Below are 70,127 nucleotides of genomic sequence, written 5' to 3'. Positions count from 1 at the left end.
AGTGGGCGAGAAACAAAGGTACTGAAACAGAGGGCGAGAAACAGAGGGGCTGAAACAGCGGAGTAAAAATAAAGAGGGCAAGAAAGAGAGGGGCTGAAACAGAGGGCGAGAGACAGAGGGGATGAAACAGAGGGGCTGAAACAGAGGGCGAGAAACAGAGGGGCTGAAACAGAGGGCGAGAAACAGAGGGGCTGAAACAGAGTGGCAGAAACAGAGGAGCTGAAACAGAGGGCGAGAAACAGAGGGCGAGAGACAGAGGAGCTGAAACAGAGGAGCTGGAACAGAGTGCGAGAATCAGGGGGGCTGAAACAGAGGGTGAGAAACAGAGGGTCTGAAACAGAGTGGCTGAAACAGAGGGGCTGAAACAGAGGGCGAGAAACAGAGGGGCTGAAAGAGAGGGGCTGAAACAGAGGGCGAGAAAAAGAGGGAGAGAAACAGAGGGACTGATGCTGAGAGGTTGAAAGAGAGTGCGAGAAACAGAAAGGCTGAAACCGAGGGAGAGAAACAGAGGGTCTGAACCATAGGGGCTGAAACAGAGGGGCTGAAACAGAGGGCGAGCAACAGAGGGGTTGAAACAGAGGGCGAGAAACAGAGGGGCCAAAACAGAGGGCGAGAAACAGAGAGGCTGAAACAAAGGGGCTGAAACAGAGGGGCTGATACAGAGGGCGAGAAACAGAAGGACTGAAACAGAGGGCGAGAAAGAGAGGGGCTGAAACAGAGGGGCAAAAAAAAGAGGTCTACAAAGATAGGGGCTGAAACAGAGGGCGAGAAACAGAGGGGCTGAAAAGGACGGGATGAAACAGATGGGCTGAAACAGAGGGGCTGAAGCAGAGGGCAAGAAACAGAGGGGCTGAAACAGAGGGGCTGAAACAGAGGGCAAGAAACAGAGGGCGAGAAACAGAGGGCAAGAAACTGAGGGCGAGAAAAAGAGGGGCTGAAACAGAGGGGCTGAAACAGAGCGCGAGAAACAGAGGGGCTGAAACAGAGGGGCTGAAACAGAGGACGAGAAACAGACGGGCTGAAACAGAAGCACTGATACAGAGGGCGAGGAACAGAGTGGCTGCATCAGAGGGAGAGAAACAGATGGGCTGAAATAGAGGGGCTGTAACAGAGGGGCTGAAGCAGAGGGCGAGACACAGAGGGGCTGAAACAGAGGGGGAGAAACAGAGGGGCTGAATCAGAGCGGCTGAAACAGTTGGCGAGAAACAGAGGGCGAGCAACAGAGGGCGAGAAACAGAGAGGCTGAAACAAAGGGACTGAAACAGAGGGCGAGAAACAGAGGAGCTGAAACAGAGGGCTAGAATCACAGGGGCTGAAAGAGACTGCGAGAAAAAGAGGGCGAGAAACAGAGGGGCTGAATCAGAGGGCGAGCAACAGAGGGGTTGAAACAGAGGGCGAGAAACAGACGGCGAGAAACAGAGTGCGAAGAAACAGAGGGTCTGAAACAGAGGGGCTGAAACAGAGGATGAGAAACAGAGGGCGAGAAACAGAAGGACTGAAACAGAGGGCGAGAAAGAGAGGGGCTGAAACAGAGGGGCAAAAAAAAGAGGACGAGAAAGACAGTGGCTGAAACAGAGGGCGAGAAACAGGGGGGCTGAAACAGAGGGTGAGAAACAGAGGGCATGAAACAGAGTGGCTGAAACAGAGGGGCTGAAACAGAGGGCGAGAAACAGAGGGGCTGAAAGAGAGCGGCAGAAACAGAGGGCGAGAAAAAGAGGGAGAGAAACAGAGGGACTGATGCTGAGAGGTTGAAAGAGAGTGCGAGAAACAGAAAGGCTGAAACCGAGGGAGAAAAACAGAGGGTCTGAACCATAGGGGCTGAAACAGAGGGGCTGAAACAGAGGGCGAGCAACAGAGGGGTTGAAACAGAGGGCGAGAAACAGAGGGGCCGAAACAGAGGGCGAGAAACAGAGAGGCTGAAATAAAGGGGCGGACACAGAGGGGCTGATACAGAGGGCGAGAAACAGAAGGACTGAAACAGAGGGCGAGAAAGAGAGGGGCTGAAACAGAGGGGCAAAAAAAAGAGGGCTACAAAGATAGGGGCTGAAACAGAGGGCGAGAAACAGAGGGGCTGAAAAGGACGGGATGAAACAGAGGGGCTGAAACAGAGGGCGAGAAACAGAGGGGCTGAAGCAGAGGGCGAGAAACAGAGGGGCTGAAACAGAGGGGCTGAAACAGAGTGCGAGAAACAGAGGGCTGAAGCAGAGGGGCTGAAACAGAGTGGCTGGAACAGAGGGCGAGAAACAGACGGCGAGAAACAGAGTGCGAAGAAACAGAGGGGCTGAAACAAAGGGGCTGAAACAGAGGATGAAAAACAGAGGGCGAGAAACAGAGGGCAAGAAACTGAGGGCGAGAAAGAGAGGGGCTGAAACACAGGGGCTGAAACAGAGCGCGAGAAACAGAGGGGCTGAAACAGAGGGGCTGAAACAGAGGACGAGAAACAGAGGGGCTGAAACAGAAGCACTGATACAGAGGGCGAGAAACAGAGTGGCTGAATCAGAGGGAGAGAAACAGATGGGCTGAAATAGAGGGGCTGTAACAGAGGGGCTGAAACAGAGGGCGAGAAACAGAGGGGCTGAAACAGAGGGGCTGAAATAGTTGGCGAGAAACAGAGGGCGAGCAACAGAGGGCAAGAAACAGAGGGGCTGAAACAAAGGGACTAAAACAGAGGGCGAGAAACAGAGGAGCTGAAACAGAGGGCTAGACTCACAGGGGCTGAAAGAGACTGCGAGAAACAGCGGGCGAGAAACAGAGGTGCTGAAACAGAGAGGCTGAAACAGAGTGCGAGAAACAGAGGGCTGAAGCAGAGGGGCTGAAACAGAGTGGCTGGAACAGAGGGCGAGAAACAGACGGTGAGAAACAGAGTGCGAAGAAACAGAGGGGCTGAAACAGAGGACGAGAAACAGAGGGGCTGAAACAGAAGCACTGATACAGAGGGCGAGAAACAGAGTGCGAACAAACAGAGGGGCTGAAACAGAGGGGCTGAAACAGAGGATGAAAAACAGAGGGCGAGAAACAGAGGGCGAGAAACAGAAGGACTGAAACAGAGGGCGAGAAAGAGAGGGGCTGAAACAGAGGGGCAAAAAAAAATGGCGAGAAAGACAGTGGCTGAAACAGAGGGCGAGAAACAGACGGGCTGAAACAGATGGGCTGTAACAGAGGGCGAGAAACAGACGGGCTGAAAAGGACGGGATGAAACAGAGGGGCTGAAACAGAGGGCGAGAAACAGATGGGCTGAAACAGAGGGCGAGAAACAGAGGGGCGGAAACAGAGGGTGAGAAACAGAGGGTCTGAAACAGAGTGGCTGAAACAGAGGGGCTGAAACAGAGGGCGAGAAACAGAGGGGCTGAAAGAGAGGGGCTGAAACAGAGGGCGAGAAAAAGAGGGAGAGAAACAGAGGGACTGATGCTGAGAGGTTGAAAGAGAGTGCGAGAAACAGAAAGGCTGAAACCGAGGGAGAGAAACAGAGGGTCTGAACCATAGGGGCTGAAACAGAGGGGCTGAAACAGAGGGCGAGCAACAGAGGGGTTGAAACAGAGGGCGAGAAACAGAGGGGCCAAAACAGAGGGCGAGAAACAGAGAGGCTGAAACAAAGGGGCTGAAACAGAGGGGCTGATACAGAGGGCGAGAAACAGAAGGACTGAAACAGAGGGCGAGAAAGAGAGGGGCTGAAACAGAGGGGCAAAAAAAAGAGGTCTACAAAGATAGGGGCTGAAACAGAGGGCGAGAAACAGAGGGGCTGAAAAGGACGGGATGAAACAGATGGGCTGAAACAGAGGGGCTGAAGCAGAGGGCAAGAAACAGAGGGGCTGAAACAGAGGGGCTGAAACAGAGGGCAAGAAACAGAGGGCGAGAAACAGAGGGCAAGAAACTGAGGGCGAGAAAAAGAGGGGCTGAAACAGAGGGGCTGAAACAGAGCGCGAGAAACAGAGGGGCTGAAACAGAGGGGCTGAAACAGAGGACGAGAAACAGACGGGCTGAAACAGAAGCACTGATACAGAGGGCGAGGAACAGAGTGGCTGCATCAGAGGGAGAGAAACAGATGGGCTGAAATAGAGGGGCTGTAACAGAGGGGCTGAAGCAGAGGGCGAGACACAGAGGGGCTGAAACAGAGGGGGAGAAACAGAGGGGCTGAATCAGAGCGGCTGAAACAGTTGGCGAGAAACAGAGGGCGAGCAACAGAGGGCGAGAAACAGAGAGGCTGAAACAAAGGGACTGAAACAGAGGGCGAGAAACAGAGGAGCTGAAACAGAGGGCTAGAATCACAGGGGCTGAAAGAGACTGCGAGAAAAAGAGGGCGAGAAACAGAGGGGCTGAATCAGAGGGCGAGCAACAGAGGGGTTGAAACAGAGGGCGAGAAACAGACGGCGAGAAACAGAGTGCGAAGAAACAGAGGGTCTGAAACAGAGGGGCTGAAACAGAGGATGAGAAACAGAGGGCGAGAAACAGAAGGACTGAAACAGAGGGCGAGAAAGAGAGGGGCTGAAACAGAGGGGCAAAAAAAAGAGGACGAGAAAGACAGTGGCTGAAACAGAGGGCGAGAAACAGGGGGGCTGAAACAGAGGGTGAGAAACAGAGGGCATGAAACAGAGTGGCTGAAACAGAGGGGCTGAAACAGAGGGCGAGAAACAGAGGGGCTGAAAGAGAGCGGCAGAAACAGAGGGCGAGAAAAAGAGGGAGAGAAACAGAGGGACTGATGCTGAGAGGTTGAAAGAGAGTGCGAGAAACAGAAAGGCTGAAACCGAGGGAGAAAAACAGAGGGTCTGAACCATAGGGGCTGAAACAGAGGGGCTGAAACAGAGGGCGAGCAACAGAGGGGTTGAAACAGAGGGCGAGAAACAGAGGGGCCGAAACAGAGGGCGAGAAACAGAGAGGCTGAAACAAAGGGGCGGACACAGAGGGGCTGATACAGAGGGCGAGAAACAGAAGGACTGAAACAGAGGGCGAGAAAGAGAGGGGCTGAAACAGAGGGGCAAAAAAAAGAGGGCTACAAAGATAGGGGCTGAAACAGAGGGCGAGAAACAGAGGGGCTGAAAAGGACGGGATGAAACAGAGGGGCTGAAACAGAGGGCGAGAAACAGAGGGGCTGAAGCAGAGGGCGAGAAACAGAGGGGCTGAAACAGAGGGGCTGAAACAGAGTGCGAGAAACAGAGGGCTGAAGCAGAGGGGCTGAAACAGAGTGGCTGGAACAGAGGGCGAGAAACAGACGGCGAGAAACAGAGTGCGAAGAAACAGAGGGGCTGAAACAAAGGGGCTGAAACAGAGGATGAAAAACAGAGGGCGAGAAACAGAGGGCAAGAAACTGAGGGCGAGAAAGAGAGGGGCTGAAACACAGGGGCTGAAACAGAGCGCGAGAAACAGAGGGGCTGAAACAGAGGGGCTGAAACAGAGGACGAGAAACAGAGGGGCTGAAACAGAAGCACTGATACAGAGGGCGAGAAACAGAGTGGCTGAATCAGAGGGAGAGAAACAGATGGGCTGAAATAGAGGGGCTGTAACAGAGGGGCTGAAACAGAGGGCGAGAAACAGAGGGGCTGAAACAGAGGGGCTGAAATAGTTGGCGAGAAACAGAGGGCGAGCAACAGAGGGCAAGAAACAGAGGGGCTGAAACAAAGGGACTAAAACAGAGGGCGAGAAACAGAGGAGCTGAAACAGAGGGCTAGACTCACAGGGGCTGAAAGAGACTGCGAGAAACAGCGGGCGAGAAACAGAGGTGCTGAAACAGAGAGGCTGAAACAGAGTGCGAGAAACAGAGGGCTGAAGCAGAGGGGCTGAAACAGAGTGGCTGGAACAGAGGGCGAGAAACAGACGGTGAGAAACAGAGTGCGAAGAAACAGAGGGGCTGAAACAGAGGACGAGAAACAGAGGGGCTGAAACAGAAGCACTGATACAGAGGGCGAGAAACAGAGTGCGAACAAACAGAGGGGCTGAAACAGAGGGGCTGAAACAGAGGATGAAAAACAGAGGGCGAGAAACAGAGGGCGAGAAACAGAAGGACTGAAACAGAGGGCGAGAAAGAGAGGGGCTGAAACAGAGGGGCAAAAAAAAATGGCGAGAAAGACAGTGGCTGAAACAGAGGGCGAGAAACAGACGGGCTGAAACAGATGGGCTGTAACAGAGGGCGAGAAACAGACGGGCTGAAAAGGACGGGATGAAACAGAGGGGCTGAAACAGAGGGCGAGAAACAGATGGGCTGAAACAGAGGGCGAGAAACAGAGGGGCGGAAACAGAGGGGCTGAAACAGAGGGCCAGAAACAGAGGGCGAGAAACAGAGGGCGAGAAACTGAGGGCGAGAAACAGAGGGGCTGAAACAGAGGCGCTGAAACAGAGGGGCTGATACAGAGGGCGATAAACAGAGGGGCTGAAACTGAGGGCGAGAAAGAGAGGGGCTGAAACAGAGGGGCTGAAACAGAGGGTGAGAAACAGAGGACGAGAAACAGAGGGGCTGAAACAGAGGACGAGAAACAGAGGGGCTGAAACAGAGGCGCTGATACAGAGGGCGAGAAACAGAGTGGCTGAATCAGAGGGAGAGAAACAGATGGGCTGAAACAGAGGGGCTGTAACAGAGGGGCTGAAACAGAGGGCGAGAAACAGAGGGGCTGAAACAGAGATGGAGAAACAGAGGGGCTGAAGCAGAGGGGCTGAAACAATGGGCGAGAAAAAAAGGGCGAGCAACAGAGGGCGAGAAACAGAGGGGCTGAAACAGAGGGGACGAAACAGTGGGCGAGAAACAGAGGGGCTGAAAAAAAAGGGGCTGAAACAGAGGGCGAGAAACAGAGGAGCTGAAACAGAGGGCTAGGCTCACAGGGGCTGAAAGAGAAGGCGAGAAACAGAGGGCGAGAAACAGAGGGGCTGAAACAGAGAGGCTGAAACAGAGTGCGAGAAACAGAGGGCTGAAACAGAGGGACTGAAACAGAGTGGCTGGAACAGAGGGGGAGAAACAGATGGCGAGAAACAGAGTGCGAGAAACAGAGGGTCTGAAACAGAGGGGCTGAAACAGATGATGAGAAACAGAGCGGCTGAAACAGAGGGGCTGAAACAGAGGGCGAGAAACAGAGGGGCTGAAACAGAGGGGCTGAAACAGAGGGCGAGAAACAGAGGGGCTGAAACAGCGGGGCTGAAACAGAGGGTGAGAAACAGAGGGCGAGATTCAGAGGGGCTGAAACAGAGGGGGAGAAACAGAGGGGCTGAAGCAGAGGGGCTGAAACAGAGGGCGAGAAACACAGGGGCTGAAACAGAGGGCGAGAAACAGAGGGGCTGTAACAGAGGACGAGAAACAGACGGCGAGAAACAGACGGGCTGAAAAAAAAGGGGCTGAAACAGAGGGCGAGAAACAGAGGAGCTGAAACAGAGGGCTAGACTCACAGGGGCTGAAAGAGACGGCGAGAAACAGAGGGCGAGAAACAGAGGGGCTGAAACAGAGTGGCTGGAACAGAGGGCGAGAAACAGAGTGCGAGAAACAGAGGGTCTGAAACAGAGGGGCTGAAGCAGAGGATGAGAAACAGAGGGGCTGAAACAGAGGGGCTGAAACTGAGGGCGAGAAACAGAGGGGTTGAAACAGAGGGCGAGAAAAAGAGGGGCTGAAACAGAGGACGAGAAACAGAGGGCGAGAAACAGAGGGGCTGAAACAGAGGGCGAGAAACAGTGGGGCAGAAACCGAGGGGCTGAATCAGAGGGCGAGAAACAGAGGGCGAGAAACAGAGGAGCTGAAACAGAGGGCGATAAACAGTCGGGCAGAAACCGAGGGGCTGAAACAGAGGGCGAGAAACACAGGGCGAGAAACAGAGGGCGAGAAATAGAGTGCGAGAAACAGAGGAGCTGAAAAAGAGGCACTGATACAGAGGGCGAGAAACAGAGTGGCTGAATCAGAGGGAGAGAAACAGATGGGCTGAAATAGAGGGGCTGTAACAGAGGGGCTGAAACAGAGGGCGAGAAACAGAGGGGCTGAAACAGCGGGGCTGAAACAGAGGGTGAGAAACAGAGGGCGAGATTCAGAGGGGCTGAAACAGAGGGGGAGAAACAGAGGGGCTGAAGCAGAGGGGCTGAAACAGAGGGCGAGAAACACAGGGGCTGAAACAGAGGGCGAGAAACAGAGGGGCTGTAACAGAGGACGAGAAACAGACGGCGAGAAACAGACGGGCTGAAAAAAAAGGGGCTGAAACAGAGGGCGAGAAACAGAGGAGCTGAAACAGAGGGCTAGACTCACAGGGGCTGAAAGAGACGGCGAGAAACAGAGGGCGAGAAACAGAGGGGCTGAAACAGAGTGGCTGGAACAGAGGGCGAGAAACAGAGTGCGAGAAACAGAGGGTCTGAAACAGAGGGGCTGAAGCAGAGGATGAGAAACAGAGGGGCTGAAACAGAGGGGCTGAAACTGAGGGCGAGAAACAGAGGGGTTGAAACAGAGGGCGAGAAAAAGAGGGGCTGAAACAGAGGACGAGAAACAGAGGGCGAGAAACAGAGGGGCTGAAACAGAGGGCGAGAAACAGTGGGGCAGAAACCGAGGGGCTGAATCAGAGGGCGAGAAACAGAGGGCGAGAAACAGAGGAGCTGAAACAGAGGGCTAGACTCACAGGGGCTGAAAGAGACGGCGAGAAACAGAGGGCGAGAAACAGAGGGGCTGAAACAGAGGGCGATAAACAGTCGGGCAGAAACCGAGGGGCTGAAACAGAGGGCGAGAAACACAGGGCGAGAAACAGAGGGCGAGAAATAGAGTGCGAGAAACAGAGGAGCTGAAAAAGAGGCACTGATACAGAGGGCGAGAAACAGAGTGGCTGAATCAGAGGGAGAGAAACAGATGGGCTGAAATAGAGGGGCTGTAACAGAGGGGCTGAAACAGATGGCGAGAAACAGAGGGGCTGAAACAGAGCGGGAGAAACAGAGGACCTGAAGCAGAGGGGCTGAAACAGTTGGCGAGAAACAGAGGGCGAGCAACAGAGGGCGAGAAACAGAGGGGCTGAAACAAAGGGGCTGAAACAGAGGGCGAGAAACAGAGGAGCTGAAACAGAGGGCTAGACTCACAGGGGCTGAAAGAGACTGCAAGAAACAGAGGGCGAGAAACAGAGGGGCTGAAACAGAGAGGCTGAAACAGAGTGCGAGAAACAGAGGGCTGAAACAGAGGAGCTGAAACAGAGTGGCTGGAACAGAGGGCGAGAAACAGACGGCGAGAAACAGAGTGCGAAGAAACAGAGGGTCTGAAACAGAGGGGCTGAAACAGAGGATGAGAAAGAGAGGGGCTGAAACAGAGGGGCAAAAAAAGAGGGCGAGAAAGAGAGGGGCTGAAACAGAGGGCGAGAAACAGAGGGGCTGAAACAGATGGGCTGAAACAGAGGGCGAGAAACAGAGGGGCTGAAAAGGACGGGATGAAACAGAGGGGCTGAAACAGAGGTGCTGAAACAGAGGGCCAGAAACAGAGGGCGAGAAACAGAGGGCGAGAAACTCATGGCGAGAAACAGAGGGGCTGAAACAGAGGCGCTGAAACAGAGGGGCTGATACAGAGGTCGATAAACAGAGGGGCTGAAACTGAGGGCGAGAAACAGAGGGGCTGAAACATAGGGGCTGAAACAGAGGGCGAGAAACAGAGGACGAGAAACAGACAGGCTGAAACAGAGGACGAGAAACAGAGGGGCTGAAACAGAGGCGCTGATACAGAGGGCGTGAAACAGAGTGGCTGAATCAGAGAGAGACAAACAGATGGGCTGAAACAGAGGGGCTGTAACAGAGGGGCTGAAACAGAGGGAGAGAAAGAGAGGGGCTGAAACAGAGATGGAGAAACAGAGGGGCTGAAGCAGAGGAGACGAACCTGAGGGCGAGAAACAGAGGGCCTGAAAAAAAAGGGGCTGAAACAGAGGGCGAGAAACAGAGGAGCTGAAACAGAGGGCTGGGCTCACAGGGGCTGAAAGAGAAGGCGAGAAACAGAGGGCGAGAAACAGAGGGGCTGAAACAGAAAGGCTGAAACAGAGTGCGAGAAACAGAGGGCTGAAACAGAGGGGCTGAAACAGTGGCTGGAACAGAGGGGGAGAAACAGACGGCGAGAAACAGAGTGCGAGAAACAGAGGGTCTGAAACAGAGGGGCTGAAACAGAGGTTGAGAAACAGAGTGGCTGAAACAGAGGGGCTGAAAGAGAGGGCGAGAAAGAGAGGGGCTGAAACAGAGGGCGAGAAACAGACGGGCTGAAACAGAGGGGCTGAAACAGAGGGCGAGAAACAGAGGGGCTGAAACAGCGGGGCTGAAACAGAGGGTGAGAAACAGAGGGCGAGAAACAGAGGGTCTGAAACAGAGGGGCTGAAACAGAGGGGCTGAAACAAAGGATGAGAAACAGAGGGGCTGAAACAGAGGGGCTGAAACAGAGGGCGAGAAACAGAGGGGCTGAAACAGAGGACGAGAAACAGAGGGAGAGAAACAGAGGGGCTGAAACAGAGGGCGACAAACTGTGGGGCAGAAACCGAGGGGCTGAAACAGAGGGCGAGAAACAGAGGGCGAGAAACAGAGGGCGAGAAATAGAGTGCGAGAAACAGAGGGGCTGAAACAGAGGGTCTGAAACAGAGGGCGAGAAACAGAGGGCTAGAAACAGAGGGGCTGAAACAAAGGAGCTGAAACACAGAGGCTGATACAGAGGGTGAGAAAGACAGGCGCTGTAACAGAGGGCGAGAAAGAAAGGGGCTGAAACAGAGCGTATGAAACAGAGGGCGAGAAACAGAGGGGCTGACACAGAGGGCGGGAAACAGTGGGGCAGAAACCGAGGGGCTGAAACAGAGGGCGAGAAACAGAGGGCGAGAAACAGAGGGCGAGAAATAGAGTGCGAGAAACAGAGGGGCTGAAACAGAGGGTCTGAAACAGAGGGGGAGAAACAGAGGGCTAGAAACAGAGGGGCTGAAACAAAGGAGCTGAAACACAGAGGCTGATACAGAGGGTGAGAAAGACAGGCGCTGTAACAGAGGGCGAGAAAGAAAGGGGCTGAAACAGAGCGTATGAAACAGAGGGCGAGAAACAGAGGGGCTGAAAGAGACGGCGAGAATCAGAGGGGCAAAATGAGTGGGCATGAAACAGAGGGGCTGAAACAGAGGGCGAGAAACAGAGGGGCTGAAACTGAGGGCGAGAAACAGAGGGGCTGAAACAGAGGGCAAGAAACAGAGGGGCTGAAACAAAAGGGATGAAACAGAGGACGAGAAACAGAGGACGTGAAACAGAGCGGCTGAAACAGACGGCGAGAAACAGAGGGGCTGAAACAGAGCGGGTGAACCAGAGGGGCTGAAACAGAGGGCGAGAAACTGAGGGGCTGAAACAGAGCGGGTGAACCAAAGGGGCTGAAACAGAGGGCGAGAAACACAGGGGATGAAACAGAGGGGTGGAAACACAGGGCGAGAAACAGAGGGGCTGAAACTGAGGGCGAGAAACAGAGGGCGAGAAACAGAGCGTCTGAAACAGCCGGGCTGAAACAGAGGGCGAGAAACAGATGTGAAGAAACAAAGAGCGAGAAACAGAGTGCCAGAAAGAGAGGGGCTGAAACAGAGGGGCTGAAACAGCTGGCGTGAAACGGAGGGGCTGAAACAGAGGGCGAGAAACAGAGGGGCTGAAACGTAGGTGCTGAAACAAAGGGCGAGAAACAGAGGGGCTGAAACAGAGGGGTTGTAACAGAGGGGCTGAAACAGAGGGCGAGAAACAGAGGGGCTGAAACAGAGGGGGAGAAACAGAGGGGCTGAAGCAGAGAGGCTGAAACAGTGGGCGAGAAACAGAGGGAGTGTAACAGAGGGCGAGAAACAGAGGGGCTGAAACAGACCGGCTGAAACAGATGGCAAGAAACAGAGGGGCTGAAACATAGGGGCTGTAACAGAGGATGAGAAACAGAGGGGCTGAAACAAAGGGGCTGAAACAGAGGGCGAGAAACAGAGGGGCTGAAACAGAGAGCGAGAAACACAGGGACAGAAACAGAGGGGTTGAAACACAGGGCGAGAAACAAAGGGGCTGAAACAGAGGGCGAGAGACAGAGGGCGAGAAACAGAGGGGCTGAAACAGAACGGCTGAAACAGAGGGCGAGAAACTGAGGGACTGAAACAGAGGGCGAGAAACAGAGGGGCTGAAACATAGGGCGAGAAACAGAGGGCGAGAAACAGAGAGGCTGAAACAAAGGGCGAGAAACAGAGGGCGAGAAACAGAGAGGCTGAAACAAAGTGGATGAAACAGAGGTACTGATACAGTGGGCGAGAAACAAAGGTACTGAAACAGAGGGTGAGAAGGAGAGGGGAAGAAACAGAGTGCGAGAAACAGAGGGGCTGAAACAGAAGACGAGAAACAGAGCGGCTGAAACAGAGGGGCTGAAACAGAGGGCGAGAAACAAAGGGCGAGAAACAGAGGGCGAGAAACAGAGGGCGAGAAGCAGAGGGGCTGAAACAGAACGGCTGAAACAGCGGGCGAGAAACTGAGGGACTGAAACAGAGGGCGAGAAACAGAGGGGCTGAAACATAGGGCGAGAAACAGAGGGCGAGTAACAGAGAGGCTGAAACAAAGGGCGAGAAACAGAGGGCGAGAAACAGAGGGGCTGAAACGTAGGTGCTGAAACAAAGGGCGAGAAACATAGGGGCTGAAACAGAGGGGCTGTAACAGAGGGGCTGAAACAGAGTGGCTGAAACAGAGGGGCTGAAGCAGAGAGGCTGAAACAGTGGGGCAAAAAAAGAGGGCGAGAAAGAGAGGGGCTGAAACAGAGGGCGAGAAACAGAGGGGCTGAAACAGATGGGCTGAAACAGAGGGCGAGAAACAGAGGGGCTGAAAAGGACGGGATGAAACAGAGGGGCTGAAACAGAGGTGCTGAAACAGAGGGCCAGAAACAGAGGGCGAGAAACAGAGGGCGAGAAACTCAGGGCGAGAAACAGAGGGGCTGAAACAGAGGCGCTGAAACAGAGGGGCTGATACAGAGGTCGATAAACAGAGGGGCTGAAACTGAGGGCCAGAAACAGAGGGGCTGAAACAGAGGGGCTGAAACAGAGGGCGAGAAACAGAGGACGAGAAACAGAGAGGCTGAAACAGAGGATGAGAAACAGAGGGGGTGAAACAGAGGCACTGATACAGAGGGCGTGAAACAGAGTGGCTGAATCAGAGAGAGACAAACAGATGGGCTGAAACAGAGGGGCTGTAACAGAGGGGCTGAAACAGAGGGAGAGAAACAGAGGGGCTGAAACAGAGATGGAGAAACAGAGGGGCTGAAGCAGAGGGGACGAAACAGAGGGCGAGAAACAGAGGGGCTGAAAAAAAAAGGGCTGAAACAGAGGGCGAGAAACAGAGGAGCTGAAACAGAGGGCTAGGCTCACAGGGGCTGAAAGAGAAGGCGAGAAACAGAGGGCGAGAAACAGAGGGGCTGAAACAAAGGGGCTGAAACAGAGGGCGAGAAACAGAGGCGCTGAAACAGAGAGCGAGAAACACAGGGACAGAAACAGAGGGGTTGAAACACAGGGCGAGAAACAAAGGGGCTGAAACAGAGGGCGAGAGACAGAGGGCGAGAAACAGAGGGGCTGAAACAGAACGGCTGAAACAGAGGGCGAGAAACTGAGGGACTGAAACAGAGGGCGAGAAACAGAGGGGCTGAAACATAGGGCGAGAAACAGAGGGCGAGAAACAGAGAGGCTGAAACAAAGGGCGAGAAACAGAGGGCGAGAAACAGAGAGGCTGAAACAAAGTGGATGAAACAGAGGTACTGATACAGTGGGCGAGAAACAAAGGTACTGAAACAGAGGGTGAGAAGTAGAGGGGAAGAAACAGAGTGCGAGAAACAGAGGGGCTGAAACAGAAGACGAGAAACAGAGCGGCTGAAACAGAGGGGCTGAAACAGAGGGCGAGAAAGAGAAGGCCTGACACAGAGGGCGAGAAACAGACGGGCTGAAACAGAGGGGCTGAAACAGAGGGCGAGAAACAGAGGGGGTGAAACAGAGGGGCTGAAACAGAGGGCGAGAAACAAAGGGCGAGAAACAGAGGGCGAGAAACAGAGGGCGAGAAGCAGAGGGGCTGAAACAGAACGGCTGAAACAGCGGGCGAGAAACTGAGGGACTGAAACAGAGGGCGAGAAACAGAGGGGCTGAAACATAGGGCGAGAAACAGAGGGCGAGTAACAGAGAGGCTGAAACAAAGGGCGAGAAACAGAGGGCGAGAAACAGAGGGGCTGAAACATAGGTGCTGAAACAAAGGGCGAGAAACATAGGGGCTGAAACAGAGGGGCTGTAACAGAGGGGCTGAAACAGAGTGGCTGAAACAGAGGGGCTGAAGCAGAGAGGCTGAAACAGTGGGGCAAAAAAAGAGGGCGAGAAAGAGAGGGGCTGAAACAGAGGGCGAGAAACAGAGGGGCTGAAACAGATGGGCTGAAACAGAGGGCGAGAAACAGAGGGGCTGAAAAGGACGGGATGAAACAGAGGGGCTGAAACAGAGGTGCTGAAACAGAGGGCCAGAAACAGAGGGCGAGAAACAGAGGGCGAGAAACTGAGGGCGAGAAACAGAGGGGCTGAAACAGAGGCGCTGAAACAGAGGGGCTGATACAGAGGTCGATAAACAGAGGGGCTGAAACTGAGGGCCAGAAACAGAGGGGCTGAAACAGAGGGGCTGAAACAGAGGGCGAGAAACAGAGGACGAGAAACAGAGAGGCTGAAACAGAGGATGAGAAACAGAGGGGCTGAAACAGAGGCACTGATACAGAGGGCGTGAAACAGAGTGGCTGAATCAGAGAGAGACAAACAGATGGGCTGAAACAGAGGGGCTGTAACAGAGGGGCTGAAACAGAGGGAGAGAAACAGAGGGGCTGAAACAGAGATGGAGAAACAGAGGGGCTGAAGCAGAGGGGACGAAACAGAGGGCGAGAAACAGAGGGGCTGAAAAAAAAAGGGCTGAAACAGAGGGCGAGAAACAGAGGAGCTGAAACAGAGGGCTAGGCTCACAGGGGCTGAAAGAGAAGGCGAGAAACAGAGGGCGAGAAACAGAGGGGCTGAAACAGAAAGGCTGAAACAGAGTGCGAGAAACAGAGGGCTGAAACAGACGGGCTGAAACAGTGGCTGGAACAGAGGGGGAGAAACAGACGGCGAGAAACAGAGGGTCTGCAACAGAGAGGCTGAAACAGAGGATGAGATGCAGAGCGGCTGAAACAGAGGGGCTGAAAGAGAGGGCGAGAAACAGAGGGGCTGAAACAGAGGGCGAGAAACAGACGGGCTGAAACAGAGGGGCTGAAACAGAGGGCGAGAAACAGAGTGGCTGAAACAGAGGGGCTGAAACAGAGGGCGAGAAACAGAGGGGCTGAAACAGAGGGCGAGAAACAGAGGGGCTGAAACAGAGGATGAGACACAGAGTGCGAGAAACAGAGGGGCTGAAACAAAGGGCGAGAAACTGTGGGGCAGAAACCGAGGGGCTGAAACAGAGGGCGAGAAACATAGGGCGAGAAACAGAGGGCGAGAAATAGAGAGCGAGAAACAGAGGGGCTGAAACAGAGGGTCTGAAACAGAGGGCGAGAAACTGAGGGCGAGAAACAGAGGGGCTGAAACAGAGGCGCTGAAACAGAGGGGCTGATACAGAGGTCGATAAACAGAGGGGCTGAAACTGAGGGCCAGAAACAGAGGGGCTGAAACAGAGGGGCTGAAACAGAGGGCGAGAAACAGAGGACGAGAAACAGAGAGGCTGAAACAGAGGATGAGAAACAGAGGGGCTGAAACAGAGGCACTGATACAGAGGGCGTGAAACAGAGTGGCTGAATCAGAGAGAGACAAACAGATGGGCTGAAACAGAGGGGCTGTAACAGAGGGGCTGAAACAGAGGGAGAGAAACAGAGGGGCTGAAACAGAGATGGAGAAACAGAGGGGCTGAAGCAGAGGGGACGAAACAGAGGGCGAGAAACAGAGGGGCTGAAAAAAAAGGGCTGAAACAGAGGGCGAGAAACAGAGGAGCTGAAACAGAGGGCTAGGCTCACAGGGGCTGAAAGAGAAGGCGAGAAACAGAGGGCGAGAAACAGAGGGGCTGAAACAGAAAGGCTGAAACAGAGTGCGAGAAACAGAGGGCTGAAACAGACGGGCTGAAACAGTGGCTGGAACAGAGGGGGAGAAACGGACGGCGAGAAACAGAGGGTCTGAAACAGAGAGGCTGAAACAGAGGATGAGATGCAGAGCGGCTGAAACAGAGGGGCTGAAAGAGAGGGCGAGAAACAGAGGGGCTGAAACAGAGGGCGAGAAACAGACGGGCTGAAACAGAGGGGCTGAAACAGAGGGCGAGAAACAGAGTGGCTGAAACAGAGGGGCTGAAACAGAGGGCGAGAAACAGAGAGGCTGAAACAGAGGGCGAGAAACAGAGGGGCTGAAACAGAGGATGAGAAACAGAGTGCGAGAAACAGAGGGGCTGAAACAAAGGGCGAGAAACTGTGGGGCAGAAACCGAGGGGCTGAAACAGAGGGCGAGAAACATAGGGCGAGAAACAGAGGGCGAGAAATAGAGAGCGAGAAACAGAGGGGCTGAAACAGAGGGTCTGAAACAGAGGGCGAGAAACAGAGGGCTAGAAACAGAGGGGCTGAAACAAAGGAGCTGAAACAGAGAGGCTGATACAGAGGGTGAGAAAGACAGGCGCTGTAACAGAGGGCGAGAAAGAAAGGGGCTGAAACAGAGCGTATGAAACAGAGGGCGAGAAACAGATGGGCTGAAAGAGACGGCGAGAATCACAGGGGCAAAATGAGTGGGCATGAAACAGAGGGGCTGAAACAGAGGGCGAGAAACAGAGGGGCTGAAACAGAGGGCGAGAAACAGAGGGGCTGAAACAGAGGGCAAGAAACAGAGGGGCTGAAACAAAAGGGATGAAACAGAGGACGAGAAACAGAGGACGTGAAACAGAGCGGCTGAAACAGACGGCGAGAAACAGAGGGGCTGAAACAGAGCGGGTGAACCAGAGGGGCTGAAACAGAGGGCGAGAAACTGAGGGGCTGAAGCAGAGGACGAGAAACACAGGGGTTGAAACAGAGGGGTTGAAACACAGGGCGAGAAACAGAGGGGCTGAAACAGAGGGCGAGAAACAGAGGGCGAGAAACAGAGCGTCTGAAACAGCCGGGCTGAAACAGAGGGTGAGAAACAGATGTGAAGAAACAAAGAGCAAGAAACAGAGGGCCAGAAAGAGAGGGGCTGAAACAGAGGGGCTGAAACAGCTGGCAAGAAACAGAGGGGCTGAAACAGAGGGCAAGAAACAGAGGGGCTGAAACGTAGGTGCTGAAACAAAGGGCGTGAAACATAGGGGCTGAAACAGAGGGGCTGTAACAGAGGGGCTGAAACAGAGGGCGAGAAACAGAGGGGCTGAAGCAGAGAGGCTGAAACAGTGGGCGAGAAACAGAGGGAGAGTAACAGAGGGTGAGAAACAGAGGGGCTGAAAGAGAGGCCGAGAATCAGAGGGGCTGAATGAGTGGGCATGAAACAGAGGGGCTGAAACAGAGGGCGAGAAACAGAGGAGCTGAAACAGAGGGCGAGAAACAGAGGGGCTGAAACAGAGGGGTTGAAACAGAGGGCGAGAAACAGAGGGGCTGAAACAAAAGGGATGAAACAGAGGATGAGAAACAGAGGACGTGAAACAGAGCGGCTGAAACAGAGGGCGAGAAACAGAGGGGCTGAAACAGAGCGGGTGAACCAAAGGGGCTGAAACAGAGGGCGAGAAACACAGGGGATGAAACAGAGGGGTTGAAACACAGGGCGAGAAACAGAGGGGGAGAAACAGAGGGGCTGAAACAGAGGGCGAGAAACAGAGCGTCTGAAACAGCCGGGCTGAAACAGAGGGCGAGAAACAGATGTGAAGAAACAAAGAGCGAGAAACAGAGGGCCAGAAAGAGAGGGGCTGAAACAGTGGGGCTGAAACAGCTGGCGAGAAACGGAGGGGGTGAAATAGAGGGCGAGAAACAGAGGGGCTGAAACAGAGGGGTTGTAACAGAGGGGCTGAAACAGAGGGCGAGAAACAGAGGGGCTGAAACAGAGGGGGAGAAACAAAGGGACTGAAGCAGAGAGGCTGAAACAGTGGGCGAGAAACAGAGGGAGTGTAACAGAGGGCGAGAAACAGAGGGGCTGAAACAGACCGGCTGAAACAGATGGCAAGAAACAGAGGGGCTGAAACAGAGGGGCTGTAACAGGGGACGAGAAACAGAGGGGCTGAAACAAAGGGGCTGAAACAGAGGGCGAGAAACAGACGGGCTGAAACAGAGAGCGAGAAACACAGGGACAGAAACAGAGGGGTTGAAACACAGGGCGAGAAACAAAGGGGCTGAAACAGAGGGCGAGAGACAGAGGGCGAGAAACAGAGGGGCTGAAACAGAACGGCTAAACAGAGGGCGAGAAACTGAGGGACTGAAACAGAGGGCGAGAAACAGAGGGGCTGAAACAGAGGGAGAGAAACAGAGGGGCTGAAACAGAGATGGAGAAACAGAGGGGCTGAAGCAGAGGGGACGAAACAGAGGGCGAGAAACAGAGGGGCTGAAAAAAAAGGGCTGAAACAGAGGGCGAGAAACAGAGGAGCTGAAACAGAGGGCTAGGCTCACAGGGGCTGAAAGAGAAGGCGAGAAACAGAGGGCGAGAAACAGAGGGGCTGAAACAGAAAGGCTGAAACAGAGTGCGAGAAACAGAGGGCTGAAACAGACGGGCTGAAACAGTGGCTGGAACAGAGGGGGAGAAACGGACGGCGAGAAACAGAGGGTCTGAAACAGAGAGGCTGAAACAGAGGATGAGATGCAGAGCGGCTGAAACAGAGGGGCTGAAAGAGAGGGCGAGAAACAGAGGGGCTGAAACAGAGGGCGAGAAACAGACGGGCTGAAACAGAGGGGCTGAAACAGAGGGCGAGAAACAGAGTGGCTGAAACAGAGGGGCTGAAACAGAGGGCGAGAAACAGAGAGGCTGAAACAGAGGGCGAGAAACAGAGGGGCTGAAACAGAGGATGAGAAACAGAGTGCGAGAAACAGAGGGGCTGAAACAAAGGGCGAGAAACTGTGGGGCAGAAACCGAGGGGCTGAAACAGAGGGCGAGAAACATAGGGCGAGAAACAGAGGGCGAGAAATAGAGAGCGAGAAACAGAGGGGCTGAAACAGAGGGTCTGAAACAGAGGGCGAGAAACAGAGGGCTAGAAACAGAGGGGCTGAAACAAAGGAGCTGAAACAGAGAGGCTGATACAGAGGGTGAGAAAGACAGGCGCTGTAACAGAGGGCGAGAAAGAAAGGGGCTGAAACAGAGCGTATGAAACAGAGGGCGAGAAACAGATGGGCTGAATGAGACGGCGAGAATCACAGGGGCAAAATGAGTGGGCATGAAACAGAGGGGCTGAAACAGAGGGCGAGAAACAGAGGGGCTGAAACAGAGGGCGAGAAACAGAGGGGCTGAAACAGAGGGCAAGAAACAGAGGGGCTGAAACAAAAGGGATGAAACAGAGGACGAGAAACAGAGGACGTGAAACAGAGCGGCTGAAACAGACGGCGAGAAACAGAGGGGCTGAAACAGAGCGGGTGAACCAGAGGGGCTGAAACAGAGGGCGAGAAACTGAGGGGCTGAAGCAGAGGACGAGAAACACAGGGGTTGAAACAGAGGGGTTGAAACACAGGGCGAGAAACAGAGGGGCTGAAACAGAGGGCGAGAAACAGAGGGCGAGAAACAGAGCGTCTGAAACAGCCGGGCTGAAACAGAGGGTGAGAAACAGATGTGAAGAAACAAAGAGCAAGAAACAGAGGGCCAGAAAGAGAGGGGCTGAAACAGAGGGGCTGAAACAGCTGGCAAGAAACAGAGGGGCTGAAACAGAGGGCAAGAAACAGAGGGGCTGAAACGTAGGTGCTGAAACAAAGGGCGTGAAACATAGGGGCTGAAACAGAGGGGCTGTAACAGAGGGGCTGAAACAGAGGGCGAGAAACAGAGGGGCTGAAGCAGAGAGGCTGAAACAGTGGGCGAGAAACAGAGGGAGAGTAACAGAGGGTGAGAAACAGAGGGGCTGAAAGAGAGGCCGAGAATCAGAGGGGCTGAATGAGTGGGCATGAAACAGAGGGGCTGAAACAGAGGGCGAGAAACAGAGGAGCTGAAACAGAGGGCGAGAAACAGAGGGGCTGAAACAGAGGGGTTGAAACAGAGGGCGAGAAACAGAGGGGCTGAAACAAAAGGGATGAAACAGAGGATGAGAAACAGAGGACGTGAAACAGAGCGGCTGAAACAGAGGGCGAGAAACAGAGGGGCTGAAACAGAGCGGGTGAACCAAAGGGGCTGAAACAGAGGGCGAGAAACACAGGGGATGAAACAGAGGGGTTGAAACACAGGGCGAGAAACAGAGGGGGAGAAACAGAGGGGCTGAAACAGAGGGCGAGAAACAGAGCGTCTGAAACAGCCGGGCTGAAACAGAGGGCGAGAAACAGATGTGAAGAAACAAAGAGCGAGAAACAGAGGGCCAGAAAGAGAGGGGCTGAAACAGTGGGGCTGAAACAGCTGGCGAGAAACGGAGGGGGTGAAATAGAGGGCGAGAAACAGAGGGGCTGAAACAGAGGGGTTGTAACAGAGGGGCTGAAACAGAGGGCGAGAAACAGAGGGGCTGAAACAGAGGGGGAGAAACAAAGGGACTGAAGCAGAGAGGCTGAAACAGTGGGCGAGAAACAGAGGGAGTGTAACAGAGGGCGAGAAACAGAGGGGCTGAAACAGACCGGCTGAAACAGATGGCAAGAAACAGAGGGGCTGAAACAGAGGGGCTGTAACAGGGGACGAGAAACAGAGGGGCTGAAACAAAGGGGCTGAAACAGAGGGCGAGAAACAGACGGGCTGAAACAGAGAGCGAGAAACACAGGGACAGAAACAGAGGGGTTGAAACACAGGGCGAGAAACAAAGGGGCTGAAACAGAGGGCGAGAGACAGAGGGCGAGAAACAGAGGGGCTGAAACAGAACGGCTAAACAGAGGGCGAGAAACTGAGGGACTGAAACAGAGGGCGAGAAACAGAGGGGCTGAAACAGAGGGCGAGAAACAGAGAGGCTGAAACAAAGGGCGAGAAACAGAGGGCGAGAAACAGAGAGGCTGAAACAAAGTGGATGAAACAGAGGTACTGATACAGTGGGCGAGAAACAAAGGTACTGAAACAGAGGGCGAGAAGGAGAGGGGAAGAAACAGAGTGCGAGAAACAGAGGGGCTGAAACAGAAGACGAGAAACAGAGCGGCTGAAACAGAGGGGCTGAAACAGAGGGCGAGAAACAGAGGGGCTGAAACAGAGGGGCTGAAACAGAGGGCGAGAAACAAAGGGCGAGAAACAGAGGGCTTGAAAGAGAGGGCGAGAAGCAGAGGGGCTGAAACAGAACGGCTGAAACAGCGGGCAAGAAACTGAGGGACTGAAACAGAGGGCGAGAAACAGAGGGGCTGAAACATAGGGCGAGAAACAGACGGCGAGTAACAGAGAGGCTGAAACAAAGGGCGAGAAACAGAGGGCGAGAAACAGCGAGGCTGAAACAAAGTGGATGAAACAGAGGTACTGATACAGTGGGCGAGAAACAAAGGTACTGAAACAGAGGGCGAGAAACAGAGGGGCTGAAACAGCGGAGTAAAAAAAAGAGGGCAAGAAAGAGAGGGGCTGAATCAGAGGGCGCGAGACAGAGGGGATGAAACAGAGGGGCTGAAACAGAGGGCGAGAAACAGAGGGGCTGAAACAGAGGGCGAGAAACAGAGGGGCTGAAACAGAGTGGCAGAAACAGAGGAGCTGAAACAGAGGGCGAGAAACAGAGGGCGAGAGACAGAGGGGCTGAAACAGAGGAGCTGGAACAGAGTGCGAGAATCAGGGGGGCTGAAACAGAGGGTGAGAAACAGAGGGTCTGAAACAGAGTGGCTGAAACAGAGGGGCTGAAACAGAGGGCGAGAAACAGAGGGGCTGAAAGAGAGGGGCTGAAACAGAGGGCGAGAAAAAGAGGGAGAGAAACAGAGGGACTGATGCTGAGAGGTTGAAAGAGAGTGCGAGAAACAGAAAGGCTGAAACCGAGGGAGAGAAACAGAGGGTCTGAACCATAGGGGCTGAAACAGAGGGGCTGAAACAGAGGGCGAGCAACAGAGGGGTTGAAACAGAGGGCGAGAAACAGAGGGGCCAAAACAGAGGGCGAGAAACAGAGAGGCTGAAACAAAGGGGCTGAAACAGAGGGGCTGATACAGAGGGCGAGAAACAGAAGGACTGAAACAGAGGGCGAGAAAGAGAGGGGCTGAAACAGAGGGGCAAAAAAAAGAGGTCTACAAAGATAGGGGCTGAAACAGAGGGCGAGAAACAGAGGGGCTGAAAAGGACGGGATGAAACAGATGGGCTGAAACAGAGGGGCTGAAGCAGAGGGCAAGAAACAGAGGGGCTGAAACAGAGGGGCTGAAACAGAGGGCAAGAAACAGAGGGCGAGAAACAGAGGGCAAGAAACTGAGGGCGAGAAAGAGAGGGGCTGAAACAGAGGGGCTGAAACAGAGGACGAGAAACAGACGGGCTGAAACAGAAGCACTGATACAGAGGGCGAGGAACAGAGTGGCTGCATCAGAGGGAGAGAAACAGATGGGCTGAAATAGAGGGGCTGTAACAGAGGGGCTGAAACAGAGGGCGAGAAACAGAGGGGCTGAAACAGAGGGGGAGAAACAGAGGGGCTGAATCAGAGCGGCTGAAACAGTTGGCGAGAAACAGAGGGCGAGCAACAGAGGGCGAGAAACAGAGGGGCTGAAACAAAGGGACTGAAACAGAGGGCGAGAAACAGAGGAGCTGAAACAGAGGGCTAGAATCACAGGGGCTGAAAGAGACTGCGAGAAAAAGAGGGCGAGAAACAGAGGGGCTGAATCAGAGGGGCTGAAACAGAGTGGCTGGAACAGAGGGCGATAAACAGACGGCGAGAAACAGAGTGCGAAGAAACAGAGGGTCTGAAACAGAGGGGCTGAAACAGAGGATGAGAAACAGAGGGCGAGAAACAGAAGGACTGAAACAGAGGGCGAGAAAGAGAGGGGCTGAAACAGAGGGGCAAAAAAAAGAGGACGAGAAAGACAGTGGCTGAAACAGAGGGCGAGAAACAGGGGGGCTGAAACAGAGGGTGAGAAACAGAGGGCATGAAACAGAGGGGCTGAAACAGAAAGGCTGAAACAGAGTGCGAGAAACAGAGGGCTGAAACAGACGGGCTGAAACAGTGGCTGGAACAGAGGGGGAGAAACAGACGGCGAGAAACAGAGGGTATGAAACAGAGAGGCTGAAACAGAGGATGAGATGCAGAGCGGCTGAAACAGAGGGGCTGAAAGAGAGGGCGAGAAACAGAGGGGCTGAAACAGAGGGCGAGAAACAGACGGGCTGAAACAGAGGGGCTGAAACAGAGGGCGAGAAACAGAGTGGCTGAAACAGAGGGGCTGAAACAGAGGGCGAGAAACAGAGGGGCTGAAACAGAGGGCGAGAAACAGAGGGGCTGAAACAGAGGATGAGACACAGAGTGCGAGAAACAGAGGGGCTGAAACAAAGGGCGAGAAACTGTGGGGCAGAAACCGAGGGGCTGAAACAGAGGGCGAGAAACATAGGGCGAGAAACAGAGGGCGAGAAATAGAGAGCGAGAAACAGAGGGGCTGAAACAGAGGGTCTGAAACAGAGGGCGAGAAACTGAGGGCGAGAAACAGAGGGGCTGAAACAGAGGCGCTGAAACAGAGGGGCTGATACAGAGGTCGATAAACAGAGGGGCTGAAACTGAGGGCCAGAAACAGAGGGGCTGAAACAGAGGGGCTGAAACAGAGGGCGAGAAACAGAGGACGAGAAACAGAGAGGCTGAAACAGAGGATGAGAAACAGAGGGGCTGAAACAGAGGCACTGATACAGAGGGCGTGAAACAGAGTGGCTGAATCAGAGAGAGACAAACAGATGGGCTGAAACAGAGGGGCTGTAACAGAGGGGCTGAAACAGAGGGAGAGAAACAGAGGGGCTGAAACAGAGATGGAGAAACAGAGGGGCTGAAGCAGAGGGGACGAAACAGAGGGCGAGAAACAGAGGGGCTGAAAAAAAAAGGGCTGAAACAGAGGGCGAGAAACAGAGGAGCTGAAACAGAGGGCTAGGCTCACAGGGGCTGAAAGAGAAGGCGAGAAACAGAGGGCGAGAAACAGAGGGGCTGAAACAGAAAGGCTGAAACAGAGTGCGAGAAACAGAGGGCTGAAACAGACGGGCTGAAGCAGTGGCTGGAACAGAGGGGGAGAAACGGACGGCGAGAAACAGAGGGTCTGAAACAGAGAGGCTGAAACAGAGGATGAGATGCAGAGCGGCTGAAACAGAGGGGCTGAAAGAGAGGGCGAGAAACAGAGGGGCTGAAACAGAGGGCGAGAAACAGACGGGCTGAAACAGAGGGGCTGAAACAGAGGGCGAGAAACAGAGTGGCTGAAACAGAGGGGCTGAAACAGAGGGCGAGAAACAGAGGGGCTGAAAGAGAGGGCGAGAAACAGAGGGGCTGAAACTGAGGATGAGAAACAGAGGGGCTGAAACAGAGGGGCTGAAACAGAGGGAGAGAAACAGAGGGGCTGAAACAGAGATGGAGAAACAGAGGGGCTGAAGCAGAGGGGACGAAACAGAGGGCAAGAAACAGAGGGGCTGAAAAAAAAAGGGCTGAAACAGAGGGCGAGAAACAGAGGAGCTGAAACAGAGGGCTAGGCTCACAGGGGCTGAAAGAGAAGGCGAGAAACAGAGGGCGAGAAACAGAGGGGCTGAAACAGAAAGGCTGAAACAGAGTGCGAGAAACAGAGGGCTGAAACAGACGGGCTGAAACAGTGGCTGGAACAGAGGGGGAGAAACAGACGGCGAGAAACAGAGGGTCTGAAACAGAGAGGCTGAAACAGAGGATGAGATGCAGAGCAGCTGAAACAGAGGGGCTGAAAGAGAGGGCGAGAAACAGAGGGGCTGAAACAGAGGGCGAGAAACAGACGGGCTGAAACAGAGGGGCTGAAACAGAGGGCGAGAAACAGAGTGGCTGAAACAGAGGGCGAGAAACAGAGGGGCTGAAACAGAGGGCGAGAAACAGAGGGGCTGAAACAGAGGATGAGAAACAGAGTGCGAGAAACAGAGGGGCTGAAACAAAGGGCGAGAAACTGTGGGGCAGAAACCGAGGGGCTGAAACAGATTGCGAGAAACATAGGGCGAGAAACAGAGGGCGAGAAATAGAGAGCGAGAAACAGAGGGCTAGAAACAGAGGGGCTGAAACAAAGGAGCTGAAACACAGAGGCTGATACAGATGGTGAGAAAGACAGGCGCTGTAACAGAGGGCGAGAAAGAAAGGGGCTGAAACAGAGCGTATGAAACAGAGGGCGAGAAACAGATGGGCTGAAAGAGACGGCGAGAATCAGAGGGGCAAAATGAGTGGGCATGAAACAGAGGGGCTGAAACAGAGGGCGAGAAACAGAGGGGCTGAAACAGAGGGCGAGAAACAGAGGGGCTGAAACAGAGGGCAAGAAACAGAGGGGCTGAAACAAAAGGGATGAAACAGAGGACGAGAAACAGAGGACGTGAAACAGAGCGGCTGAAACAGACGGCGAGAAACAGAGGGGCTGAAACAGAGCGGGTGAACCAGAGGGGCTGAAACAGAGGGCGAGAAACTGAGGGGCTGAAGCAGAGGACGAGAAACACAGGGGTTGAAACAGAGGGGTTGAAACACAGGGCGAGAAACAGAGGGGCTGAAACAGAGGGCGAGAAACAGAGGGCGAGAAACAGAGCGTCTGAAACAGCCGGGCTGAAACAGAGGGTGAGAAACAGATGTGAAGAAACAAAGAGCAAGAAACAGAGGGCCAGAAAGAGAGGGGCTGAAACAGAGGGGCTGAAACAGCTGGCAAGAAACAGAGGGGCTGAAACAGAGGGCGAGAAACAGAGGGGCTGAAACGTAGGTGCTGAAACAAAGGGCGTGAAACATAGGGGCTGAAACAGAGGGGCTGTAACAGAGGGGCTGAAACAGAGGGCGAGAAACAGAGGGGCTGAAGCAGAGAGGCTGAAACAGTGGGCGAGAAACAGAGGGAGAGTAACAGAGGGTGAGAAACAGAGGGGCTGAAAGAGAGGCCGAGAATCAGAGGGGCTGAATGAGTGGGCATGAAACAGAGGGGCTGAAACAGAGGGCGAGAAACAGAGGAGCTGAAACAGAGGGCGAGAAACAGAGGGGCTGAAACAGAGGGGTTGAAACAGAGGGCGAGAAACAGAGGGGCTGAAACAAAAGGGATGAAACAGAGGATGAGAAACAGAGGACGTGAAACAGAGCGGCTGAAACAGAGGGCGAGAAACAGAGGGGCTGAAACAGAGCGGGTGAACCAAAGGGGCTGAAACAGAGGGCGAGAAACACAGGGGATGAAACAGAGGGGTTGAAACACAGGGCGAGAAACAGAGGGGGAGAAACAGAGGGGCTGAAACAGAGGGCGAGAAACAGAGCGTCTGAAACAGCCGGGCTGAAACAGAGGGCGAGAAACAGATGTGAAGAAACAAAGAGCGAGAAACAGAGGGCCAGAAAGAGAGGGGCTGAAACAGTGGGGCTGAAACAGCTGGCGAGAAACGGAGGGGCTGAAATAGAGGGCGAGAAACAGAGGGGCTGAAACGTAGGTGCTGAAACAAAGGGCGAGAAACAGAGGGGCTGAAACAGAGGGGTTGTAACAGAGGGGCTGAAACAGAGGGCGAGAAACAGAGGGGCTGAAACAGAGGGGGAGAAACAGAGGGGCTGAAGCAGAGAGGCTGAAACAGTGGGCGAGAAACAGAGGGAGTGTAACAGAGGGCGAGAAACAGAGGGGCTGAAACAGACCGGCTGAAACAGATGGCAAGAAACAGAGGGGCTGAAACAGAGGGGCTGTAACAGGGGACGAGAAACAGAGGGGCTGAAACAAAGGGGCTGAAACAGAGGGCGAGAAACAGACGGGCTGAAACAGAGAGCGAGAAACACAGGGACAGAAACAGAGGGGTTGAAACACAGGGCGAGAAACAAAGGGGCTGAAACAGAGGGCGAGAGACAGAGGGCGAGAAACAGAGGGGCTGAAACAGAACGGCTAAACAGAGGGCGAGAAACTGAGGGACTGAAACAGAGGGCGAGAAACAGAGGGGCTGAAACATAGGGCAAGAAACAGAGGGCGAGAAACAGAGAGGCTGAAACAAAGGGCGAGAAACAGAGGGCGAGAAACAGAGAGGCTGAAACAAAGTGGATGAAACAGAGGTACTGATACAGTGGGCGAGAAACAAAGGTACTGAAACAGAGGGCGAGAAGGAGAGGGGAAGAAACAGAGTGCGAGAAACAGAGGGGCTGAAACAGAAGACGAGAAACAGAGCGGCTGAAACAGAGGGGCTGAAACAGAGGGCGAGAAACAGAGGGGCTGAAACAGAGGGGCTGAAACAGAGGGCGAGAAACAAAGGGCGAGAAACAGAGGGCTTGAAAGAGAGGGCGAGAAGCAGAGGGGCTGAAACAGAACGGCTGAAACAGCGGGCAAGAAACTGAGGGACTGAAACAGAGGGCGAGAAACAGAGGGGCTGAAACATAGGGCGAGAAACAGACGGCGAGTAACAGAGAGGCTGAAACAAAGGGCGAGAAACAGAGGGCGAGAAACAGCGAGGCTGAAACAAAGTGGATGAAACAGAGGTACTGATACAGTGGGCGAGAAACAAAGGTACTGAAACAGAGGGCGAGAAACAGAGGGGCTGAAACAGCGGAGTAAAAAAAAGAGGGCAAGAAAGAGAGGGGCTGAATCAGAGGGCGCGAGACAGAGGGGATGAAACAGAGGGGCTGAAACAGAGGGCGAGAAACAGAGGGGCTGAAACAGAGGGCGAGAAACAGAGGGGCTGAAACAGAGTGGCAGAAACAGAGGAGCTGAAACAGAGGGCGAGAAACAGAGGGCGAGAGACAGAGGGGCTGAAACAGAGGAGCTGGAACAGAGTGCGAGAATCAGGGGGGCTGAAACAGAGGGTGAGAAACAGAGGGTCTGAAACAGAGTGGCTGAAACAGAGGGGCTGAAACAGAGGGCGAGAAACAGAGGGGCTGAAAGAGAGGGGCTGAAACAGAGGGCGAGAAAAAGAGGGAGAGAAACAGAGGGACTGATGCTGAGAGGTTGAAAGAGAGTGCGAGAAACAGAAAGGCTGAAACCGAGGGAGAGAAACAGAGGGTCTGAACCATAGGGGCTGAAACAGAGGGGCTGAAACAGAGGGCGAGCAACAGAGGGGTTGAAACAGAGGGCGAGAAACAGAGGGGCCAAAACAGAGGGCGAGAAACAGAGAGGCTGAAACAAAGGGGCTGAAACAGAGGGGCTGATACAGAGGGCGAGAAACAGAAGGACTGAAACAGAGGGCGAGAAAGAGAGGGGCTGAAACAGAGGGGCAAAAAAAAGAGGTCTACAAAGATAGGGGCTGAAACAGAGGGCGAGAAACAGAGGGGCTGAAAAGGACGGGATGAAACAGATGGGCTGAAACAGAGGGGCTGAAGCAGAGGGCAAGAAACAGAGGGGCTGAAACAGAGGGGCTGAAACAGAGGGCAAGAAACAGAGGGCGAGAAACAGAGGGCAAGAAACTGAGGGCGAGAAAGAGAGGGGCTGAAACAGAGGGGCTGAAACAGAGCGCGAGAAACAGAGGGGCTGAAACAGAGGGGCTGAAACAGAGGACGAGAAACAGACGGGCTGAAACAGAAGCACTGATACAGAGGGCGAGGAACAGAGTGGCTGCATCAGAGGGAGAGAAACAGATGGGCTGAAATAGAGGGGCTGTAACAGAGGGGCTGAAGCAGAGGGCGAGAAACAGAGGGGCTGAAACAGAGGGGGAGAAACAGAGGGGCTGAATCAGAGCGGCTGAAACAGTTGGCGAGAAACAGAGGGCGAGCAACAGAGGGCGAGAAACAGAGGGGCTGAAACAAAGGGACTGAAACAGAGGGCGAGAAACAGAGGAGCTGAAACAGAGGGCTAGAATCACAGGGGCTGAAAGAGACTGCGAGAAAAAGAGGGCGAGAAACAGAGGGGCTGAATCAGAGGGGCTGAAACAGAGTGGCTGGAACAGAGGGCGAGAAACAGACGGCGAGAAACAGAGTGCGAAGAAACAGAGGGTCTGAAACAGAGGGGCTGAAACAGAGGATGAGAAACAGAGGGCGAGAAACAGAAGGACTGAAACAGAGGGCGAGAAAGAAAGGGGCTGAAACAGAGGGGCAAAAAAAAGAGGACGAGAAAGACAGTGGCTGAAACAGAGGGCGAGAAACAGGGGGGCTGAAACAGAGGGTGAGAAACAGAGGGCATGAAACAGAGTGGCTGAAACAGAGGGGCTGAAACAGAGGGCGAGAAACAGAGGGGCTGAAAGAGAGCGGCAGAAACAGAGGGCGAGAAAAAGAGGGAGAGAAACCGAGGGACTGATGCTGAGAGGTTGAAAGAGAGTGCGAGAAACAGAAAGGCTGAAACCGAGGGAGAAAAACAGAGGGTCTGAACCATAGGGGCTGAAACAGAGGGGCTGAAACAGAGGGCGAGCAACAGAGGGGTTGAAACAGAGGGCGAGAAACAGAGGGGCCGAAACAGAGGGCGAGAAACAGAGAGGCTGAAACAAAGGGGCGGACACAGAGGGGCTGATACAGAGGGCGAGAAACAGAAGGACTGAAACAGAGGGCGAGAAAGAGAGGGGCTGAAACAGAGGGGCAAAAAAAAGAGGGCTACAAAGATAGGGGCTGAAACAGAGGGCGAGAAACAGAGGGGCTGAAAAGGACGGGATGAAACAGAGGGGCTGAAACAGAGGGCGAGAAACAGAGGGGCTGAAGCAGAGGGCGAGAAACAGAGGGGCTGAAACAGAGGGGCTGAAACAGAGTGCGAGAAACAGAGGGCTGAAGCAGAGGGGCTGAAACAGAGTGGCTGGAACAGAGGGCGAGAAACAGACGGCGAGAAACAGAGTGCGAAGAAACAGAGGGGCTGAAACAAAGGGGCTGAAACAGAGGATGAAAAACAGAGGGCGAGAAACAGAGGGCAAGAAACTGAGGGCGAGAAAGAGAGGGGCTGAAACACAGGGGCTGAAACAGAGCGCGAGAAACAGAGGGGCTGAAACAGAGGGGCTGAAACAGAGGACGAGAAACAGAGGGGCTGAAACAGAAGCACTGATACAGAGGGCGAGAAACAGAGTGGCTGAATCAGAGGGAGAGAAACAGATGGGCTGAAATAGAGGGGCTGTAACAGAGGGGCTGAAACAGAGGGCGAGAAACAGAGGGGCTGAAACAGAGGGGGAGAAACAGAGGGGCTGAATCAGAGGGGCTGAAACAGTTGGCGAGAAACAGAGGGCGAGCAACAGAGGGCAAGAAACAGAGGGGCTGAAACAAAGGGACTAAAACAGAGGGCGAGAAACAGAGGAGCTGAAACAGAGGGCTAGACTCACAGGGGCTGAAAGAGACTGCGAGAAACAGCGGGCGAGAAACAGAGGTGCTGAAACAGAGAGGCTGAAACAGAGTGCGAGAAACAGAGGGCTGAAGCAGAGGGGCTGAAACAGAGTGGCTGGAGCAGAGGGCGAGAAACAGACGGTGAGAAACAGAGTGCGAAGAAACAGAGGGGCTGAAACAGAGGACGAGAAACAGAGGGGCTGAAACAGAAGCACTGATACAGAGGGCGAGAAACAGAGTGCGAAGAAACAGAGGGGCTGAAACAGAGGGGCTGAAACAGAGGATGAAAAACAGAGGGCGAGAAACAGAGGGCGAGAAACAGAAGGACTGAAACAGAGGGCGAGAAAGAGAGGGGCTGAAACAGAGGGGCAAAAAAAAATGGCGAGAAAGACAGTGGCTGAAACAGAGGGCGAGAAACAGACGGGCTGAAACAGATGGGCTGTAACAGAGGGCGAGAAACAGACGGGCTGAAAAGGACGGGATGAAACAGAGGGGCTGAAACAGAGGGCGAGAAACAGATGGGCTGAAACAGAGGGCGAGAAACAGAGGGGCGGAAACAGAGGGGCTGAAACAGAGGGCCAGAAACAGAGGGCGAGAAACAGAGGGCGAGAAACTGAGGGCGAGAAACAGAGGGGCTGAAACAGAGGCGCTGAAACAGAGGGGCTGATACAGAGGGCGATAAACAGAGGGGCTGAAACTGAGGGCGAGAAAGATAGGGGCTGAAACAGAGGGGCTGAAACAGAGGGTGAGAAACAGAGGACGAGAAACAGAGGGGCTGAAACAGAGGACGAGAAACAGAGGGGCTGAAACAGAGGCGCTGATACAGAGGGCGAGAAACAGAGTGGCTGAATCAGAGGGACAGAAACAGATGGGCTGAAACAGAGGGGCTGTAACAGAGGGGCTGAAACAGAGGGCGAGAAACAGAGGGGCTGAAACAGAGATGGAGAAACAGAGGGGCTGAAGCAGAGGGGCTGAAACAATGGGCGAGAAAAAAAGGGCGAGCAACAGAGGGCGAGAAACAGAGGGGCTGAAACAGAGGGGACGAAACAGAGGGCGAGAAACAGAGGGGCTGAAAAAAAAGGGGCTGAAACAGAGGGCGAGAAACAGAGGAGCTGAAACAGAGGGCTAGGCTCACAGGGGCTGAAAGAGAAGGCGAGAAACAGAGGGCGAGAAACAGAGGGGCTGAAACAGAGAGGCTGAAACAGAGTGCGAGAAACAGAGGGCTGAAACAGAGGGACTGAAACAGAGTGGCTGGAACAGAGGGGGAGAAACAGATGGCGAGAAACAGAGTGCGAGAAACAGAGGGTCTGAAACAGAGGGGCTGAAACAGATGATGAGAAACAGAGCGGCTGAAACAGAGGGGCTGAAAGAGAGGGCGAGAAACAGAGGGGCTGAAACAGAGGGCGAGAAACAGAGGGGCTGAAACAGAGGGGCTGAAACAGAGGGCGAGAAACAGAGGGGCTGAAACAGCGGGGCTGAAACAGAGGGTGAGAAACAGAGGGCGAGAAACAGAGGGGCAAAAAAAAATGGCGAGAAAGACAGTGGCTGAAGCAGAGGGGTTGAAACAGAGGGCGAGAAACACAGGGGCTGAAACAGAGGGCGAGAAACAGAGGGGCTGTAACAGAGGACGAGAAACAGACGGCGAGAAACAGACGGGCTGAAAAAAAAGGGGCTGAAACAGAGGGCGAGAAACAGAGGAGCTGAAACAGAGGGCTAGACTCACAGGGGCTGAAAGAGACGGCGAGAAACAGAGGGCGAGAAACAGAGGGGCTGAAACAGAGTGGCTGGAACAGAGGGCGAGAAACAGAGTGCGAGAAACAGAGGGTCTGAAACAGAGGGGCTGAAGCAGAGGATGAGAAACAGAGGGGCTGAAACAGAGGGGCTGAAACTGAGGGCGAGAAACAGAGGGGTTGAAACAGAGGGCGAGAAAAAGAGGGGCTGAAACAGAGGGCGAGAAACAGAGGGCGAGAAACAGAGGGGCTGAAACAGAGGGCGAGAAACAGTGGGGCAGAAACCGAGGGGCTGAATCAGAGGGCGAGAAACAGAGAGCGAGAAACAGAGGAGCTGAAACAGAGGGCTAGACTCACAGGGGCTGAAAGAGACGGCGAGAAACAGAGGGCGAGAAACAGAGGGGCTGAAACAGAGAGGCTGAAACAGAGTGCGAGAAACAGAGGGCTGAAACAGAGTGGCTGGAACAGAGGGCGAGAAACAGAGTGCAAGAAACAGAGGGTCTGAAACAGAGGGGCTGAAGCAGAGGATGAGAAACAGAGGGGCTGAAACAGAGGGGCTGAAACTGAGGGCTAGAAACAGAGGGGCTGAAACAGAGGGCGAGAAACAGAGGGGCTGAAACAGAGGACGAGACACAGAGGGCGAGAAACAGAGGGGCTGAAACAGAGGGCGAGAAACAGTGGGGCAGAAACCGAGGGGCTGAAACAGAGGGCGATAAACACAGGGCGAGAAACAGAGGGCGAGAAATAGAGTGCGAGAAACAGAGGGGCTGAAAAAGAGGCACTGATACAGAGGGCGAGAAACAGAGTGGCTGAATCAGAGGGAGAGAAACAGATGGGCTGAAATAGAGGGGCTGTAACAGAGGGGCTGAAACAGATGGCGAGAAACAGAGGGGCTGAAACAGTGCGGGAGAAACAGAGGACCTGAAGCAGAGGGGCTGAAACAGTTGGCGAGAAACAGAGGGCGAGCAACAGAGGGCGAGAAACAGAGGAGCTGAAACAAAGGGGCTGAAACAGAGGGCGAGAAACAGAGGAGCTGAAACAGAGGGCTAGACTCACAGGGGCTGAAAGAGACTGCAAGAAACAGAGGGCGAGAAACAGAGGGGCTGAAACAGAGAGGCTGAAACAGAGTGCGAGAAACAGAGGGCTGAAACAGAGGAGCTGAAACAGAGTGGCTGGAACAGAGGGCGAGAAACAGACGGCGAGAAACAGAGTGCGAAGAAACAGAGGGTCTGAAACAGAGGAGCTGAAACAGAGGATGAGAAAGAGAGGGCCTGAAACAGAGGGGCAAAAAAAGAGGGCGAGAAAGAGAGGGGCTGAAACAGAGGGCGAGAAACAGAGGGGCTGAAACAGATGGGCTGAAACAGAGGGCGAGAAACAGAGGGGCTGAAAAGGACGGGATGAAACAGAGGGGCTGAAACAGAGGTGCTGAAACAGAGGGCCAGAAACAGAGGGCGAGAAACAGAGGGCGAGAAACTCAGGGCGAGAAACAGAGGGGCTGAAACAGAGGCGCTGAAACAGAGGGGCTGATACAGAGGTCGATAAACAGAGGGGCTGAAACTGAGGGCGAGAAACAGAGGGGCTGAAACAGAGGGGCTGAAACAGAGGGCGAGAAACAGAGGACGAGAAACAGACAGGCTGAAACAGAGGACGAGAAACAGAGGGGCTGAAACAGACGCGCTGATACAGAGGGCGTGAAACAGAGTGGCTGAATCAGAGAGAGACAAACAGATGGGCTGAAACAGAGGGGCTGTAACAGAGGGGCTGAAACAGAGGGCGAGAAACAGAGGGGCTGAAACAGAGATGGAGAAACAGAGGGGCTGAAGCAGAGGGGACGAACCAGAGGGCGAGAAACAGAGGGCCTGAAAAAAAAGGGGCTGAAACAGAGGGCGAGAAACAGAGGAGCTGAAACAGAGGGCTAGGCTCACAGGGGCTGAAAGAGAAGGCGAGAAACAGAGGGAGAGAAACAGAGGGGCTGAAACAGAAAGGCTGAAACAGAGTGCGAGAAACAGAGGGCTGAAACAGAGGGGCTGAAACAGTGGCTGGAACAGAGGGGGAGAAACAGACGGCGAGAAACAGAGTGCGAGAAACAGAGGGTCTGAAACAGAGGGGCTGAAACAGAGGTTGAGAAACAGAGTGGCTGAAACAGAGGGGCTGAAAGAGAGGGCGAGAAACAGAGGGGCTGAAACAGAGGGCGAGAAACAGACGGGCTGAAACAGAGGGGCTGAAACAGAGGGCGAGAAACAGAGGGGCTGAAACAGCGGGGCTGAAACAGAGGGTGAGAAACAGAGGGCGAGAAACAGAGGGTGAGAAACAGAGGGGCTGAAACAGAGGGGGAGAAACAGAGGGGCTGAAGCAGAGGGTATGAAACAGTGGGCGAGAAACAGAGGGCGAGCAACAGAGGGCGAGAAACAGAGGAGCTGAAACAAAGGGGCTGAAACAGAGGGCGAGAAACAGAGGAGCTGAAAGAGAGGGCTAGACTCACAGGGGCTGAAAGAGACGGCGAGAAACAGAGGGCGAGAAACAAAGCGGCTGAAACAGAGAGGCTGCAACAGAGGGCGAGAAACAGAGGGGCTGAAACAGAGGGGCTGAAACAAAGGATGAGAAACAGTGGGGCTGAAACAGAGGGGCTGAAACAGAGGGCGAGAAACAGAGGGGCTGAAACAGAGGACGAGAAACAGAGGGAGAGAAACAGAGGGGCTGAAACAGAGGGCGAGAAACTGTGGGGCAGAAACCGAGGGGCTGAAACAGAGGGCGAGAAACAGAGGGCGAGAAATAGAGTGCGAGAAACAGAGGGGCTGAAACAGAGGGTCTGAAACAGAGGGCGAGAAACAGAGGGCTAGAAACAGAGGGGCTGAAACAAAGGAGCTGAAACACAGAGGCAGATACAGAGGGTGAGAAAGACAGGCGCTGGAACAGAGGGCGAGAAAGAAAGGGGCTGAAACAGAGCGTATGAAACAGAGGGCGAGAAACAGAGGGGCTGAAACAGAGGGCGGGAAACAGTGGGGCAGAAACCGAGGGGCTGAAACAGAGGGCGAGAAACAGAGGGCGAGAAACAGAGGGCGAGAAATAGAGTGCGAGAAACAGAGGGGCTGAAACAGAGGGTCTGAAACAGAGGGCGAGAAACAGAGGGCTAGAAACAGAGGGGCTGAAACAAAGGAGCTGAAACACAGAGGCTGATACAGAGGGTGAGAAAGACAGGCGCTGTAACAGAGGGCGAGAAAGAAAGGGGCTGAAACAGAGCGTATGAAACAGAGGGCGAGAAACAGAGGGGCTGAAAGAGACGGCGAGAATCAGAGGGGCAAAATGAGTGGGCATGAAACAGAGGGGCTGAAACAGAGGGCGAGAAACAGAGGGGCTGAAACAGAGGGCGAGAAACAGAGGGGCTGAAACAGAGGGCAAGAAACAGAGGGGCTGAAACAAAAGGGATGAAACAGAGGACGAGAAACAGAGGACGTGAAACAGAGCGGCTGAAACAGATGGCGAGAAACAGAGGGGCTGAAACAGAGCGGGTGAACCAGAGGGGCTGAAACAGAGGGCGAGAAACTGAGGGGCTGAAACAGAGTGGGTGAACCAAAGGGGCTGAAACAGAGGGCGAGAAACACAGGGGATGAAACAGAGGGGTGGAAACACAGGGCGAGAAACAGAGGGGCTGAAACTGAGGGCGTGAAACAGAGGGCGAGAAACAGAGCGTCTGAAACAGCCGGGCTGAAACAGAGGGCGAGAAACAGATGTGAAGAAACAAAGAGCGAGAAACAGAGGGCCAGAAAGAGAGGGGCTGAAACAGAGGGGCTGAAACAGCTGGCGTGAAACGGAGGGGCTGAAACAGAGGGCGAGAAACAGAGGGGCTGAAACGTAGGTGCTGAAACAAAGGGCGAGAAACAGAGGGGCAGAAACAGAGGGGTTGTAACAGAGGGGCTGAAACAGAGGGCGAGAAACAGAGGGGCTGAAACAGAGGGGGAGAAACAGAGGGGCTGAAGCAGAGAGGCTGAAACAGTGGGCGAGAAACAGAGGGAGTGTAACAGAGGGCGAGAAACAGAGGGGCTGAAACAGACCGGCTGAAACAGATGGCAAGAAACAGAGGGGCTGAAACAGAGGGGCTGTAACAGGGGACGAGAAACAGAGGGGCTGAAACAAAGGGGCTGAAACAGAGGGCGAGAAACAGACGGGCTGAAACTGAGAGCGAGAAACACAGGGACAGAAACAGAGGGGTTGAAACACAGGGCGAGAAACAAAGGGGCTGAAACAGAGGGCGAGAGACAGAGGGCGAGAAACAGAGGGGCTGAAACAGAACGGCTGAAACAGAAGGCGAGAAACTGAGGGACTGAAACAGAGGGCGAGAAACAGAGGGGCTGAAACATAGGGCGAGAAACAGAGGGCGAGAAACAGAGAGGCTGAAACAAAGGGCGAGAAACAGAGGGCGAGAAACAGAGAGGCTGAAACAAAGTGGATGAAACAGAGGTACTGATACAGTGGGCGAGAAACAAAGGTACTGAAACAGAGGGTGAGAAGGAGAGGGCAAGAAACAGAGTGCGAGAAACAGAGGGGCTGAAACAGAAGACGAGAAACAGAGCGGCTGAAACAGAGGGGCTGAAACAGAGGGCGAGAAAGAGAAGGCCTGACACAGAGGGCGAGAAACAGACGGGCTGAAACAGAGGGGCTGAAACAGAGGGGGAGAAACAGAGGGGCTGAAACAGAGGGGCTGAAACAGATGGCGAGAAACAAAGGGCGAGAAACAGAGGGCGAGAAACAGAGGGCGAGAAGCAGAGGGGCTGAAACAGAACGGCTGAAACAGCGGGCGAGAAACTGAGGGACTGAAACAGAGGGCGAGAAACAGAGGGGCTGAAACATAGGGCGAGAAACAGAGGGCGAGTAACAGAGAGGCTGAAACAAAGGGCGAGAAACAGAGGGCGAGAAACAGCGAGGCTGAAACAAAGTGGATGAAACAGAGGCACTGATACAGTGGGCGAGAAACAAAGGTACTGAAACAGAGGGCGAGAAGGAGAGGGGCTGAAACAGAGGAGCTAAAAAAAGAGGGCAAGAAAGAGAGGGGCTGAAACAGAGGGCGAGAGACAGAGGGGATGAAACAGAGGGGCTGAAACAGAGGGCGAGAAACAGAGGGGCTGAAACAGAGGGCGAGAAACAGAGGGGCTGAAACAGAGTGGAAGAAACAGAGGAGCTGAAACAGAGGGCGAGAAACATAGGGCGAGAGACAGAGGGGCTGAAACAGAGGAGCTGGAACAGAGTGCGAGAAACAGGGGGGCTGAAACAGAGGGTGAGAAACAGAGGGGCTGAAACAGAGTGGCTGAAACAGAGGGGCTGAAACAGAGGGCGAGAAACAGAGGGGCTGAAAGAGAGCGGCTGAAACAGAGGGCGAGAAAAAGAGGGAGAGAAACAGAGGGACTGATGCTGAGAGGTTGAAAGAGAGTGCGAGAAACAGAAAGGCTGAAACCGAGGGAGAGAAACAGAGGGTCTGAACCATAGGGGCTGAAACAGAGGGGCTGAAACAGAGGGCGAGCAACAGAGGGGTTGAAACAGAGGGCGAGAAACAGAGGGGCCGAAACAGAGGGCGAGAAACAGAGAGGCTGAAACAAAGGGGCTGAAACAGAGGGGCTGATACAGAGGGCGAGAAACAGAAGGACTGAAACAGAGGGCGAGAAAGAGAGGGGCTGAAACAGAGGGGCAAAAAAAAGAGGGCTACAAAGATAGGGGCTGAAACAGAGGGCGAGAAACAGAGGGGCTGAAAAGGACGGGATGAAACAGAGGGGCTGAAGCAGAGGGTGAGAAACAGATGGGCTGAAACAGAGGGGCTGAAACAGAGGGCAAGAAACAGAGGGCGAGAAACAGAGGGCAAGAAACTGAGGGCGAGAAAGAGAGGGGCTGAAACTGAGGGGCTGAAACAGAGCGCGAGAAACAGTGGGGCTGAAACAGAGGGGCTGAAACAGAGGACGAGAAATAGACGGGCTGAAACAGAAGCACTGATTCAGAGGGCGAGAAACAGAGTGGCTGCATCAGAGGGAGAGAAACAGATGGGCTGAAATTGAGGGGCTGAAACAGAGGGGGAGAAACAGAGGGGCTGAATCAGAGCGGCTGAAACAGTTGGCGAGAAACAGAGGGCGAGCAACAGAGGGCGAGAAACAGAGGGGCTGAAACAAAGGGACTGAAACAGAGGGCGAGAAACAGAGGAGCTTTAACAGAGGGCTAGACTCACAGGGGCTGAAAAAGACTGCGAGAAACAGAGGGCGAGAAACAGAGGGGCTGAATCAGAGGGGGTGAAACAGAGTGGCTGGAACAGAGGGCGAGAAACAGACGGCGAGAAACAGAGTGCAAAGAAACAGAGGATGAGAAACAGAGGGCGAGAAACAGAAGGACTGAAACAGAGGGCGAGAAAGAGAGGGGCTGAAACAGAGGGGCAAAAAAAAGAGGGCGAGAAAGACAGTGGCTGAAACAGAGGGCGAGAAACAGGGGGGCTGAAACAGAGGGTGAGAAACAGAGGGCATGAAACAGAGTGGCTGAAACAGAGGGGCTGAAACAGAGGGCGAGAAACCGAGGGGCTGAAAGAGAGCGGCTGAAATAGAGGGCGAGAAAAAGAGGGAGAGAAACAGAGGGACTGATGCTGAGAGGTTGAAAGAGAGTGCGAGAAACAGAAAGGCTGAAACCGAGGGAGAAAAACAGAGGGTCTGAACCATAGGGGCTGAAACAGAGGGGCTGAAACAGAGGGCGAGCAACAGAGGGGTTGAAACAGAGGGCGAGAAACAGAGGGGCCGAAACAGAGGGCGAGAAACAGAGAGGCTGAAACAAAGGGGCGGACACAGAGGGGCTGATACAGAGGGCGAGAAACAGAAGGACTGAAACAGAGGGCGAGAAAGAGAGGGGCTGAAACAGAGGGGCAAAAAAAAGAGGGCTGCAAAGATAGGGGCTCAAACAGAGGGCGAGAAACAGAGGGGCTGAAAAGGACGGGATGAAACAGAGGGGCTGAAACAGAGGGCGAGAAACAGAGGGGCTGAAGCAGAGGGCAAGAAACAGAGGGGCTGAAACAGAGGGGCTGAAACAGAGTGCGAGAAACAGAGGGCTGAAGCAGAGGGACTGAAAGAGAGTGGCTGGAACAGAGGGCGAGAAACAGACGGCGAGAAACAGAGTGCGAAGAAACAGAGGGGCTGAAACAGAGGATGAAAAACAGAGGGCGAGAAACAGAGGGCAAGAAACTGAGGGCGAGAAAGAGAGGGGCTGAAACAGAGGGGCTGAAACAGAGCGCGAGAAACAGAGGGGCTGAAACAGAGGGGCTGAAACAGAGGACGAGAAACAGAGGGGCTGAAACAGAAGCACTGATATAGAGGGCGAGAAACAGAGTGGCTGAATCAGAGGGAGAGAAACAGATGGGCTGAAATAGAGGGGCTGTAACAGAGGGGCTGAAACAGAGGGCGAGAAACAGAGGGGCTGAAACAGAGGGGGAGACACAGAGGGGCTGAATCAGAGGGGCTGAAACAGTTGGCGAGAAACAGAGGGCGAGCAACAGAGGGCGAGAAACAGAGGGGCTGAAACAAAGGGACTAAAACAGAGGGCGAGAAACAGAGGAGCTGAAACAGAGGGCTAGTCTCACAGGGGCTGAAAGAGACTGCGAGAAACAGCGGGCGAGAAACAGAGGGGCTGAAACAGAGAGGCTGAAACAGAGTGCGAGAAACAGAGGGCTGAAGCAGAGGGGCTGAAACAGAGTGGCTGGAACAGAGGGCGAGAAACAGAGGGCGAGAAACAGAGTGCGAAGAAACAGAGGGGCTGAAACAAAGGGGCTGAAACAGAGGGCGAGAAACAGAGGGGCTGAAACAGAGGGGGAGAAACAGAGGGGCTGAAGCAGAGAGGCTGAAACAGTGGGCGAGAAACAGAGGGAGTGTAACAGAGGGCGAGAAACAGAGGGGCTGAAACAGACCGGCTGAAACAGATGACAAGAAACAGAGGGGCTGAAACAGAGGGGCTGTAACAGGGGACGAGAAACAGAGGGGCTGAAACAAAGGGGCTGAAACAGAGGGCGAGAAACAGACGGGCTGAAACAGAGAGCGAGAAACACAGGGACAGAAACAGAGGGGTTGAAACACAGGGCGAGAAACAAAGGGGCTGAAACAGAGGGCGAGAGACAGAGGGCGAGAAACAGAGGGGCTGAAACAGAACGGCTGAAACAGAGGGCGAGAAACTGAGGGACTGAAACAGAGGGCGAGAAACAGAGGGGCTGAAACATAGGGCGAGAAACAGAGGGCGAGAAACAGAGAGGCTGAAACAAAGGGCGAGAAACAGAGGGCGAGAAACAGAGAGGCTGAAACAAAGTGGATGAAACAGAGGTACTGATACAGTGTGCGAGAAACAAAGGTACTGAAACAGAGGGTGAGAAGGAGAGGGGAAGAAACAGAGTGCGAGAAACAGAGGGGCTGAAACAGAAGACGAGAAACAGAGCGGCTGAAACAGAGGGGATGAAACAGAGGGCGAGAAAGAGAAGGCCTGACACAGAGGGCGAGAAACAGACGGGCTGAAACAGAGGGGCTGAAACAGAGGGCGAGAAACAGAGGGGCTGAAACAGAGGGGCTGAAACAGAGGGCGAGAAACAAAGGGCGAGAAACAGAGGGCGAGAAACAGAGGGCGAGAAGCAGAGGGGCTGAAACAGAACGGCTGAAACAGCGGGCGAGAAACTGAGGGACTGAAACAGAGGGCGAGAAACAGAGGGGCTGAAACATAGGGCGAGAAACAGAGGGCGAGTAACAGAGAGGCTGAAACAAAGGGCGAGAAACAGAGGGCGAGAAACAGCGAGGCTGAAACAAAGTGGATGAAACAGAGGCACTGATACAGTGGGCGAGAAACAAAGGTACTGAAACAGAGGGCGAGAAGGAGAGGGGCTGAAACAGATGAGCTAAAAAAAGAGGGCAAGAAAGAGAGGGGCTGAAACAGAGGGCGAGAGACAGAGGGGATGAAACAGAGGGGCTGAAACAGAGGGCGAGAAACAGAGGGGCTGAAACAGAGGGCGAGAAACAGAGGGGCTGAAACAGAGTGGCAGAAACAGAGGAGCTGAAACAGAGGGCGAGAAACATAGGGCGAGAGACAGAGGGGCTGAAACAGAGGAGCTGGAACAGAGTGCGAGAAACAGGGGGGCTGAAACAAAGGGTGAGCAACAGAGGGGCTGAAACAGAGTGGCTGAAACAGAGGGGCTGAAACAGAGGGCGAGAAACAGAGGGGCTGAAAGAGAGGGGCTGAAACAGAGGGCGAGAAAAAGAGGGAGAGAAACAGAGGGACTGATGCTGAGAGGTTGAAAGAGAGTGCGAGAAACAGAAAGGCTGAAACCGAGGGAGAGAAACAGAGGGTCTGAACCATAGGGGCTGAAACAGAGGGGCTGAAACAGAGGGCGAGCAACAGAGGGGTTGAAACAGAGGGCGAGAAACAGAGGGGCCGAAACAGAGGGCGAGAAACAGAGAGGCTGAAACAAAGGGGCTGAAACAGAGGGGCTGATACAGAGGGCGAGAAACAGAAGGACTGAAACAGAGGGCGAGAAAGAGAGGGGCTGAAACAGAGGGGCAAAAAAAGAGGTCTACAAAGATAGGCGCTGAAACAGAGGGCGAGAAACAGAGGGGCTGAAAAGGACGGGATGAAACAGAGGGGCTGAAGCAGAGGGTGAGAAACAGATGGGCTGAAACAGAGGGGCTGAAACAGAGGGCAAGAAACAGAGGGAGAGAAACAGAGGGCAAGAAACTGAGGGCGAGAAAGAGAGGGTCTGAAACTGAGGGGCTGAAACAGAGCGCGAGAAACAGTGGGGCTGAAACAGAGGGGCTGAAACAGAGGACGAGAAATAGACGGGCTGAAACAGAAGCACTGATTCAGAGGGCGAGAAACAGAGTGGCTGCATCAGAGGGAGAGAAACAGATGGGCTGAAATTGAGGGGCTGAAACAGAGGGGGAGGAACAGAGGGGCTGAATCAGAGCGGCTGAAACAGTTGGCGAGAAACAGAGGGCGAGCAACAGAGGGCGAGAAACAGAGGGGCTGAAACAAAGGGACTGAAACAGAGGGCGAGAAACAGAGGAGCTTTAACAGAGGGCTAGACTCACAGGGGCTGAAAAAGACTGCGAGAAACAGAGGGCGAGAAACAGAGGGGCTGAATCAGAGGGGGTGAAACAGAGTGGCTGGAACAGAGGGCGAGAAACAGACGGCGAGAAACAGAGTGCAAAGAAACAGAGGGTCTGAAACAGAGGGCGAGAAACAGAAGGACTGAAACAGAGGGCGAGAAAGAGAGGGGCTGAAACAGAGGGGCAAAAAAAAGAGGGCGAGAAAGACAGTGGCTGAAACAGAGGGCGAGAAACAGGGGGGCTGAAACAGAGGGTGAGAAACAGAGGGCATGAAACAGAGTGGCTGAAACAGAGGGGCTGAAACAGAGGGCGAGAAACAGAGGGGCTGAAAGAGAGCGGCTGAAATAGAGGGCGAGAAAAAGAGGGAGAGAAACAGAGGGACTGATGCTGAGAGGTTGAAAGAGAGTGCGAGAAACAGAAAGGCTGAAACCGAGGGAGAAAAACAGAGGGTCTGAACCATAGGGGCTGAAACAGAGGGGCTGAAACAGAGGGCGAGCAACAGAGGGGTTGAAACAGAGGGCGAGAAACAGAGGGGCCGAAACAGAGGGCGAGAAACAGAGAGGCTGAAACAAAGGGGCGGACACAGAGGGGCTGATACAGAGGGCGAGAAACAGAAGGACTGAAACAGAGGGCGAGAAAGAGAGGGGCTGAAACAGAGGCGCAAAAAAAAGAGGGCTGCAAAGATAGGGGCTCAAACAGAGGGCGAGAAACAGAGGGGCTAAAAAGGACGGGATGAAACAGAGGGGCTGAAACAGAGGGCGAGAAACAGAGGGGCTGAAGCAGAGGGCGAGAAACAGAGGGGCTGAAACAGAGGGGCTGAAACAGAGTGCGAGAAACAGAGGGCTGAAGCAGAGGGACTGAAACAGAGTGGCTGGAACAGAGGGCGAGAAACAGACGGCGAGAAACAGAGTGCGAAGAAACAGAGGGGCTGAAACAGAGGATGAAAAACAGAGGGCGAGAAACAGAGGGCAAGAAACTGAGGGCGAGAAAGAGAGGGGCTGAAACAGAGGGGCTGAAACAGAGCGCGAGAAACAGAGGGGCTGAAACAGAGGGGCTGAAACAGAGGACGAGAAACAGAGGGGCTGAAACAGAAGCACTGATATAGAGGGCGAGAAACAGAGTGGCTGAATCAGAGGGAGAGAAACAGATGGGTTGAAATAGAGGGGCTGTAACAGAGGGGCTGAAACAGAGGGCGAGAAACAGAGGGGCTGAAACAGAGGGGGAGAAACAGAGGGGCTGAATCAGAGGGGCTGAAACAGTTGGCGAGAAACAGAGGGCGAGCAACAGAGGGCGAGAAACAGAGGGGCTGAAACAAAGGGACTAAAACAGAGGGCGAGAAACAGAGGAGCTGAAACAGAGGGCTAGTCTCACAGGGGCTGAAAGAGACTGCGAGAAACAGCGGGCGAGAAACAGAGGGGCTGAAACAGAGAGGCTGAAACAGAGTGCGAGAAACAGAGGGCTGAAGCAGAGGGGCTGAAACAGAGTGGCTGGAACACAGGGCGAGAAACAGACGGCGAGAAACAGAGTGCGAAGAAACAGAGGGTCTGAAACAGAGGGGATGAAACAGAGGATGAAAAACAGAGGGCGAGAAACAGAGGGCAAGAAACTGAGGGCGAGAAAGAGAGGGGCTGAAACAGAGGGGCTGAAACAGAGCGCGAGAAACAGAGGGGCTGAAACAGAGGGGCTGAAACAGAGGACGAGAAACAGAGGGGCTGAAACAGAAGCACTGATACAGAGGGCGAGAAACAGAGTGGCTGAATCAGAGGGAGAGAAACAGATGGGCTGTAATAGAGGGGCTGTAACAGAGCGGCTGAAACAGAGGTCGAGAAACAGAGGGGCTGAAACAGAGGGGGAGAAACAGAGGGGCTGAATCAGAGCGGCTGAAACAGTTGGCGAGAAACAGAGGGCGAGCAACAGAGGGCGAGAAACAGATGGGCTGAAACAAAGGGACTAAAACAGAGGGCGAGAAACAGAGGGGCTGAAGCAGAGAGGCTGAAACAGTGGGGCAAAAAAAGAGGGCGAGAAAGAGAGGGGCTGAAACAGAGGGCGAGAAAGAGGGGCTGAAACAGATGGGCTGAAACAGAGGGCGAGAAACAGAGGGGCTGAAAAGGACGGGATGAAACAGAGGGGCTGAAACAGAGGTGCTGAAACAGAGGGCCAGAAACAGAGGGCGAGAAACAGAGGGCGAGAAACTGAGGGCGAGAAACAGAGGGGCTGAAACAGAGGCGCTGAAACAGAGGGGCTGATACAGAGGTCGATAAACAGAGGGGCTGAAACTGAGGGCCAGGAACAGAGGGGCTGAAACAGAGGACGAGAAACAGAGGGGCTGAAAGAGACGGCGAGAATCAGAGGGGCAAAATGAGTGGGCATGAAACAGAGGGGCTGAAACAGAGGGCGAGAAACAGAGGGGCTGAAACAGAGGGCGAGAAACAGAGGGGCTGAAACAGAGGGCAAGAAACAGAGGGGCTGAAACAAAAGGGATGAAACAGAGGACGAGAAACAGAGGACGTGAAACAGAGCGGCTGAAACAGACGGCGAGAAACAGAGGGGCTGAAACAGAGCGGGTGAACCAGAGCGGCTGAAACAGAGGGCGAGAAACTGAGGGGCTGAAACAGAGGACGAGAAACACAGGGGTTGAAACAGAGGGGTTGAAACACAGGGCGAGAAACAGAGGGGCTGAAACAGAGGGTGAGAAACAGAGGGCGAGAAACAGAGCGTCTGAAACAGCCGGGCTGAAACAGAGGGCGAGAAACAGATGTGAAGAAACAAAGAGCAAGAAACAGAGGGCCAGAAAGAGAGGGGCTGAAACAGAGGGGCTGAAACAGCTGGCAAGAAACAGAGGGGCTGAAACAGAGGGCGAGAAACAGAGGGGCTGAAACGTAGGTGCTGAAACAAAGGGCGAGAAACATAGGGGCTGAAACAGAGGGGCTGTAACAGAGGGGCTGAAACAGAGGGCGAGAAACAGAGGGGCTGAAGCAGAGAGGCTGAAACAGTGGGGCATAAAAAGAGGGCGAGAAAGAGAGGGGCTGAAACAGAGGGCGAGAAAAGAGGGGCTGAAACAGATGGGCTGAAACAGAGGGCGAGAAACAGAGGGGCTGAAAAGGACGGGATGAAACAGAGGGGCTGAAACAGAGGTGCTGAAACAGAGGGCCAGAAACAGAGGGCGAGAAACAGAGGGCGAGAAACTGAGGGCAAGAATCAGAGGGGCTGAAACAGAGGCGCTGAAACAGAGGGGCTGATACAGAGGTCGATAAACAGAGGGGCTGAAACTGAGGGCCAGGAACAGAGGGGCTGAAACAGAGGGCGAGAAACAGAGGACGAGAAACAGAGAGGCTGAAACAGAGGACGAGAAACAGAGGGGCTGAAACAGAGGCGCTGATACAGAGGGCGTGAAACAGAGTGGCTGAATTAGAGAGAGACAAACAGATGGGCTGAAACAGAGGGGCTGTAACAGAGGGGCTGAAACAGAGGGAGAGAAACAGAGGGGCTGAAACAGAGATGGAGAAACAGAGGGGCTGAAGCAGAGGGGACGAAACAGAGGGCGAGAAACAGAGGGGCTGAAAAAAAAAGGGCTGAAACAGAGGGCGAGAAACAGAGGAGCTGAAACAGAGGGCTAGGCTCACAGGGGCTGAAAGAGAAGGCGAGAAACAGAGGGCGAGAAACAGAGGGGCTGAAACAGAAAGGCTGAAACAGAGTGCGAGAAACAGAGGGCTGAAACAGACGGGCTGAAACAGTGGCTGGAACAGAGGGGGAGAAACAGACGGCGAGAAACAGAGTGCGAGAAACAGAGGGTCTGAAACAGAGAGGCTGAAACAGAGGATGAGATACAGAGCGGCTGAAACAGAGGGGCTGAAAGAGAGGGCGAGAAACAGAGGGGCTGAAACAGAGGGCGAGAAACAGACGGGCTGAAACAGAGGGGCTGAAACAGAGGGCGAGAAACAGAGTGGCTGAAACAGAGGGGCTGAAACAGAGGGTGAGAAACAGAGGGGCTGAAACAGAGGGCGAGAAACAGAGGGGCTGAAACAGAGGACGAGAAACAGAGGGCGAGAAACAGAGGGGCTGAAACAGTGGGCGAGAAACTGTGGGGCAGAAACCGAGGGGCTGAAACAGAGGGCGAGAAACAGAGGGCGAGAAACAGAGGGCGAGAAATAGAGAGCGAGAAACAGAGGGGCTGAAACAGAGGGTCTGAAACAGAGGGCGAGAAACAGAGGGCTAGAAACAGAGGGGCTGAAACAAAGGAGCTGAAACAGAGAGGCTGATACAGAGGGTGAGAAAGACAGGCGCTGTAACAGAGGGCGAGAAAGAAAGGGGCTGAAACAGAGCGTATGAAACAGAGGGCGAGAAACAGATGGGCTGAAAGAGACGGCGAGAATCAGAGGGGCAAAATGAGTGGGCATGAAACAGAGGGGCTGAAACAGAGGGCGAGAAACAGAGGGGCTGAAACAGAGGGCGAGAAACAGAGGGGCTGAAACAGAGGGCAAGAAACAGAGGGGCTGAAACAAAAGGGATGAAACAGAGGACGAGAAACAGAGGACGTGAAACAGAGCGGCTGAAACAGACGGCGAGAAACAGAGGGGCTGAAACAGAGCGGGTGAACCAGAGGGGCTGAAACAGAGGGCGAGAAACTGAGGGGCTGAAACAGAGGACGAGAAACACAGGGGTTGAAACAGAGGGGTTGAAACACAGGGCGAGAAACAGAGGGGCTGAAACAGAGGGCGAGAAACAGAGGGCGAGAAACAGAGCGTCTGAAACAGCCGGGCTGAAACAGAGGGTGAGAAACAGATGTGAAGAAACAAAGAGCAAGAAACAGAGGGCCAGAAAGAGAGGGGCTGAAACAGAGGGGCTGAAACAGCTGGCAAGAAACAGAGGGGCTGAAACAGAGGGCGAGAAACAGAGGGGCTGAAACGTAGGTGCTGAAACAAAGGGCGAGAAACATAGGGGCTGAAACAGAGGGGCTGTAACAGAGGGGCTGAAACAGAGGGCGAGAAACAGAGGGGCTGAAGCAGAGAGGCTGAAACAGTGGGCGAGAAACAGAGGGAGAGTAACAGAGGGTGAGAAACAGAGGGGCTGAAAGAGAGGCCGAGAATCAGAGGGGCTGAATGAGTGGGCATGAAACAGAGGGGCTGAAACAGAGGGCGAGAAACAGAGGAGCTGAAACAGAGCGGCTGAAACAGAGGGCGAGAAACAGAGGGGCTGAAAAGGACGGGATGAAACAGAGGGGCTGAAACAGAGGTGCTGAAACAGAGGGCCAGAAACAGAGGGCGAGAAACAGAGGGCGAGAAACTGAGGGCGAGAAACAGAGGGGCTGAAACAGAGGCGCTGAAACAGAGGGGCTGATACAGAGGTCGATAAACAGAGGGGCTGAAACTGAGGGCCAGGAACAGAGGGGCTGAAACAGAGGGGCTGAAACAGAGGGCGAGAAACAGAGGACGAGAAACAGAGAGGCTGAAACAGAGGATGAGAAACAGAGGGGCTGAATCAGAGCGGCTGAAACAGTTGGCGAGAAACAGAGGGCGAGCAACAGAGGGCGAGAAACAGAGGGGCTGAAACAAAGGGACTGAAACAGAGGGCGAGAAACAGAGGAGCTTTAACAGAGGGCTAGACTCACAGGGGCTGAAAAAGACTGCGAGAAACAGAGGGCGAGAAACAGAGGGGCTGAATCAGAGGGGGTGAAACAGAGTGGCTGGAACAGAGGGCGAGAAACAGACGGCGAGAAACAGAGTGCAAAGAAACAGAGGGTCTGAAACAGAGGGCGAGAAACAGAAGGACTGAAACAGAGGGCGAGAAAGAGAGGGGCTGAAACAGAGGGGCAAAAAAAAGAGGGCGAGAAAGACAGTGGCTGAAACAGAGGGCGAGAAACAGGGGGGCTGAAACAGAGGGTGAGAAACAGAGGGCATGAAACAGAGTGGCTGAAACAGAGGGGCTGAAACAGAGGGCGAGAAACAGAGGGGCTGAAAGAGAGCGGCTGAAATAGAGGGCGAGAAAAAGAGGGAGAGAAACAGAGGGACTGATGCTGAGAGGTTGAAAGAGAGTGCGAGAAACAGAAAGGCTGAAACCGAGGGAGAAAAACAGAGGGTCTGAACCATAGGGGCTGAAACAGAGGGGCTGAAACAGAGGGCGAGCAACAGAGGGGTTGAAACAGAGGGCGAGAAACAGAGGGGCCGAAACAGAGGGCGAGAAACAGAGAGGCTGAAACAAAGGGGCGGACACAGAGGGGCTGATACAGAGGGCGAGAAACAGAAGGACTGAAACAGAGGGCGAGAAAGAGAGGGGCTGAAACAGAGGGGCAAAAAAAAGAGGGCTGCAAAGATAGGGGCTCAAACAGAGGGCGAGAAACAGAGGGGCTGAAAAGGACGGGATGAAACAGAGGGGCTGAAACAGAGGGCGAGAAACAGAGGGGCTGAAGCAGAGGGCGAGAAACAGAGGGGCTGAAACAGAGGGGCTGAAACAGAGTGCGAGAAACAGAGGGCTGAAGCAGAGGGACTGAAACAGAGTGGCTGGAACAGAGGGCGAGAAACAGACGGCGAGAAACAGAGTGCGAAGAAACAGAGGGGCTGAAACAGAGGATGAAAAACAGAGGGCGAGAAACAGAGGGCAAGAAACTGAGGGCGAGAAAGAGAGGGGCTGAAACAGAGGGGCTGAAACAGAGCGCGAGAAACAGAGGGGCTGAAACAGAGGGGCTGAAACAGAGGACGAGAAACAGAGGGGCTGAAACAGAAGCACTGATATAGAGGGCGAGAAACAGAGTGGCTGAATCAGAGGGAGAGAAACAGATGGGCTGAAATAGAGGGGCTGTAACAGAGGGGCTGAAACAGAGGGCGAGATACAGAGGGGCTGAAACAGAGGGGGAGAAACAGAGGGGCTGAATCAGAGGGGCTGAAACAGTTGGCGAGAAACAGAGGGCGAGCAACAGAGGGCGAGAAACAGAGGGGCTGAAACAAAGGGACTAAAACAGAGGGCGAGAAACAGAGGAGCTGAAACAGAGGGCTAGTCTCACAGGGGCTGAAAGAGACTGCGAGAAACAGCGGGCGAGAAACAGAGGGGCTGAAACAGAGAGGCTGAAACAGAGTGCGAGAAACAGAGGGCTGAAGCAGAGGGGCTGAAACAGAGTGGCTGGAACAGAGGGCGAGAAACAGACGGCGAGAAACAGAGTGCGAAGAAACAGAGGGTCTGAAACAGAGGGGCTGAAACAGAGGATGAAAAACAGAGGGCGAGAAACAGAGGGCAAGAAACTGAGGGCGAGAAAGAGAGGGGCTGAAACACAGGGGGTGAAACAGAGCGCGAGAAACAGAGGGGCTGAAACAGAGGGGCTGAAACAGAGGACGAGAAACAGAGGGGCTGAAACAGAAGCACTGATACAGAGGGCGAGAAACAGAGTGGATGAATCAGAGGGAGAGAAACAGATGGGCTGTAATAGAGGGGCTGTAACAGAGCGGCTGAAACAGAGGTCGAGAAACAGAGGGGCTGAAACAGAGGGGGAGAAACAGAGGGGCTGAATCAGAGCGGCTGAAACAGTTGGCGAGAAACAGAGGGCGAGCAACAGAGGGCGAGAAACAGAGGGGCTGAAACAAAGGGAATAAAACAGAGGGCGAGAAACAGAGGGGCTGAAGCAGAGAGGCTGAAACAGTGGGGCAAAAAAAGAGGGCGAGAAAGAGAGGGGCTGAAACAGAGGGCGAGAAAAGAGGGGCTGAAACAGATGGGCTGAAACAGAGGGCGAGAAACAGAGGGGCTGAAAAGGACGGGATGAAACAGAGGGGCTGAAACAGAGGTGCTGAAACAGAGGGCCAGAAACAGAGGGCGAGAAACAGAGGGCGAGAAACTGAGGGCGAGAAACAGAGGGGCTGAAACAGAGGCGCTGAAACAGAGGGGCTGATACAGAGGTCGATAAACAGAGGGGCTGAAACTGAGGGCCAGGAACAGAGGGGCTGAAACAGAGGACGAGAAACAGAGGGGCTGAAAGAGACGGCGAGAATCAGAGGGGCAAAATGAGTGGGCATGAAACAGAGGGGCTGAAACAGAGGGCGAGAAACAGAGGGGCTGAAACAGAGGGCGAGAAACAGAGGGGCTGAAACAGAGGGCAAGAAACAGAGGGGCTGAAACAAAAGGGATGAAACAGAGGAAGAGAAACAGAGGATGTGAAACAGAGCGGCTGAAACAGACGGCGAGAAACAGAGGGGCTGAAACAGAGCGGGTGAACCAGAGCGGCTGAAACAGAGGGCGAGAAACTGAGGGGCTGAAACAGAGGACGAGAAACACAGGGGTTGAAACAGAGGGGTTGAAACACAGGGCGAGAAACAGAGGGGCTGAAACAGAGGGTGATAAACAGAGGGCGAGAAACAGAGCGTCTGAAACAGCCGGGCTGAAACAGAGGGCGAGAAACAGATGTGAAGAAACAAAGAGCAAGAAACAGAGGGCCAGAAAGAGAGGGGCTGAAACAGAGGGGCTGAAACAGCTGGCAAGAAACAGAGGGGCTGAAACAGAGGGCGAGAAACAGAGGGGCTGAAACGTAGGTGCTGAAACAAAGGGCGAGAAACATAGGGGCTGAAACAGAGGGGCTGTAACAGAGGGGCTGAAACAGAGGGCGAGAAACAGAGGGGCTGAAGCAGAGAGGCTGAAACAGTGGGGCATAAAAAGAGGGCGAGAAAGAGAGGGGCTGAAACAGAGGGCGAGAAAAGAGGGGCTGAAACAGATGGGCTGAAACAGAGGGCGAGAAACAGAGGGGCTGAAAAGGACGGGATGAAACAGAGGGGCTGAAACAGAGGTGCTGAAACAGAGGGCCAGAAACAGAGGGCGAGAAACAGAGGGCGAGAAACTGAGGGCGAGAATCAGTGGGGCTGAAACAGAGGCGCTGAAACAGAGGGGCTGATACAGAGGTCGATAAACAGAGGGGCTGAAACTGAGGGCCAGGAACAGAGGGGCTGAAACAGAGGGGCTGAAACAGAGGGCGAGAAACAGAGGACGAGAAACAGAGGGGCTGAAACAGAGGATGAGAAACAGAGGGGCTGAAACAGAGGCGCTGATACAGAGGGCGTGAAACAGAGTGGCTGAATTAGAGAGAGACAAACAGATGGGCTGAAACAGAGGGGCTGTAACAGAGGGGCTGAAACAGAGGGAGAGAAACAGAGGGGCTGAAACAGAGATGGAGAAACAGAGGGGCTGAAGCAGAGGGGACGAAACAGAGGGCGAGAAACAGAGGGGCTGAAAAAAAAGGGCTGAAACAGAGGGCGAGAAACAGAGGAGCTGAAACAGAGGGCTAGGCTCACAGGGGCTGAAAGAGAAGGCGAGAAACAGAGGGCGAGAAACAGAGGGGCTGAAACAGAATGGCTGAAACAGAGTGCGAGAAACAGAGGGCTGAAACAGACGGGCTGAAACAGTGGCTGGAACAGAGGGGGAGAAACAGACGGCGAGAAACAGAGTGCGAGAAACAGAGGGTCTGAAACAGAGAGGCTGAAACAGAGGATGAGATACAGAGCGGCTGAAACAGAGGGGCTGAAAGAGAGGGCGAGAAACAGAGGGGCTGAAACAGAGGGCGAGAAACAGACGGGCTGAAACAGAGGGGCTGAAACAGAGGGCGAGAAACAGAGTGGCTGAAACAGAGGGGCTGAAACAGAGGGTGAGAAACAGAGGGGCTGAAACAGAGGGCGAGAAACAGAGGGGCTGAAACAGAGGACGAGAAACAGAGGGCGAGAAACAGAGGGGCTGAAACAGCGGGCGAGAAACTGTGGGGCAGAAACCGAGGGGCTGAAACAGAGGGCGAGAAACAGAGGGCGAGAAACAGAGGGCGAGAAATAGAGAGCGAGAAACAGAGGGGCTGAAACAGAGGGTCTGAAACAGAGGGTGAGAAACAGAGGGCTAGAAACAGAGGGGCTGAAACAAAGGAGCTGAAACAGAGAGGCTGATACAGAGGGTGAGAAAGACAGGCGCTGTAACAGAGGGCGAGAAAGAAAGGGGCTGAAACAGAGCGTATGAAACAGAGGGCGAGAAACAGATGGGCTGAAAGAGACGGCGAGAATCAGAGGGGCAAAATGAGTGGGCATGAAACAGAGGGGCTGAAACAGAGGGCGAGAAACAGAGGGGCTGAAACAGAGGGCGAGAAACAGAGGGGCTGAAACAGAGGGCAAGAAACAGAGGGGCTGAAACAAAAGGGATGAAACAGAGGACGAGAAACAGAGGACGTGAAACAGAGCGGCTGAAACAGACGGCGAGAAACAGAGGGGCTGAAACAGAGCGGGTGAACCAGAGGGGCTGAAACAGAGGGCGAGAAACTGAGGGGCTGAAACAGAGGACGAGAAACACAGGGGTTGAAACAGAGGGGTTGAAACACAGGGCGAGAAACAGAGGGGCTGAAACAGAGGGCGAGAAACAGAGGGCGAGAAACAGAGCGTCTGAAACAGCCGGGCTGAAACAGAGGGTGAGAAACAGATGTGAAGAAACAAAGAGCAAGAAACAGAGGGCCAGTAAGAGAGGGGCTGAAACAGAGGGGCTGAAACAGCTGGCAAGAAACAGAGGGGCTGAAACAGATGGCGAGAAACAGAGGGGCTGAAACGTAGGTGCTGAAACAAAGGGCGAGAAACATAGGGGCTGAAACAGAGGGGCTGTAACAGAGGGGCTGAAACAGAGGGCGAGAAACAGAGGGGCTGAAGCAGAGAGGCTGAAACAGTGGGCGAGAAACAGAGGGAGAGTAACAGAGGGTGAGAAACAGAGGGGCTGAAAGAGAGGCCGAGAATCAGAGGGGCTGAATGAGTGGGCATGAAACAGAGGGGCTGAAACTGAGGGCGAGAAACAGAGGAGCTGAAACAGAGGGCGAGAAACAGAGGGGCTGAAACAGAGGGGTTGAAACAGAGGGCGAGAAACAGAGGGGCTGAAGCAGAGGGGCTGAAACAGTGGGCGAGAAACAGAGGGCGGTCAACAGAGGGCGAGAAACAGAGGAGCTGAAACAAAGGGGCTGAAACAGAGGGCGAGAAACAGAGGAGCTGAAACAGAGGGCTAGACTCACAGGGGCTGAAAGAGACGGCGAGAAACAGAGGGTGAGAAACAAAAGGGCTGAAACAGAGAGGCTGCAACAGAGTGCGAGAAACAGAGGGCTGAAACAGACTGGCTGGAACAGAGGGCGAGAAACAGAGGGGCTGAAACAGAGGGGCTGAAACAGAGGATGAGAAACAGAGGGGCTGAAACAGAGGGCGAGAAACAGAGGGGCTGAAACAGAGGGCGAGAAACAGAGGGGCTGAAACAGAGGGCGAGAAACAGAGGGCGAGAAACAGAGGGCGAGAAATAGAGTGCGAGAAACAGAGGGGATGAAACAGAGGGTCTGAAACAGAGGGCGAGAAACAGAGGGCTAGAAACAGAGGGGCTGAAACAAAGGAGCTGAAACAGAGAGGCTGATACAGAGGGTGAGAAAGACAGGCGCTGTAACAGAGGGCGAGAAAGAAAGGGGCTGAAACAGAGCGTATGAAACAGAGGGCGAGAAACAGAGGGGCTGAAAGAGACGGCGAGAATCAGAGGGGCAAAATGAGTGGGCATGAAACAGAGGGGCTGAAACAGAGGGCGAGAAACAGAGGGGCTGAAACAGAGGGCGAGAAACAGAGGGGCTGAAACAGAGGGCAAGAAACAGAGGGGCTGAAACAAAAGGGATGAAACAGAGGACGAGAAACAGAGGACGTGAAACAGAGCGGCTGAAACAGACGGTGAGAAACAGAGGGGCTGAAACAGAGCGGGTGAACCAGAGCGGCTGAAACAGAGGGCGAGAAACTGAGGGGCTGAAACAGAGGACGAGAAACACAGGGGTTGAAACAGAGGGGTTGAAACACAGGGCGAGAAACAGAGGGGCTGAAACAGAGGGTGAGAAACAGAGGGCGAGAAACAGAGAGTCTGAAACAGCCGGGCTGAAACAGAGGGCGAGAAACAGATGTGAAGAAACAAAGAGCAAGAAACAGAGGGCCAGAAAGAGAGGGGCTGAAACAGAGGGGCTGAAACAGCTGGCAAGAAACAGAGGGGCTGAAACAGAGGGCGAGAAACAGAGGGGCTGAAACGTAGGTGCTGAAACAAAGGGCGAGAAACATAGGGGCTGAAACAGAGGGGCTGTAACAGAGGGGCTGAAACAGAGGGCGAGAAACAGAGGGGCTGAAGCAGAGAGGCTGAAACAGTGGGGCAAAAAAAGAGGGCGAGAAAGAGAGGGGCTGAAACAGAGGGCGAGAAAAGAGGGGCTGAAACAGATGGGCTGAAACAGAGGGCGAGAAACAGAGGGGCTGAAAAGGACGGGATGAAACAGAGGGGCTGAAACAGAGGTGCTGAAACAGAGGGCCAGAAACAGAGGGCGAGAAACAGAGGGCGAGAAACTGAGGGCGAGAAACAGAGGGGCTGAAACAGAGGCGCTGAAACAGAGGGGCTGATACAGAGGTCGATAAACAGAGGGGCTGAAACTGAGGGCCAGGAACAGAGGGGCTGAAACAGAGGGGCTGAAACAGAGGGCGAGAAACAGAGGACGAGAAACAGAGAGGCTGAAACAGAGGATGAGAAACAGAGGGGCTGAATCAGAGCGGCTGAAACAGTTGGCGAGAAACAGAGGGCGAGCAACAGAGGGCGAGAAACAGAGGGGCTGAAACAAAGGGACTGAAACAGAGGGCGAGAAACAGAGGAGCTTTAACAGAGGGCTAGACTCACAGGGGCTGAAAAAGACTGCGAGAAACAGAGGGCGAGAAACAGAGGGGCTGAATCAGAGGGGGTGAAACAGAGCGGCTGAAACAGTTGGCGAGAAACAGAGGGCGAGCAACAGAGGGCGAGAAACAGAGGGGCTGAAACAAAGGGACTGAAACAGAGGGCGAGAAACAGAGGAGCTTTAACAGAGGGCTAGACTCACAGGGGCTGAAAAAGACTGCGAGAAACAGAGGGCGAGAAACAGAGGGGCTGAATCAGAGGGGGTGAAACAGAGTGGCTGGAACAGAGGGCGAGGAACAGACGGCGAGAAACAGAGTGCAAAGAAACAGAGGGTCTGAAACAGAGGGCGAGAAACAGAAGGACTGAAACAGAGGGCGAGAAAGAGAGGGGCTGAAACAGAGGGGCAAAAAAAAGAGGGCGAGAAAGACAGTGGCTGAAACAGAGGGCGAGAAACAGGGGGGCTGCAACAGAGGGTGAGAAACAGAGGGCATGAAACAGAGTGGCTGAAACAGAGGGGCTGAAACAGAGGGCGAGAAACAGAGGGGCTGAAAGAGAGCGGCTGAAATAGAGGGCGAGAAAAAGAGGGAGAGAAACAGAGGGACTGATGCTGAGAGGTTGAAAGAGAGTGCGAGAAACAGAAAGGCTGAAACCGAGGGAGAAAAACAGAGGGTCTGAACCATAGGGGCTGAAACAGAGGGGCTGAAACAGAGGGCGAGCAACAGAGGGGTTGAAACAGAGGGCGAGAAACAGAGGGGCCGAAACAGAGGGCGAGAAACAGAGAGGATGAAACAAAGGGGCGGACACAGAGAGGCTGATACAGAGGGTGAGAAAGACAGGCGCTGTAACAGAGGGCGAGAAAGAAAGGGGCTGAAACAGAGCGTATGAAACAGAGGGCGAGAAACAGAGGGGCTGAAAGAGACGGCGAGAATCTGAGGGGCAAAATGAGTGGGCATGAAACAGAGGGGCTGAAACAGAGGGCGAGAAACAGAGGGGCTGAAACAGAGGGCGAGAAACAGAGGGGCTGAAACAGAGGGCAAGAAACAGAGGGGCTGAAACAAAAGGGATGAAACAGAGGACGAGAAACAGAGGACGTGAAACAGAGCGGCTGAAACAGACGGCGAGAAACAGAGGGGCTGAAACAGAGCGGGTGAACCAGAGCGGCTGAAACAGAGGGCGAGAAACTGAGGGGCTGAAACAGAGGACGAGAAACACAGGGGTTGAAACAGAGGGGTTGAAACACAGGGCGACAAACAGAGGGGCTGAAACAGAGGGTGAGAAACAGAGGGCGAGAAACAGAGAGTCTGAAACAGCCGGGATGAAACAGAGGGCGAGAAACAGATGTGAAGAAACAAAGAGCAAGAAACAGAGGGCCAGAAAGAGAGGGGCTGAAACAGAGGGGCTGAAACAGCTGGCAAGAAACAGAGGGGCTGAAACAGAGGGCGAGAAACAGAGGGGCTGAAACGTAGGTGCTGAAACAAAGGGCGAGAAACATAGGGGCTGAAACAGAGGGGCTGTAACAGAGGGGCTGAAACAGAGGGCGAGAAACAGAGGGGCTGAAGCAGAGAGGCTGAAACAGTGGGGCAAAAAAAGAGGGCGAGAAAGAGAGGGGCTGAAACAGAGGGCGAGAAAAGAGGGGCTGAAACAGATGGGCTGAAACAGAGGGCGAGAAACAGAGGGGCTGAAAAGGACGGGATGAAACAGAGGGGCTGAAACAGAGGTGCTGAAACAGAGGGCCAGAAACAGAGGGCGAGAAACAGAGGGCGAGAAACTGAGGGCGAGAAACAGAGGGGCTGAAACAGAGGCGCTGAAACAGAGGGGCTGATACAGAGGTCGATAAACAGAGGGGCTGAAACTGAGGGCCAGGAACAGAGGGGCTGAAACAGAGGGGCTGAAACAGAGGGCGAGAAACAGAGGACGAGAAACAGAGAGGCTGAAACAGAGGATGAGAAACAGAGGGGCTGAATCAGAGCGGCTGAAACAGTTGGCGAGAAACAGAGGGCGAGCAACAGAGGGCGAGAAACAGAGGGGCTGAAACAAAGGGACTGAAACAGAGGGCGAGAAACAGAGGAGCTTTAACAGAGGGCTAGACTCACAGGGGCTGAAAAAGACTGCGAGAAACAGAGGGCGAGAAACAGAGGGGCTGAATCAGAGGGGGTGAAACAGAGTGGCTGGAACAGAGGGCGAGGAACAGACGGCGAGAAACAGAGTGCAAAGAAACAGAGGGTCTGAAACAGAGGGCGAGAAACAGAAGGACTGAAACAGAGGGCGAGAAAGAGAGGGGCTGAAACAGAGGGGCAAAAAAAAGAGGGCGAGAAAGACAGTGGCTGAAACAGAGGGCGAGAAACAGGGGGGCTGAAACAGAGGGTGAGAAACAGAGGGCATGAAACAGAGTGGCTGAAACAGAGGGGCTGAAACAGAGGGCGAGAAACAGAGGGGCTGAAAGAGAGCGGCTGAAATAGAGGGCGAGAAAAAGAGGGAGAGAAACAGAGGGACTGATGCTGAGAGGTTGAAAGAGAGTGCGAGAAACAGAAAGGCTGAAACCGAGGGAGAAAAACAGAGGGTCTGAACCATAGGGGCTGAAACAGAGGGGCTGAAACAGAGGGCGAGCAACAGAGGGGTTGAAACAGAGGGCGAGAAACAGAGGGGCCGAAACAGAGGGCGAGAAACAGAGAGGCTGAAACAAAGGGGCGGACACAGAGGGGCTGATACAGAGGGCGAGAAACAGAAGGACTGAAACAGAGGGCGAGAAAGAGAGGGGCTGAAACAGAGGGGCAAAAAAAAGAGGGCTGCAAAGATAGGGGCTCAAACAGAGGGCGAGAAACAGAGGGGCTGAAAAGGACGGGATGAAACAGAGGGGCTGAAACAGAGGGCGAGAAATAGAGGGGCTGAAGCAGAGGGCGAGAAACAGAGGGGCTGAAACAGAGGGGCTGAAACAGAGTGCGAGAAACAGAGGGCAGAAGCAGAGGGACTGAAACAGAGTGGCTGGAACAGAGGGCGAGAAACAGACGGCGAGAAACAGAGTGCGAAGAAACAGAGGGGCTGAAACAGAGGATGAAAAACAGAGGGCGAGAAACAGAGGGCAAGAAACTGAGGGCGAGAAAGAGAGGGGCTGAAACAGAGGGGCTGAAACAGAGCGCGAGAAACAGAGGGGCTGAAACAGAGGGGCTGAAACAGAGGACGAGAAACAGAGGGGCTGAAACAGAAGCACTGATATAGAGGGCGAGAAACAGAGTGGCTGAATCAGAGGGAGAGAAACAGATGGGCTGAAATAGAGGGGCTGTAACAGAGGGGCTGAAACAGAGGGCGAGAAACAGAGGGGCTGAAACAGAGGGGGAGAAACAGAGGGGCTGAATCAGAGGGGCTGAAACAGTTGGCGAGAAACAGAGGGCGAGCAACAGAGGGCGAGAAACAGAGGGGCTGAAACAAAGGGACTAAAACAGAGGGCGAGAAACAGAGGAGCTGAAACAGAGGGCTAGTCTCACAGGGGCTGAAAGAGACTGCGAGAAACAGCGGGCGAGAAACAGAGGGGCTGAAACAGAGAGGCTGAAACAGAGTGCGAGAAACAGAGGGCTGAAGCAGAGGGGCTGAAACAGAGTGGCTGGAACAGAGGGCGAGAAACAGACGGCGAGAAACAGAGTGCGAAGAAACAGAGGGTCTGAAACAGAGGGGCTGAAACAGAGGATGAAAAACAGAGGGCGAGAAACAGAGGGCAAGAAACTGAGGGCGAGAAAGAGAGGGGCTGAAACACAGGGGGTGAAACAGAGCGCGAGAAACAGAGGGGCTGAAACAGAGGGGCTGAAACAGAGGACGAGAAACAGAGGGGCTGAAACAGAAGCACTGATACAGAGGGCGAGAAACAGAGTGGCTGAATCAGAGGGAGAGAAACAGATGGGCTGTAATAGAGGGGCTGTAACAGAGCGGCTGAAACAGAGGTCGAGAAACAGAGGGGCTGAAACAGAGGGGGAGAAACAGAGGGGCTGAATCAGAGCGGCTGAAACAGTTGGCGAGAAACAGAGGGCGAGCAACAGAGGGCGAGAAACAGAGGGGCTGAAACAAAGGGACTAAAACAGAGGGCGAGAAACAGAGGGGCTGAAGCAGAGAGGCTGAAACAGTGGGGCAAAAAAAGAGGGCGAGAAAGAGAGGGGCTGAAACAGAGGGCGAGAAAAGAGGGGCTGAAACAGATGGGCTGAAACAGAGGGCGAGAAACAGAGGGGCTGAAAAGGACGGGATGAAACAGAGGGGCTGAAACAGAGGTGCTGAAACAGAGGGCCAGAAACAGAGGGCGAGAAACAGAGGGCGAGAAACTGAGGGCGAGAAACAGAGGGGCTGAAACAGAGGCGCTGAAACAGAGGGGCTGATACAGAGGTCGATAAACAGAGTGGCTGAAACTGAGGGCCAGGAACAGAGGGGCTGAAACAGAGGACGAGAAACAGAGGGGCTGAAAGAGACGGCGAGAATCAGAGGGGCAAAATGAGTGGGCATGAAACAGAGGGGCTGAAACAGAGGGCGAGAAACAGAGGGGCTGAAACAGAGGGCGAGAAACAGAGGGGCTGAAACAGAGGGCAAGAAACAGAGGGGCTGAAACAAAAGGGATGAAACAGAGGACGAGAAACAGAGGACGTGAAACAGAGCGGCTGAAACAGACGGCGAGAAACAGAGGGTCTGAAACAGAGCGGGTGAACCAGAGCGGCTGAAACAGAGGGCGAGAAACTGAGGGGCTGAAACAGAGGACGAGAAACACAGGGGTTGAAACAGAGGGGTTGAAACACAGGGCGAGAAACAGAGGGGCTGAAACAGAGGGTGAGAAACAGAGGGCGAGAAACAGAGCGTCTGAAACAGCCGGGCTGAAACAGAGGGCGAGAAACAGATGTGAAGAAACAAAGAACAAGAAACAGAGGGCCAGAAAGAGAGGGGCTGAAACAGAGGGGCTGAAACAGCTGGCAAGAAACAGAGGGGCTGAAACAGAGGGCGAGAAACAGAGGGGCTGAAACGTAGGTGCTGAAACAAAGGGCGAGAAACATAGGGGCTGAAACAGAGGGGCTGTAACAGAGGGGCTGAAACAGAGGGCGAGAAACAGAGGGGCTGAAGCAGAGAGGCTGAAACAGTGGGGCATAAAAAGAGGGCGAGAAAGAGAGGGGCTGAAACAGAGGGCGAGAAAAGAGGGGCTGAAACAGATGGGCTGAAACAGAGGGCGAGAAACAGAGGGGCTGAAAAGGACGGGATGAAACAGAGGGGCTGAAACAGAGGTGCTGAAACAGAGGGCCAGAAACAGAGGGCGAGAAACAGAGGAAGAGAAACTGAGGGCGAGAATCAGAGGGGCTGAAACAGAGGCGCTGAAACAGAGGGGCTGATACAGAGGTCGATAAACAGAGGGGCTGAAACTGAGGGCCAGGAACAGAGGGGCTGAAACAGAGGGGCTGAAACTGAGGGCGAGAAACAGAGGACGAGAAACAGAGGGGCTGAAACAGAGGATGAGAAACAGAGGGGCTGAAACAGAGGCGCTGATACAGAGGGCGTGAAACAGAGTGGCTGAATTAGAGAGAGACAAACAGATGGGCTGAAACAGAGGGGCTGTAACAGAGGGGCTGAAACAGAGGGAGAGAAACAGAGGGGCTGAAACAGAGATGGAGAAACAGAGGGGCTGAAGCAGAGGGGACGAAACAGAGGGCGAGAAACAGAGGGGCTGAAAAAAAAAGGGCTGAAACAGAGGGCGAGAAACAGAGGAGCTGAAACAGAGGGCTCGGCTCACAGGGGCTGAAAGAGAAGGCGAGAAACAGAGGGCGAGAAACAGAGGGGCTGAAACAGAAAGGCTGAAACAGAGTGCGAGAAACAGAGGGCTGAAACAGACGGGCTGAAACAGTGGCTGGAACAGAGGGGGAGAAACAGACGGCGAGAAACAGAGTGCGAGAAACAGAGGGTCTGAAACAGAGAGGCTGAAACAGAGGATGAGATACAGAGCGGCTGAAACAGAGGGGCTGAAAGAGAGGGCGAGAAACAGAGGGGCTGAAACAGAGGGCGAGAAACAGACGGGCTGAAACAGAGGGGCTGAAACAGAGGGCGAGAAACAGAGTGGCTGAAACAGAGGGGCTGAAACAGAGGGTGAGAAACAGAGGGGCTGAAACAGAGGGCGAGAAACAGAGGGGCTGAAACAGCGGGCGAGAAACTGTGGGGCAGAAACCGAGGGGCTGAAACAGAGGGCGAGAAACAGAGGGCGAGAAACAGAGGGCGAGAAATAGAGAGCGAGAAACAGAGGGGCTGAAACAGAGGGTCTGAAACAGAGGGCGAGAAACAGAGGGCTAGAAACAGAGGGGCTGAAACAAAGGAGCTGAAACAGAGAGGCTGATACAGAGGGTGAGAAAGACAGGCGCTGTAACAGAGGGCGAGAAAGAAAGGGGCTGAAACAGAGCGTATGAAACAGAGGGCGAGAAACAGATGGGCTGAAAGAGACGGCGAGAATCAGAGGGGCAAAATGAGTGGGCATGAAACAGAGGGGCTGAAACAGAGGGCGAGAAACAGAGGGGCTGAAACACAGGGCGAGAAACAGAGGGGCTGAAACAGAGGGCAAGAAACAGAGGGGCTGAAACAAAAGGGATGAAACAGAGGACGAGAAACAGAGGACGTGAAACAGAGCGGCTGAAACAGACGGCGAGAAACAGAGGGGCTGAAACAGAGCGGGTGAACCAGAGGGGCTGAAACAGAGGGCGAGAAACTGAGGGGCTGAAACAGAGGACGAGAAACACAGGGGTTGAAACAGAGGGGTTGAAACACAGGGCGAGAAACAGAGGGGCTGAAACAGAGGGCGAGAAACAGAGGGCGAGAAACAGAGCGTCTGAAACAGCCGGGCTGAAACAGAGGGTGAGAAACAGATGTGAAGAAACAAAGAGCAAGAAACAGAGGGCCAGAAAGAGAGGGGCTGAAACAGAGGGGCTGAAACAGCTGGCAAGAAACAGAGGGGCTGAAACAGAGGGCGAGAAACAGAGGGGCTGAAACGTAGGTGCTGAAACAAAGGGCGAGAAACATAGGGGCTGAAACAGAGGGGCTGTAACAGAGGGGCTGAAACAGAGGGCGAGAAACAGAGGGGCTGAAGCAGAGAGGCTGAAACAGTGGGCGAGAAACAGAGGGAGAGTAACAGAGGGTGAGAAACAGAGGGGCTGAAAGAGAGGCCGAGAATCAGAGGGGCTGAATGAGTGGGCATGAAACAGAGGGGCTGAAACAGAGGGCGAGAAACAGAGGAGCTGAAACAGAGGGCGAGAAACAGAGGGGCTGAAACAGAGGGGTTGAAACAGAGGGCGAGAAACAGAGGGGCTGAAGCAGAGGGGCTGAAACAGTGGGCGAGAAACAGAGTGCGGTCAACAGAGGGCGAGAAACAGAGGAGCTGAAACAAAGGGGCTGAAACAGAGGGCGAGAAACAGAGGAGCTGAAACAGAGGGCTAGACTCACAGGGGCTGAAAGAGACGGCGAGAAACAGAGGGTGAGAAACAAAAGGGCTGAAACATAGAGGCTGCAACAGAGTGCGAGAAACAGAGGGCTGAAACAGACTGGCTGGAACAGAGGGCGAGAAACAGAGGGGCTGAAACAGAGGGGCTGAAACAGAGGATGAGAAACAGAGGGGCTGAAACAGAGGGCGAGAAACAGAGGGGCTGAAACAGAGGGCGAGAAACAGAGGGGCTGAAACAGAGGGCGAGAAACAGAGGGCGAGAAACAGAGGGCGAGAAATAGAGTGCGTGAAACAGAGGGGCTGAAACAGAGGGTCTGAAACAGAGGGCGAGAAACAGAGGGCTAGAAACAGAGGGGCTGAAACAAAGGAGCTGAAACAGAGAGGCTGATACAGAGGGTGAGAAAGACAGGCGCTGTAACAGAGGGCGAGAAAGAAAGGGGCTGAAACAGAGCGTATGAAACAGAGGGCGAGAAACAGAGGGGCTGAAAGAGACGGCGAGAATCAGAGGGGCAAAATGAGTGGGCATGAAACAGAGGGGCTGAAACAGAGGGCGAGAAACAGAGGGGCTGAAACAGAGGGCGAGAAACAGAGGGGCTGAAACAGAGGGCAAGAAACAGAGGGGCTGAAACAAAAGGGATGAAACAGAGGACGAGAAACAGAGGACGTGAAACAGAGCGGCTGAAACAGACGGCGAGAAACAGAGGGGCTGAAACAGAGCGGGTGAACCAGAGCGGCTGAAACAGAGGGCGAGAAACTGAGGGGCTGAAACAGAGGACGAGAAACACACGGGTTGAAACAGAGGGGTTGAAACACAGGGCGACAAACAGAGGGGCTGAAACAGAGGGTGAGAAACAGAGGGCGAGAAACAGAGAGTCTGAAACAGCCGGGCTGAAACAGAGGGCGAGAAACAGATGTGAAGAAACAAAGAGCAAGAAACAGAGGGCCAGAAAGAGAGGGGCTGAAACAGAGGGGCTGAAACAGCCGGCAAGAAACAGAGGGGCTGAAACAGAGGGCGAGAAACAGAGGGGCTGAAACGTAGGTGCTGAAACAAAGGGCGAGAAACATAGGGGCTGAAACAGAGGGGCTGTAACAGAGGGGCTGAAACAGAGGGCGAGAAACAGAGGGGCTGAAGCAGAGAGGCTGAAACAGTGGGGCAAAAAAAGAGGGCGAGAAAGAGAGGGGCTGAAACAGAGGGCGAGAAACAGAGGGGCTGAAACAGATGGGCTGAAACAGAGGGCGAGAAACAGAGGGGCTGAAAAGGACGGGATGAAACAGAGGGGCTGAAACAGAGGTGCTGAAACAGAGGGCCAGAAACAGAGGGCGAGAAACAGAGGGCGAGAAACTGAGGGCGAGAAACAGAGGGGCTGAAACAGAGGCGCTGAAACAGAGGGGCTGATACAGAGGTCGATAAACAGAGGGGCTGAAACTGAGGGCCAGGAACAGAGGGGCTGAAACAGAGGGGCTGAAACAGAGGGCGAGAAACAGAGGACGAGAAACAGAGAGGCTGAAACAGAGGATGAGAAACAGAGGGGCTGAATCAGAGCGGCTGAAACAGTTGGCGAGAAACAGAGGGCGAGCAACAGAGGGCGAGAAACAGAGGGGCTGAAACAAAGGGACTGAAACAGAGGGCGAGAAACAGAGGAGCTTTAACAGAGGGCTAGACTCACAGGGGCTGAAAAAGACTGCGAGAAACAGAGGGCGAGAAACAGAGGGGCTGAATCAGAGGGGGTGAAACAGAGTGGCTGGAACAGAGGGCGAGGAACAGACGGCGAGAAACAGAGTGCAAAGAAACAGAGGGTCTGAAACAGAGGGCGAGAAACAGAAGGACTGAAACAGAGGGCGAGAAAGAGAGGGGCTGAAACAGAGGGGCAAAAAAAAGAGGGCGAGAAAGACAGTGGCTGAAACAGAGGGCGAGAAACAGGGGGGCTGAAACAGAGGGTGAGAAACAGAGGGCATGAAACAGAGTGGCTGAAACAGAGGGGCTGAAACAGAGGGCGAGAAACAGAGGGGCTGAAAGAGAGCGGCTGAAATAGAGGGCGAGAAAAAGAGGGAGAGAAACAGAGGGACTGATGCTGAGAGGTTGAAAGAGAGTGCGAGAAACAGAAAGGCTGAAACCGAGGGAGAAAAACAGAGGGTCTGAACCATAGGGGCTGAAACAGAGGGGCTGAAACAGAGGGCGAGCAACAGAGGGGTTGAAACAGAGGGCGAGAAACAGAGGGGCCGAAACAGAGGGCGAGAAACAGAGAGGCTGAAACAAAGGGGCGGACACAGAGGGGCTGATACAGAGGGCGAGAAACAGAAGGACTGAAACAGAGGGCGAGAAAGAGAGGGGCTGAAACAGAGGGGCAAAAAAAAGAGGGCTGCAAAGATAGGGGCTCAAACAGAGGGCGAGAAACAGAGGGGCTGAAAAGGACGGGATGAAACAGAGGGGCTGAAACAGAGGGCGAGAAATAGAGGGGCTGAAGCAGAGGGCGAGAAACAGAGGGGCTGAAACAGAGGGGCTGAAACAGAGTGCGAGAAACAGAGGGCAGAAGCAGAGGGACTGAAACAGAGTGGCTGGAACAGAGGGCGAGAAACAGACGGCGAGAAACAGAGTGCGAAGAAACAGAGGGGCTGAAACAGAGGATGAAAAACAGAGGGCGAGAAACAGAGGGCAAGAAACTGAGGGCGAGAAAGAGAGGGGCTGAAACAGAGGGGCTGAAACAGAGCGCGAGAAACAGAGGGGCTGAAACAGAGGGGCTGAAACAGAGGACGAGAAACAGAGGGGCTGAAACAGAAGCACTGATATAGAGGGCGAGAAACAGAGTGGCTGAATCAGAGGGAGAGAAACAGATGGGCTGAAATAGAGGGGCTGTAACAGAGGGGCTGAAACAGAGGGCGAGAAACAGAGGGGCTGAAACAGAGGGGGAGAAACAGAGGGGCTGAATCAGAGGGGCTGAAACAGTTGGCGAGAAACAGAGGGCGAGCAACAGAGGGCGAGAAACAGAGGGGCTGAAACAAAGGGACTAAAACAGAGGGCGAGAAACAGAGGAGCTGAAACAGAGGGCTAGTCTCACAGGGGCTGAAAGAGACTGCGAGAAACAGCGGGCGAGAAACAGAGGGGCTGAAACAGAGAGGCTGAAACAGAGTGCGAGAAACAGAGGGCTGAAGCAGAGGGGCTGAAACAGAGTGGCTGGAACAGAGGGCGAGAAACAGACGGCGAGAAACAGAGTGCGAAGAAACAGAGGGTCTGAAACAGAGGGGCTGAAACAGAGGATGAAAAACAGAGGGCGAGAAACAGAGGGCAAGAAACTGAGGGCGAGAAAGAGAGGGGCTGAAACACAGGGGGTGAAACAGAGCGCGAGAAACAGAGGGGCTGAAACAGAGGGGCTGAAACAGAGGACGAGAAACAGAGGGGCTGAAACAGAAGCACTGATACAGAGGGCGAGAAACAGAGTGGCTGAATCAGAGGGAGAGAAACAGATGGGCTGTAATAGAGGGGCTGTAACAGAGCGGCTGAAACAGAGGTCGAGAAACAGAGGGGCTGAAACAGAGGGGGAGAAACAGAGGGGCTGAATCAGAGCGGCTGAAACAGTTGGCGAGAAACAGAGGGCGAGCAACAGAGGGCGAGAAACAGAGGGGCTGAAACAAAGGGACTAAAACAGAGGGCGAGAAACAGAGGGGCTGAAGCAGAGAGGCTGAAACAGTGGGGCAAAAAAAGAGGGCGAGAAAGAGAGGGGCTGAAACAGAGGGCGAGAAAAGAGGGGCTGAAACAGATGGGCTGAAACAGAGGGCGAGAAACAGAGGGGCTGAAAAGGACGGGATGAAACAGAGGGGCTGAAACAGAGGTGCTGAAACAGAGGGCCAGAAACAGAGGGCGAGAAACAGAGGGCGAGAAACTGAGGGCGAGAAACAGAGGGGCTGAAACAGAGGCGCTGAAACAGAGGGGCTGATACAGAGGTCGATAAACAGAGTGGCTGAAACTGAGGGCCAGGAACAGAGGGGCTGAAACAGAGGACGAGAAACAGAGGGGCTGAAAGAGACGGCGAGAATCAGAGGGGCAAAATGAGTGGGCATGAAACAGAGGGGCTGAAACAGAGGGCGAGAAACAGAGGGGCTGAAACAGAGGGCGAGAAACAGAGGGGCTGAAACAGAGGGCAAGAAACAGAGGGGCTGAAACAAAAGGGATGAAACAGAGGACGAGAAACAGAGGACGTGAAACAGAGCGGCTGAAACAGACGGCGAGAAACAGAGGGTCTGAAACAGAGCGGGTGAACCAGAGCGGCTGAAACAGAGGGCGAGAAACTGAGGGGCTGAAACAGAGGACGAGAAACACAGGGGTTGAAACAGAGGGGTTGAAACACAGGGCGAGAAACAGAGGGGCTGAAACAGAGGGTGAGAAACAGAGGGCGAGAAACAGAGCGTCTGAAACAGCCGGGCTGAAACAGAGGGCGAGAAACAGATGTGAAGAAACAAAGAACAAGAAACAGAGGGCCAGAAAGAGAGGGGCTGAAACAGAGGGGCTGAAACAGCTGGCAAGAAACAGAGGGGCTGAAACAGAGGGCGAGAAACAGAGGGGCTGAAACGTAGGTGCTGAAACAAAGGGCGAGAAACATAGGGGCTGAAACAGAGGGGCTGTAACAGAGGGGCTGAAACAGAGGGCGAGAAACAGAGGGGCTGAAGCAGAGAGGCTGAAACAGTGGGGCATAAAAAGAGGGCGAGAAAGAGAGGGGCTGAAACAGAGGGCGAGAAAAGAGGGGCTGAAACAGATGGGCTGAAACAGAGGGCGAGAAACAGAGGGGCTGAAAAGGACGGGATGAAACAGAGGGGCTGAAACAGAGGTGCTGAAACAGAGGGCCAGAAACAGAGGGCGAGAAACAGAGGAAGAGAAACTGAGGGCGAGAATCAGAGGGGCTGAAACAGAGGCGCTGAAACAGAGGGGCTGATACAGAGGTCGATAAACAGAGGGGCTGAAACTGAGGGCCAGGAACAGAGGGGCTGAAACAGAGGGGCTGAAACTGAGGGCGAGAAACAGAGGACGAGAAACAGAGGGGCTGAAACAGAGGATGAGAAACAGAGGGGCTGAAACAGAGGCGCTGATACAGAGGGCGTGAAACAGAGTGGCTGAATTAGAGAGAGACAAACAGATGGGCTGAAACAGAGGGGCTGTAACAGAGGGGCTGAAACAGAGGGAGAGAAACAGAGGGGCTGAAACAGAGATGGAGAAACAGAGGGGCTGAAGCAGAGGGGACGAAACAGAGGGCGAGAAACAGAGGGGCTGAAAAAAAAAGGGCTGAAACAGAGGGCGAGAAACAGAGGAGCTGAAACAGAGGGCTCGGCTCACAGGGGCTGAAAGAGAAGGCGAGAAACAGAGGGCGAGAAACAGAGGGGCTGAAACAGAAAGGCTGAAACAGAGTGCGAGAAACAGAGGGCTGAAACAGACGGGCTGAAACAGTGGCTGGAACAGAGGGGGAGAAACAGACGGCGAGAAACAGAGTGCGAGAAACAGAGGGTCTGAAACAGAGAGGCTGAAACAGAGGATGAGATACAGAGCGGCTGAAACAGAGGGGCTGAAAGAGAGGGCGAGAAACAGAGGGGCTGAAACAGAGGGCGAGAAACAGACGGGCTGAAACAGAGGGGCTGAAACAGAGGGCGAGAAACAGAGTGGCTGAAACAGAGGGGCTGAAACAGAGGGTGAGAAACAGAGGGGCTGAAACAGAGGGCGAGAAACAGAGGGGCTGAAACAGCGGGCGAGAAACTGTGGGGCAGAAACCGAGGGGCTGAAACAGAGGGCGAGAAACAGAGGGCGAGAAACAGAGGGCGAGAAATAGAGAGCGAGAAACAGAGGGGCTGAAACAGAGGGTCTGAAACAGAGGGCGAGAAACAGAGGGCTAGAAACAGAGGGGCTGAAACAAAGGAGCTGAAACAGAGAGGCTGATACAGAGGGTGAGAAAGACAGGCGCTGTAACAGAGGGCGAGAAAGAAAGGGGCTGAAACAGAGCGTATGAAACAGAGGGCGAGAAACAGATGGGCTGAAAGAGACGGCGAGAATCAGAGGGGCAAAATGAGTGGGCATGAAACAGAGGGGCTGAAACAGAGGGCGAGAAACAGAGGGGCTGAAACACAGGGCGAGAAACAGAGGGGCTGAAACAGAGGGCAAGAAACAGAGGGGCTGAAACAAAAGGGATGAAACAGAGGACGAGAAACAGAGGACGTGAAACAGAGCGGCTGAAACAGACGGCGAGAAACAGAGGGGCTGAAACAGAGCGGGTGAACCAGAGGGGCTGAAACAGAGGGCGAGAAACTGAGGGGCTGAAACAGAGGACGAGAAACACAGGGGTTGAAACAGAGGGGTTGAAACACAGGGCGAGAAACAGAGGGGCTGAAACAGAGGGCGAGAAACAGAGGGCGAGAAACAGAGCGTCTGAAACAGCCGGGCTGAAACAGAGGGTGAGAAACAGATGTGAAGAAACAAAGAGCAAGAAACAGAGGGCCAGAAAGAGAGGGGCTGAAACAGAGGGGCTGAAACAGCTGGCAAGAAACAGAGGGGCTGAAACAGAGGGCGAGAAACAGAGGGGCTGAAACGTAGGTGCTGAAACAAAGGGCGAGAAACATAGGGGCTGAAACAGAGGGGCTGTAACAGAGGGGCTGAAACAGAGGGCGAGAAACAGAGGGGCTGAAGCAGAGAGGCTGAAACAGTGGGCGAGAAACAGAGGGAGAGTAACAGAGGGTGAGAAACAGAGGGGCTGAAAGAGAGGCCGAGAATCAGAGGGGCTGAATGAGTGGGCATGAAACAGAGGGGCTGAAACAGAGGGCGAGAAACAGAGGAGCTGAAACAGAGGGCGAGAAACAGAGGGGCTGAAACAGAGGGGTTGAAACAGAGGGCGAGAAACAGAGGGGCTGAAGCAGAGGGGCTGAAACAGTGGGCGAGAAACAGAGTGCGGTCAACAGAGGGCGAGAAACAGAGGAGCTGAAACAAAGGGGCTGAAACAGAGGGCGAGAAACAGAGGAGCTGAAACAGAGGGCTAGACTCACAGGGGCTGAAAGAGACGGCGAGAAACAGAGGGTGAGAAACAAAAGGGCTGAAACATAGAGGCTGCAACAGAGTGCGAGAAACAGAGGGCTGAAACAGACTGGCTGGAACAGAGGGCGAGAAACAGAGGGGCTGAAACAGAGGGGCTGAAACAGAGGATGAGAAACAGAGGGGCTGAAACAGAGGGCGAGAAACAGAGGGGCTGAAACAGAGGGCGAGAAACAGAGGGGCTGAAACAGAGGGCGAGAAACAGAGGGCGAGAAACAGAGGGCGAGAAATAGAGTGCGTGAAACAGAGGGGCTGAAACAGAGGGTCTGAAACAGAGGGCGAGAAACAGAGGGCTAGAAACAGAGGGGCTGAAACAAAGGAGCTGAAACAGAGAGGCTGATACAGAGGGTGAGAAAGACAGGCGCTGTAACAGAGGGCGAGAAAGAAAGGGGCTGAAACAGAGCGTATGAAACAGAGGGCGAGAAACAGAGGGGCTGAAAGAGACGGCGAGAATCAGAGGGGCAAAATGAGTGGGCATGAAACAGAGGGGCTGAAACAGAGGGCGAGAAACAGAGGGGCTGAAACAGAGGGCGAGAAACAGAGGGGCTGAAACAGAGGGCAAGAAACAGAGGGGCTGAAACAAAAGGGATGAAACAGAGGACGAGAAACAGAGGACGTGAAACAGAGCGGCTGAAACAGACGGCGAGAAACAGAGGGGCTGAAACAGAGCGGGTGAACCAGAGCGGCTGAAACAGAGGGCGAGAAACTGAGGGGCTGAAACAGAGGACGAGAAACACACGGGTTGAAACAGAGGGGTTGAAACACAGGGCGACAAACAGAGGGGCTGAAACAGAGGGTGAGAAACAGAGGGCGAGAAACAGAGAGTCTGAAACAGCCGGGCTGAAACA

This window comes from Stegostoma tigrinum, chromosome 11 (genome assembly GCF_030684315.1).
Source record: "Stegostoma tigrinum isolate sSteTig4 chromosome 11, sSteTig4.hap1, whole genome shotgun sequence".
NCBI classification, from domain to species: domain Eukaryota; kingdom Metazoa; phylum Chordata; class Chondrichthyes; order Orectolobiformes; family Stegostomatidae; genus Stegostoma; species Stegostoma tigrinum.
Note: the sequence above shows the minus strand (reverse complement) of the source record.